This window comes from Chlorocebus sabaeus, chromosome 20 (genome assembly GCF_047675955.1).
Source record: "Chlorocebus sabaeus isolate Y175 chromosome 20, mChlSab1.0.hap1, whole genome shotgun sequence".
NCBI lineage: Eukaryota > Metazoa > Chordata > Mammalia > Primates > Cercopithecidae > Chlorocebus > Chlorocebus sabaeus.
This window is the reverse complement of record NC_132923.1, coordinates 105321475-105391390: the sequence shown is the minus strand read 5'-3', so window position 1 is coordinate 105391390 and position 69916 is coordinate 105321475. Positions and strand designations below refer to the sequence as shown.

At 56.1% G+C, this 69916-nt stretch overlaps 1 protein-coding gene across 12 annotated transcripts; it reads right to left on the bottom strand.

The window, feature by feature from the left end:
- Nucleotides 1-19572: 19572 nt before the first annotated feature.
- Nucleotides 19573-56552, bottom strand: ADGRB2 (adhesion G protein-coupled receptor B2). Of its 12 annotated transcripts, none has more exons than XM_007979624.3 (31): nucleotides 56366-56552; nucleotides 48499-49315; nucleotides 37176-37259; nucleotides 36721-36885; nucleotides 35373-35537; nucleotides 34606-34770; nucleotides 34355-34522; nucleotides 34179-34280; nucleotides 33927-34033; nucleotides 32874-33068; nucleotides 32637-32705; nucleotides 32453-32561; nucleotides 31831-32158; nucleotides 31357-31462; nucleotides 31112-31155; nucleotides 30725-30851; nucleotides 30147-30250; nucleotides 29925-30027; nucleotides 29078-29228; nucleotides 28826-28895; nucleotides 28332-28398; nucleotides 28085-28170; nucleotides 27687-27785; nucleotides 25473-25644; nucleotides 25017-25112; nucleotides 24617-24656; nucleotides 23304-23923; nucleotides 21059-21094; nucleotides 20643-20741; nucleotides 20486-20542; nucleotides 19573-20061 (listed from the first exon to the last, which is right to left on the bottom strand). In XM_007979624.3, the coding sequence occupies exons 2-31, from the start codon at nucleotides 49298-49300 to the stop codon at nucleotides 19876-19878; spliced, it is 4722 nt and encodes a 1573-aa protein (XP_007977815.1). In that variant the 5' UTR covers nucleotides 49301-49315; nucleotides 56366-56552; the 3' UTR covers nucleotides 19573-19875. The 12 variants fall into 12 exon arrangements, with proteins under 12 accessions (XP_007977815.1, XP_072863664.1, XP_007977816.1 ...); XM_073007563.1 differs by having other exon boundaries at nucleotides 20643-20738; XM_007979625.3 differs by lacking the exon at nucleotides 56366-56552 and adding an exon at nucleotides 53166-53268.
- Nucleotides 56553-69916: the final 13364 nt, after the last annotated feature.

Sequence of the window (69916 nt, the reverse complement as noted above, 5' to 3'; positions counted from 1 at the left end):
GACAGGGTGAAGAGCCAACCCAGGGCCTGGTCCCAGGACAGGCCCAGGAGCCCCCATGCGTTCATGCAGAGATGGTGTGAAGGTCTGAGGCTTGAACAGTGGACCAGAACCCCCACATGTACATGTGCACACCTGGGCCCTGGCATATGCGCATATGGGCTCACACGCAGACACATCACACATGATTGATTACTCTTCCACAGATATGCCCTTCCTGACTTCCTCATCCCTTTAAATGCCACCACAATTCATTCTGTTGCTCAGGTGAAAACCTGAAAACCTTGGCTCCTTCCTTTTCCCTACCACCCCCATCCAATCCTGTCAGTTCTACCCCGCAAATACAGCCCACATCCATCTACTCCTCCCCACCTCCACAGCTGCAACCCTCAACCAGGCCACGATCATCTTCTGCTGGGCTGTTTGTTGCAAGAGCTCCCAACTGATCTGCCTGCTGCCATGGGGCCCCACCACCCACTTACTTCCCATCCGTCAGCCAGTAAGACTTTTCTTTCTTTCTTTCTTTCTTTTTTTTTTTTTTGAGACAGTTTTTTGCTCTTGTCACCCAGGCTGGAGTGCAATGGCACAATCTCGGCTCACTGCAACCTCTGCCTCCCTGGTTCAAGCAGTTCTCCTGTCAGCCTCCCAAGTAGCTGGGATTACAGGCCCCCGCCACGACGCCTGGCTAATTTTTGTATTTTTAGTAGAGACAGAGTTTCACCATGTTGGCCAGGCTGGTCCCGAACTCCTGACCTCAGGTAATCCACCCGCCTTGGCCTCCCAAAGAGCTGGATTACAGACGTGAACCACCGCACCCGGCCAGGAAGACCTTTTCAAACCCATATCCGTTGGCTTCACTCTGTTTTATCAGTCTTCTTAGAATAAAGCCCCAAATCTTTCCCTTAGTCTTGCCAAGTCCTTCATGATCTCGCCTCTGCCTTCCTGTCCAGCCACCTCACCCCAAAAGCTATAGCCACCCACTCACTTCCTTTCTCATTCCTGAATTCACTAAGTTCACTTTCCCCTCAGCCCTTGTGCACCAACTCTTCTCTCTGCCGGCAAGGATTTGCCCCTTGTCTTTGCCAGGGTGGCTTTTTGATATCCAGGTTCTCACCTCCTAAGTCAACTCCTCAGAGTGGCCTTCCCTGATCACCAGATATGAGGAGCCCCTAGTGGCTCCCCATCACATGATCCCGGTTTGGGGTTCGTTTGCTTGGTTGGTTTGGTTTGGTTTTTTTGAGACAGGGACTCATTCTGTCACCCAGGCTGGAGTGCAGTGGTGTGATCACAGCTCACTGCAGCCTTGAACTCCTGGGTTCAAGTGATCCTCCCTCCTCAGCCTCCTGAGTAGCTAGGACTATAGGCTGGCACCACCACTCCTGGCTATTTTAAAAATATTTTTGTAGAGGCAGGGTCTTGCTATGTTGCCTAGGCTGGTCTTGAATTCCTGGCCTCAAGTGATCCTTCTGCCTCCATCTCCCAAAGTGCTGGGATTACAGGCGTGAGTCACTACGCCCAGCCTGACCCTGTTTTAAATCTCTACATAGCTCTGGTATTTGTTTGTTTGTTGTCTTTCTCCGCTAATAAGCATGAAAGCTCCATGAGTGTCCCTGTCCACCATTAATACTGTCCTTCAGCTGAGCCTGGCACCCTGCAGGCACCCACTATTGAATGAGTGGCTAAATGCATGCAAGCAGCGTCCAAGCGCACAGACACAGCCATGCACTGCAGGAGGAGGTATGGCATAAGCACACATGATTATGCACCTGCGTCCTCATATGCATACACACAGGTGCAGCTTCGGGCTCACAGAGGAGAGACTGAGACCAGAGGACCAGGACTCTCTCTGGCTGCTTTGGTTTCTTGGAGTGTGTCTCTCACTGCCTCTGTCCTCTGTCTGTGTGAAATCTCTGTGGCTCTTTCTTCCTTCTCAGTGAGTCCGTCCCCGTCTCTAGCTCTCTCTCGTAGGTCCCTCTGTTTTCCTCTGTGTTTGGGATCCTGTGTATCTAACTTGGCATCTCTATGTCTTTGTGTCTCTGGTCTCTTTTTCTCACACTTTCTGCGTCTTTACGTTTCTGTCTTCTGTCTCTCTTTGTCTCTGTCTTCCCTGTCACTATTTCTCTGCGCGTTTGCATCTCTCTTCACCCTGTCTCTGTCTCTCCATGTGTGTCTCATTCTCCATCTGCCCGTCTCTGTTTCTGGGTCTGGTCTCCATCTTGCTGGCTCTAGATCTCTGCCTCTCTGCCTTTCCTTCTTCCTTCCTCTTGTCCTAAATCAGCTCGGCCACCACGTCTTCACGGCCGTCCGCGTCCCTGTGGCAGGGAGACCCATCTTTCACCTCTGACTGGCAGCTTTGTGGTCACAGTGGGAAGGCCAGCACTCCTCTCTGATAATGCCCCACCTCCGCTACGGGCCATGGCAAACTCCTCACTGAGACCTGGGTCCTGGCAACCTTCCCCAGCAACCAGGCCCAGACAGGGCATCTTACTTCAAGCAGCTCATGTTACCAGACACCTGCTTGGTTTGACCACCCCAGAGCTGCAAGAGAGGTGAGCCCAGAGCCTGATGGGCACTGCTGTGGATGTGGCAATGGCCAGGGAAGGTGGACACGGGAGGAGGGAGACACTCCAGGTATCCTGGCCTCAGCTTGGCTGCCCCTGGACTCGGCCCACCTGTTCTGAATGACTCACAGAGAGTTGTGGCAGGCACAAAAGCCCTGGATTCCAGTCTTACCTCTAGCCACTGTGTGGCCCTGGGCCCTGGTCCCCATGTGTCATACAATCCCAGCTTAAACTACCTAGCCTGGTGTGTTACAGCATCTAAAAGAAACAGGCCTAGGCCGGGCGTGGTGGCTCACACCTGTAATCCAAGCACTTTGGGAGGCCGAGGCAGGTGGATCACGAGGTCAGGAGTTAGAGGCCAGCCTGGCCAACATAGTGAAACCCCATCTCTAAATATAAAAATTAGCCGGATGTGGTGGTGCACCCCTTTAGTCCCAGCTACTTGGGAGGCTGAGGCAGGAGAATCTTTTGAACCCAGGAGGTGGAGGTTGCAGTGAGCTGAGATTGTGGATTGCACTCTAGCCTGGGCAACAAAAGTGAAACTCTGTTTCAAAAAAGAAAGGAAGGAAGGAAGAAGGAAGGAAGGAAGGAAGGAAGGAAGGAAGGAAGGAAGGAAGGAGGGAGGGAGGGAGGGAGGGAGGGAGGGAGGGAGGAAGGAAGGAAGGAAGGAAGGAAGGAGAGAAAAAAAGAAACTGGCCTAATTATTCTACCCCAGTGGTTCTCCACAGGGGGCAACTTTGCTCCCAGGGGACATCTGGCAATGTTTGGAGCCATTTCTGATTGTCATAATGGGGGAGGTGTTGCCACTGGCATCTAGAGGACAGAGGTCAATGATATGCCAACCATCCTACAATACCCAGGACAGTCCCTCACAATCAGAATTATCTGGCCCCAAATCTCAGTGGCGCTGAAGGGGAGAAATCCTGTTCTGGGCCGGGCACAATGGCTCACGCCTGTAATCCCAACACTCTGGGAGGTGGAGGTAGGTGGATCACTTGAGGTCAGGAGTTCGAGACCAGCCTGGCCAACATGGTGCAATCCCATCTCTACTAAAAGTACAAAAATTAGCCAGGCATGGCGGTGCACACCTGTGATCCCAGCTACTTGGGAGGCTGAGGCAGAAGAATCACTTGAACCTGGGAGGCGGAGGTTGCAGTGAGCTGAGATCACGCCACTGCACTCCTGCCTGGACAACAGAGTGAGACTCCATCTCAAAAAAAAAAAAAAAAAAAAATTTAAGGCTAGAAAATCAGGTGGGCCAGAGATTGGAACTTTACTCTACCTAACCCCAGGACCCATGAGTTTACTCAGGTCACCTGCAGTCCCCCAAGTTCTGTAAAGCAGGAGGATAGGCGTACTCAAGCTTGGAGGACTTGTTAAACACAGGTCGGCAGATCCCACTCTCGGAGTTTCTGATTCAGTAGTTTGCTTTCCTAACAAGTTCCCAGGTGATGCTGATGTTGTGGACCCAGGGACCACATTTGAGAACCCCTGCAGGAGAGTATGATGTTTGATTATCTGCACGTGGGTTCAAATCCTGACTCCAGCCCTTACTGAGTCTATGACTTGGGGATATCATTTAACCTCTTCCTCTGCAAGCAGAGAAAACAGCAGTGCCTATCACTTAGGGTTGCTGGAAGGATTAAGGGAGATAGTGACAAAGAGAAAGCACCTCACAGGATGCTGGCACCTAGTGAACTCTCAGAAGTGCTCAGCAGCATTAGGATCCCCAACCCAGGCAATGCTCACCCTCTCCAAACGGAAGCTCCCAGAGAGCAAAGAACTAAAACATCCTCTTCTCCTGCCTATCAGATATTTCTCCAGGCCTAAGCAGAGCAAGGCACGAGATGCCATCTGAGATAAGCCTGAGGTAATCCCAGCACTTTGGGAGGCCGTGGCAGGTGGATCACAGGTCAGGAGTTCAAGACTAGCCTGGCCAAGATCGTGAAACCCTGTCTCTACTAAAAATACAAAAATTGCCAGGCGCGGTGGCAGGCGCCTGTAATCCCAGCTACTCGGGAGGCTGAGGCAGGAAAATTGCTTCAACCTGGGAGGTGGAGGTTGCAGTGAGCTGAGATTGCGCCCTTGCACTCCAGCCTGGGCAACAGAGCAAGACTCCCTCTAAAAAAAAAAAAAACCTCAGCATAGTTGCTAAAGGAAGGGGTGAAGGAACTCTAGTTCCAGGGTAACTGGGTTCAAATCCTGCCTGTACCACTTACTAGCTGTGTGGCTTTTGACAAACTATCCCATCTTTCTGGAGTAAGCCTCAGTTTTCTCGTTGGTGAACCAGAATTGTCCCTACCTCACAAGGATGCTGTGAGGGTTACCTGTGACAGGACATTTAAAGTGCTGAGCTTGGTTCCTGGAACTCAGTGAATGCCAGTCATTCTAGACATACAATGAGAGTGTGTAACTCTCATTGCCACCACAAAGAGAGTATGTAATCTTCACCACCACAACACATGCAGTGCCTTGGCGGGCTTCCCTCCCCTCAACGTTTAACTTTGAGGCTATCTTCGCTTTCCTTCCCACTTGGAGGTGGAGAAGGAAATTGGGAACAGGCCCCCAGAGGGGGTAAATCTGGGCAGAAGCTTGGAGGAGGGAGGAGGATCATCAATTATTGGCCATTGATTTGCTTGAGCGTCTTTGTATCCTGCCACAGAAGGAGCTACTTTTGTTACCATTTCTCCCTAGAGCCTGTGACAGAGACTAGGTGTTTTATAAATAGTTGCTGCATGAATGAAAGAGAGTGTCGAGCTCCTTCTGAGGACAAACTCCCCTCCATGAAGTACAAACCAAGGAGTCTCCTGGGGGATGCTTGGTGATGAGGGGAGTATTCAGGGACTCCCAGATTCTTTCTTTGCATGCAAGAAACTCAGACAGTTGGTTTCATAAATTCTTCGAATCCTGGAATCTCTGGGTGGAGAGAAGTTCTGGCAGCTGCCCAGCTCCTCCTCCTCCCAGCAGTGCCTGGACTGGGGCTGGGTGGGAGAGGCCTGATGACCTGGCTAGAAAGGAGGCTAAGGGAGTGATCAGGCTAAGGGAAAGTTCAGGGAGAAACCCCCACTGTTTCACCAAAGCAGAAAATAAATCGGAGAACAAGAAAGGGTGCGATCCTGGCTCTGCTACTTCCTGGCTTTGTTATCTTGGGCAAATTCCTTCACCTCTGTGAGGCATAGTTTCCATATCTGTAAAAGCGGGTGATAGTAATAACACTAACCACATGGAATTGTGAGGAGTCAATGAGATAATGCATGAGACTAGGCCAAGTCCATTGTGAACATTCAACAATGCTCATTCTTATGTACCTTATTTTTATGGGAGCGGACTCTTGTCCTGCATCTTACACCCATGTTCATCTCTGACATTTCCCCCTGATCCCCCATTTTATTATTTACATAGCTGGTTTCATGTAGCTTTAAGAGCTCAATGACATTTCTGACAGACATAAGACCTTTTTCAATGAAGCGGTCTAAACAATAATATGTAAAGAAAGAAAACCAACTGGAGTATTTGTTTGTCAGCCTTGACCATTCAGAAAAGGCCCGACACTAGTGTGTTTGAACAAAATAGGACAGCTGGTGGGAGGATGGGAGAAAGAGCCTGAGACTGGGGGCCTCGGGGCCTAGGTTCAAGGCTGAGGTCTACCTTGATGCATTGTTTGGCTTTAGGAGGCTTCTTGCCCTTGGGAAACAAGGGAAGGCTGAACTTGGAGACTCTTGAGCCCACTCCATTCCTCCCAAGTCTGAGGGTCTTAAACCTGTAATGATCCAAACATGTCCCCTCTTTGGGATGGGGAAGGTGAACAGGAGTAGGGTGAAGTGAGACAGACCTGTGTGAGGGCCAGGGTGCCACCCTCTCCCTCACCCCCAATTCAGGCCTCTTACATGCCTCAGTTTACCAGGTGTTCCAGATCCATCCAAGTACCCTGTGACCATTCCCCATAACACCTCAGCTAAGTCCTTCCAGGGAAAGGAGCTCACCACACCACACCCATTAATCCTCCTCTGGAAGAGGAGAAAAATAGGTGTCAGAGATGGTAACTTGCTGAGCAGAACTGAAGCCAGATGTGTGTGACTCTCAATATGCCACCACTGCTTTTTAAAAAATTATTTCGGCCAGGCGCAGTCGCTCACGTCTGTAATGCCAACACTTTTGGGAGGCGGGTGGATCACCTGAGGTCAGGAGTTTAAGACCAGCCTGACCAACATGGTGAAACCCCGTCTCTACTAAATACAAAAAAATTAGCCTGGCGTGTTGGTGGTCACCTGTAATCCCAGCTATTTGGGAGGCTGAGACAGGAGAATTGCTTGAACCCAGAAGGTGGAGGTTGCAGTGAGCTGAGATTGCGCCATTGCACTCCAGCCTGGGTGACAGAGCGAGACTCTGTCTCAAAAAAAAAAAAAATTATTTCAATCATTAGGACAATCTCAAGTATGTCTCATTCCCAATTGACAGGGGAATGGGCCATAAACCAGGGTGTCATCCTCAGGTGGAGCACCTACAGTAGGAAACAGGCCCTAGGAAGTGGAGTGAAATCCAGAGCTGTCACAGGGTACTCCGCTGTGCCATAGGCCTCTTCCTGTCTTTGGAACTCGGTTTTCTCATCTACAGAATAGCAGTGTTTGCTCCAGACCTCTAATATCCAGGTCGGGACTTTGTGTTGCTGTGAGCCCACGTCCCCACCCTGAAGTCTAGGACAGCCCCATGAGCTTGGGTGGGAGAGAAGGGCAATGCAGACGTGACTGTCCTGCCAGGCGGGGGCGCCGCCGCCAGACGCACGAAAACAACCAAATAAATCAGACCCAGGAACTCCTAATCCTTCCCGGCTGTGGCTGCTACCGCTTGCCCCGCCTGGGAGGGGGGCTCCGCCCTGCCAAGGGTGCAGAGTTAGCAGAGCCGGATTGATGCCTGGCCATCCAGGAGTCCTCAGCCCCCGAGGTGGGAGGTTGCGGGGGATGGAGAAGAAGAAGGCTCTCCCGACACGGTGACTCAGGCCCTCCTGGGTGGGCACGTCCCTGCGCCCCGGTCTACTTTTAGAGCCGGCTCTGGGCCTGAGCGCAGACTGGAGGGAAGGGGGGCCTCATGGGAGGCGCAAGGGCCTGACCAGCTCCTCCAGCTCGGGGTTCAAGCCCCAGGACCTCCAGTTGTCTACCTGGAAAAGGATGAAAGCACATGGAGGATGGGTGTCACGGGGTGCGGCGCAGGCCCAGAGAATGCGCCCCCCTTCCCCACAAGGCCTGGCAGTTCCAGAGAACTGGGCGCGGCCTCCCAAATAACGACCTCTGTTAAGTGGGACCAGGAGCCTCCTGATGGTCGCTCTGTCTTCCTATTGGACCAGGGGCCAGGGCGGGCGGGGCGTTGGGCGACAGAACTGGCCAGGATGGGAGAGGAGAGGAAGCTGCCAGGTTCTGGGGATCCCGACCCCACCCCGCCGACGGCCACGCCTCCAGCCCACTCTGGCCACGCCCCCGGTCTGCCTTTGGGTCACACTCGTGGCCGGGGTGCCTTCCCTGACTCCGCCCTAGGCCCTGCCTCCTATCTGGCTTCGCCCAGCCCTGGCCAACCTTAGATCCTGTCCCAAGGTCCAGAGAGGCCTAGATGAGGGGTAGTCTGCCTCTGAGAGGCATGGAGCCCTACTCCCGCGTGGGGTCAGGGAGAAGGGGGGCGTTGAGGGTGAGGAGAAGGGGTTAGGAAACGTTCCTGGCGCCGCGAACAGGAAGCCTCCAGGCGGCAGGACGTAGCTGCGGGGACCCGGCAGTCTGCGAGGCTGGAGTGGCCGAGGCCGCCCCGAGCATAGAAACAACTTTGTATACGTGGGAACAGAAAGGCCCAGGGAGGCGCCTGGGCAGAAGTGTCTATCTAGGACGATGCCCCTGCCACGGAACCCTGGAGTGGGGGCAGCTGATGGCTCAAGACACATGAGCTCTGGTGGCGAGTACAGGGATGCAGGGTTTGGGGAGGCCCATGTCAAGGTCCATCCTTCTGGGGTGAGGGGCGGAGGGTGGGAGGCGGAGCCCGGTCTCCGGGGCACCAGCCCTCCACCTAGCGGGAAGCTTGGGAATCGCGGAGTGCAGAGGTGGGGTGCGGGAAGAGTTCCACCGCGACCGGGCTCCTTTTTCTCCCTGGGGGTCCCACTGGCGCCTACCCACCACCATCCTGCCCAGTCTGCTCCATCCCCGGGATTTGCCCCAGATAGAAAGGGGAGTCATTCTAACATTTGTCTTCCCTTCTTCCTTCCACCTCCAGGTCCCATCCCCTTCCCTTCTTCCTTGCAGTTATCCCTGGGAGCTGCCTCTGTCGGTTCCAGGCCCTGGAACACCTGAAAACTGCTCTTCCGGCCACCAGTTTTACCCTCTCCCCCATCCGTTTTTCATTGCCATGTGGCGTTTCTAAACAGGAATCTGGTTGTGTCACTTTCTTGATTAGAATCATTCAATGGCATCTCATGATCCAAACAGACTCCAAACACTTGGAGCTTGAGCTCTTCACCATCTAGCTCCACCTCTCTCAGCCCCAGTCCCTCTCTGGGGCTTTCTACGTTCCACCCATACAGGGGAACTGTCAACTCCTCATCCCTTTTCCAGGAACACCCTCCCTGGCCTAATCCTTGCTGTCTTCAGGGCTTAGTCTGACAGAGACTCCCCTTCTTGGGAGGCATTTCCTGAACCCCAGGTCTAAGTTAGATGCCCCTTGTCTGAGCTCCCACAGCCCCCAGTATGTGCCTGCCTCTCTCAGAGCAGTCACTACCTGGGTTTCTAATGGCTTATTCATTCCCGTGGCAGGACAATTGATTGAGATATTAATTGCTTTGCTCTCCTGTAGTTTCCCCTCCCACTTGCAAGCTGGTAGCGAAGTCCTTTGATTTTTCTAGCCTCGGGGAACTGTGCAGGCCTGAATGCAAAAAGCTGCTTGAAGTCTGATGGCTCATCCTGAGTTTGGAAAGAGCTAAACTTCTGGAAGCAGGCATGCCAGGTGTTCCCAAGGGATGGGGAGAAGAGGACAGAGAAATGAGGGATGAAAGCTAGCTGCAGAGGGTGCAGAAGGTGGGGGTCCTTTGGGTGGTAGGGACCTGTGTCTAGCTCCCCTGACAGGTGGTAGCTCCCTTGACAGGTGACAGGAGCTGTGGGGATGTGTGGTAACGCACCTGGGGTGGCTGGAGTGCAAACACTGGGGAACCAGCCTCATTGCCCCAAAGTAGCAGGGGAACACCTTAGTCATTGAGCCTCAAGAGACCATATGGACTACTAGGACAATGGACATCTCTGTGTAGTCAATGTAGACTGAAAACAGGAGGCACCTCTTCTGTGCCCATGTTCAGGGGGGCCAGCAGCTCCTTGCACACGTCAGTGGGAGAGGTGGTAGGGAGCCTCAGTGATGGTTGAGATTAAATTTTTTGCCAACTCATAGGAAAACGTTTAGAATGAGTCAGACTGGAGTTGGTTTAAAGTGAATACAGAAATGGGGTATTTCTTATTTGTGTGCCAGGCTTCCTCCCTACTACACCTGTGTGTCTCTTAATACACTGCAGAGCTGAGACTGTATGTGCCTCATTCAGAACAGTATCCTCAGCACCCAGCGTGGTACCTGGCATATATTGAGAGCTCAAAATATATCGGTTGAATTCACTTTTCCTCTGTACCTACAGAAATCCTTCTAAAACCCAAGTCTGCTTCAGTGGTTCCTCTCTGGCCCTCAGAATAAAATCCAAACCCTGATGATGGCCCACAAAGCCACTGTGATCTCACCGCCCCGTATCCGCAGCCCATCCTCTCCAGCTGAACTGCACTATTTGCAATTCCCCAAACTTGCCAAGTTGTTTCATGCCTCGTGCCTTTGCTTATGAGGCACCCTCCGCCTGGAGTGCCCTTTCCCCTTTCTCTGCCTGCTGAGCTTTCAATTAGTCTTCAGAGCTCAGTGCAAGTGTTTCCTTGTCTTCCCTGACACCCTCTTCTGAAGGCAGAGGAAACCCCTCCTGCTCTGCAGCCTAATGCTCAGGCCCATGTCTGTCTCTCTCTTCCCCAAGCCTGGTTTCCTGGACTGTGGGCTTCTCTAGTAGAGTGAGTCCCCCGTGCCCAGCATGGTGTCAGGTACATGACAGGCTCTCAATAAATGCTCACTATTCACTGGGCTTTAGCCTTGATCCTCCAAGGACTCATGGTGTGACCTCGAGCAACCTCTCCCTTCTGAGCCTCAGATTTCCTTTCTGCACAATGGGAGGAGTGGAACGGAATGTTCTCTAAGGGCCCTTTCTTCCCTCAATTGAACTTGGAAATGAGAGCATGTAAAACACAACTCACCTGTGTGCAAAGCAGACCAGCTAAGAGCAGAACATGCTCAGACATAGAGCTGCCCATAGCATCCATGCATGGCCACCTGGGAGCAAGCCCTTACCTAAACAGCTGCACGTGACACTGTCACACAAAAGTGCATGTGACCCTCTGGACATGGATGTGCTGTCCTCCCAATCCCCATCCCCCATGAACCACTGGCTCTGACAGTGAAAAATTCAGCAGCAGTCAGGGATGCCAGTCTGGCAGTGAGTTAATATTCAAGGAACGAGCCTTCTGCAATATGCATGCCCTGAGGCTGGTGTCCTATGGGGCTCTCCCCTTCCCAGGCCTGCACAGGCAAAGCCCTCCCCACCCCACCACAGGCACAGACACAGATAGTCTGCCTGCGGCAGGGTACTGAGAACTAGACCTTCGGCTCTAATTGCTTCCTGGACAGCCCCCTCCCAATGTCTCCTCATTCATTCATTCAGCAATATCTATGCAGTTCCTATCCTGTCCCAGCAACAGTATGAAGGTATGACCCTGTTCTGCCCTCAGGGGCTCACAGTCCGGTGGGGGAGACAGACAATAAATAGGAAACAAGTGATATAAACTCAGATCAGGAGAAATGATACTGTGGAAAGCATTAGGTGATGTGATTTTTAAAACATGACTTGGTGGGGGAAAGGGGTAGTCAAGGAAGGCGTTTCTGAGGAGGTGGCATTGGAGGAGTTATCAAAAGATGAGAGCCAGCAAAGCAGACAGCCAGGGAAGAGACTTTCAAATTGAGGACACAGCAAACACAAAGGCCCTGGGAAGGGAGAAGCCATGAAATGTGTTTCAGAAGCAGAGAGGAGGCCATGGAACTGCTCAGTCAGTGACAGCAAGTGGCAGGACATTCGGACAGGGTAATGGGCAGGGACCAGAGTGTGCCGAGCCTCCTGGGCCACAGTGAGAGACTTTGTTTTAGTCAAAGAGCAATGGGAAGCCCCTGGAAACAATATCCATCCCTTCCCCCAGTTCCCCCATCTTGGGAGCCGCCTTAGAGATTATGCCTTCCTCATCTTTACACTGCTGGTGCCCACCCCAAGGCCCAGCATGGGGTTGACATCAGACACCGTTTAGTGATAAATAAATGACCAAATCAAGTTCTCCTGGCTCAAGGCTTGACTCAGTGGCTCAGACTAGGTCAATGGGGCCAGATTAAGACATTTACATGCCATCCATTGGGAAGAGTCTGGCACTCCCATACATCATTCATAATAGAAATAATATTAATCCATGATGCATACTTCTTTACGCACATGTTGGAATGAAAACCACTTCCTTCTGGATTTTCAATTGCAAAATTCTGGATTAGTTCATGAAAGCAGAACTTCTTCTTTTTTTTCCGTTTTTTTTTTTTTTTTTTTTTTTTTTCCGAGATGGAGTTTCACTCTTGTTGCCCAGGCTAGAGTGCAATAGCACAATCTCGGCTCACTACAACCTCTGCCTCCCAGGTTCAAGCGATTCTCCTGCCTCAGTCTTCCAAGTAGCTGGGATTACAGGCACCTGCCACCACACCCGGCTAATTTTTGTACTTTTAGTAGAGACAGGGTTTCACCATGTTGGCCAGGCTGGTCTCAAACTCCTGACCTCAGGTGATCCACCCACCTCAGCCTCCCAACGTGCTGGGATTACAGGCGTGAGTCACCGCGCCTGGCCTCAGAATTTCTTTCTGCTTATGTGTGTATGCATATGTTACTGTCTTGCTGGCATCCCAAACTGAACTCAGTCTGCCCATTGGTCACCCAGTGCTAGATGGCAGGGCTTGCCCAACCATCCCCTCAGTGACATGGTCTTAGCTTGTGCACTCTGGATAACGAGGAGAACCAAGGGTGCCGTTGTGGCCCAGGCCTAATTGACAGCAAGCAGCCCTACAGGTAGGAAGAAGGCAGTAGCACTGTCAGCAGGTTTGGGAGCTGCTCGTTGTGAGAACTCGGAAATACCCTCCTTGGACCATCAAGGCTTGCTCCTGCCCATCCCTGACCCTCTAAAAACAGTACAAAGTGACCAAGGTCCAAGAGATCTCTCAGAGAAGGTACCTAAGGCTCAGAGAGGTTACTTTACTTGTCCAAGGTCACTCAGCAAGTTGGAGATGGAGTTGCAGTTGGGACCAAAGCCTGGCCCCCGAAGCAGACTGGAGGCATTCTCTCCCTGGGTGAACCAGGCTGGGGAAGAATGCTGAGGGGCCCCTATCTGGATCCACAGAACTGATAAGAACAAACTGGAAGTTGGACCCAGCCAAGTATTTGAATGGGGGCTGCCCTTCCCCCAGCCCCTCTTTTGCTACCCAGCTGAGCTCTAAACCTCTAAGCTCAATGCTCCCTCAGCCTCCTCTCTGGGTCCTAGAGATGACCTCATCTCAGGGCTCCCATGCGGCTTCCACAGCATCACACTTACAGAACCGGGCACCTAGGAAGGATCCAGAAGCCGGGTCTCAAGATTTGCTCTCACTTCTCTCCCAGTGGCATATGTCGCAGGTGCTAGCCCTCCTTCAGTCAACCCCCAACCACACCTGCTCTATGTATGGCCCCAGAAGGGAATTAGACTCAATGTGGGGGCCTGGGAGAAAAGTTGACCTCCCCTCCCCACTTCACTGACCTCCCCAGGGATGGCACTTAGGAAACTCAGACAAAGCAGCTCAGTGATTGTTGGGGGATTAGAAGCTGGGTGGTTCAGGGGAGCACCTCCACATCCAGGCCAGTTCTCCCAGGCCAAGTCCAGGCTGAGCTCTGCCTCTACTAGGTTGCACCCCACCCCACCCCCAGTGAGTGGGAAGTGACAAATGAGCCTGAGGAAGGAGGGGGGAGCTGGCAATCGATGGCATTAACATGGTGCCCAAATTAAATATTGACTTTCTTGGTTGACTCTAGGGACACTTGGATTGATGATTGAGGCTTTGTCATGCCACCACAAGGGATGGGGACATAACAGCCTGGAGCAGGTCCATAGGGAAGCTGAGGCCTGGAGAGGAGGGGCTCAACTTTGCTTCTGCCTGCTCAGGAGTAGTAGGGGTGAGGGCTTCAGGGAGCCTGGAGCACAGTGCCTGCATCTCCACCTTTCCCATGGAGTCCAGAGTCCCATCCTTCCAGAAGGTCTTGGAGTTCAGGCTTTGTTGAGTGTCCCCCCACCCCATTCCCATCTCCAGGAACTGTGGCTAACCTGAAGTGCAACAAATGAGCAGAATCAATCTCTGTGATGATACTCATTACTGGGTCTCAGGACCCGGTCTCCCAAGGTGGTAGGGCTGGTTATTTCTGATCATTATGTAGGATCTTGGGGAAGAGGTAGGGACAGCCTCTCTATTCATGAAAATCTCCCATCATCCTCTCCAGCTAACTCACCTTTAGAGACTACAGTAGGCCCTGAGCTTTCTCTCCCTCTTTACTCTTTTTTTCACCTGTCCTGAACAAAGGGAGTCTCCCTCTTTTCAAAGCTCTACTTTGAGAACTGTCTCTAGTCCCTTGATTTATTGACCTCCCACCCCACTCTACAACCCACCTCAATGCTGGTTCCTCCCATAGTAATGACTCCAGCCCAGCCCCTCATTCTGAGTTCCAGCCCTGTGTGTTCAACTACCTACTTTCTACTTGACATCTCCCCTTGACCATCTCAAAGTTAACATGCCTGCTATGGTTTGAATGTGTCCCCCAAAAAGCATGTGTTGGAAACTTAATCCCCAATGCAACAGTGCTGGGAGACAGGGTCAATGGAGGGGTGTGTTTAGGTCATGAGGGCACGGCCCTCATGAATGAATTAACACTGATTATAAAAGAGCTCGGGTCTTTGAATTCAATCTCTTGCTCTCTCTCTCACCCTTCCGCCTTCTGCCATAAGATGATGCAGCAAAAAAAGACCTTGCCAGATGATGGCTCCACAACCTTGGACTTCCCAGCCTCCAGAACTGCAAGAAATAAATCTCTGTTCTTTATAAGTGACCCAGTCTCAGGTATTGTTATAGCAGCACAAAATAGACTAAGACAATGCCCAAGGACAAATTCATGACTGTCTCCCCCAAAGCTGGTCCTCTTCCTGTACCCCTATGCCAATGACCCGGTTATCCATCCAGGTGTGTTAAGACAGAAGCCCAGGTGTCATCCTCTGATACCCAATCCACACCAGGTGCTGAGTGCTGACAATTCTACCCACTACATATATAGAAATTCCATTCCTCCTCCACAACACCCTCTAAAGTCTCCTTAATGCAGGTCATCTCCTTGCTGGTCTCTCTCTATCCACCCTCACTCTTCAGTGTCCCTGCCCCCACGAATCCATTTTCCATCTACTCAAGAGAAATTGTGTTGATATAGAAATCTGATCATGCCAGTCCCCTGCTCAACACTCTTCCATAGCTTCCCACTCTCCTTAAGGGCCAAAACCCCCAATGGAGTCTCCTCTGCCTTGGACACTTAGCATGTATTTTCAGGGCCTGAGAGTGTGGAAGTCTTCCTGGAGTAGGTGGCCTTGGAGGAGTGGAGGGAGGAATATGGTGGGTGCTGGGGACTGGATTAGAAAAGCCCCAACTGGGTGACCCCATGAGGTTCCAGGGTGGGCATGAGGAAGCCTGAAGGGAAATGAGTCCTGAGAAGCAGAAGTCAGCAGCATCCCGCACCAAGGTCCTCCCTCAGGCCACCTAATTTCCTTTAAACTGGCACCTAATGGAAGTGATTTAAGCCCAATTGAGTTTTAATGTGTCTGTTCTAGTCTAGCCTCAACTTGCTTCCCCTCTCCCAGAGTCTGTGGCTGCAGGGGTAAGGGTAAGGGTGAGGGTGAGGGTGAGGGTGCACCCTTCCCCCAGAGCTGCTGAGGGAGGCCTGATACCAGTCCACAGGTCTCCTCAGGACCTTCCCCTACTTCCCCAACACCTCCTCCCTGCCCACCGGTATCCCCAGGATATGTGGAGTCCAGGAACGCTGGCTTTGGACCTCCCTTGTGCGGGCACTGTGCTGGCAACTTTCCCTCCTTCGCCTCCTCAAGCCCTCTCCATGGCCCCATAAGGCAGGCTGTGGGGAAGTACCTCCTTTTCACAGAGGGCACTGAGTTCACTTGCTCAAGGTCACTGCCTTTGTTCTGCCTAGAGCTGTGCTGTCCAACATGGTAGCCTCATGGGAGTACTAAGCAGTCAGAAGGTGGTGAGACTGACTTGAGGTGCACTGCATGTATAAAACACACGAGATTTCCAAGACTTCGTATAAAAAAGAATGTTAAATATATCTCAGTCATTTTTTATATTGATTATATGTTGAAATGATCTTTTTAAATATATAGAATGAATATATTTTAAATATATATTTTAAATATATAGAATGAAATATATTAAAATGAATTTCACCTTTTTAAACTTTTAAATGGTTACTAGAAAATTCTAAATTACATATGTCGTTTACATTGTATTTTTATTGGACATCTCGCAGGGTCTTTTCTCATGAAGGTAGGGATGGTCTGCTCACCCTTGACCCTGCCAGTCAGGAAAGCAAGGAAAGGCTGCAGCTGAGCTTGTGTGGGCCTCTCAGTCTTGTCTCCTCATCCTTTGGGAGAAGACATGTCCCTTTCAGCACCCTGGACAGCATCCAGGGCTGGCTTCCCACTTGGGGTTGAGGAAGGAATAACTGTGGGAGGAGTAGATTAACACCTACAAAATGCTTCCCATGAATCATCTTAAGTCATGCTCCGGATATCCAGTGAGGAAGACTGGGTAGGGATTGTCATTATCCCAATTTTGCAGATGAGGAAATCAATGCTCAGGAAGATTTGTGTATTCCACCCTTCACCCACTAAAGATCCACTGATGCCTGCTTCATGTGGGCCTCTGAGTGCATAAACCGCAGTAAGGTCAACACAGACGACAGCAGTTCTGTGTGATCACTGCAGCAGTGACAGTGCTGCCAAGGCCTGTGGGGGCCTAGAGAGTGCTGATTGCTGGGCCAGGCAGTTCACGGACAGCATCACACAGCGGGCTACTTGGGCTGGGTCTGGAAGGCTGAAGGAGAGTTTTCCCTCTGTGAGAAGGAGGGAGTTTCAGGCAGAAGGAATGGTACAAGCATAGGCATGGAGGTCAGAGAGATGGGCCAGAGGAGGGAGGCAAGGGCCACATTGCCAAGGGCCTTGAACTCTAGGCTAATTCCAGGATCCACAGAAGGCGTCTGAGCAGTGGCCTGGCCAGATCTGCATTTTGGAAAGATCACTTGGGCCATGTGGATGAAGGGCTGGAGACTGGAGGCAGAGAAAATGAGGGCAATGATGTGAGAAATTTGAGTCCAGAAAAGAAATGACAGGTTGTTAGATATTAGCTCAAATGGAAGGGATATCGGACCAACTCATTTTGCAGATAGGGAAACCCAAGTCAGACAGGATCCAGTGGCCTATCCAAGGTCACACAGCAAGTCAGTGCCTGGGGGAGCAGGGACTGAGGGCTAGGAAGGGACAAAGCCCCCAACCCAGGAATGCTAAGTGGCTGGTCCCAAAACCAGCAGAGGCCTCTGCTGGCAGCTGTGGTTTGTGTTTGAGCAGAATCAACAAGGTAAATACTAACCTTCCTCTTCAACCAGATGCAAAGCAAGAATGGACAGGAGGGCAGGGACGTGCACATTGCACCTCAGCCCCAGAGGGCCCCAGAGGTGGTGACCAGCGGAGCCCAAGACCACGAAGGAGGGAGGTGAGAGCACAGGACGAGGCACTAAGAGGGCCTTTAGGTGATGGTCAGAGGAAGGAATGGCCCAGGATGTGGAGCAGGGTCTGCTGGTACACGGTCCGGGATGGGTTGTTTGTGTAAACCCCCTTCTACAAACAGGCCCCCCCTTTCTCCCCCCTCTCCCTCTCCCCCAAGGTTCCTGATGGGACCGCCAATCACAGTGCCCCAGCCTCCTGCCTGGGGCCAGCCAGAGCTCTTCCTTCCTTGAGGGTTTTCTAATTGGGATTCAAGAGAGAAAGTTCCTTCCCCTCTAGGGGCAATGCTGAGTGATGAAGCTGAGAGGAGGAAGCCTGGCGGGCCCTGGGGGAAGAGGCTTTAAGGAATGAAGCTGACACACATTCCAGAGAATGCCAGGAAAGGATGAAACATGCGGTGGCACTCCTGATCCCAGGTCCTATCACCAAGGCCGGCTGCACTTGCCCACTGCTGTCCTTGCCACAGCATGCTCCTGCGTGAACAAAGCTCCCAGGTGCCTAAGCTGGCTGGTATCAGATTCTGCCACTCCCAGCCACAAGTCCCAGTCACAAGCTGTGGGAGCTTGGGAAAGTCATGTCCCCTCTCTGAGCCTCGATTTACTCATCTCTAAAATGGGGCAGTCACAATACCTACCTTGAAGAATCAAATGAGGTAGTGCTTGAGTGAGCTCTGTGTACACTTAAGTGCTGGGGCTGCCCGAAGGGAGGGAGGCAGAGGAGTGACTCGCAGGAGCTCCGAGGGTCTAGGAGCACAGTCCTGAGTGGACTCTGCCTGCATGGCTCCTCTGACCAGGTCTCACAGCAGGCAGGATTGGAATGAGACCGAGAGCAAGCCTGTGCCATCAAGGCCTGCAAAACTCTGAAGAGGCCTCCACCCGCTCTGGGCAGGCCAGTATCTGTGATACCCCCTACCCCAGCAGCCAGTCACTTCTGTCACTCCCACCCAGGCTGCCGCAGCACCTAGCCCTCCCTCAGCTCTCCAGGAACCTGTCTGTGTCTCTGAGTCCGTGGGAAGGGGCCCAGAGGCGCCCATGTTGCTAAATGACCAGGCGAGCAAGGACCTTTGACTCTGTTAACTGTGCCTCCGCTCCAGCTGCTGCCTGACTCGAGAAGATGTTCCCACATGTCATCCTGTGCCCCCTCTTTCCGGGGGCCTGAGAACTGAGCAAGGATCTGCTCACTCAGGCATGTAACGAATGCAACTCAGCACAAGCCTCCTGCCCCCGGCACCAAGCCAGCCTGGCTCCCGCACCCCACCCCACCCTAGCCCTGGCCTGGCCCAACACCTGCAGCTCCACCACAACCCAGTGCCTGAGGCCCCCCTTGCAGCCATGGTCAAGTTCCAGGAAGCTGAGCTGAAGCCCCACCTCCACCAAGCATAGGTTTGAAGTCCCAGCTCTGCCTGACTGTCGCCTTGAGCAGGTCACTTCCCATCTCTGGCCTCATTTTCCTATCCACAAAATGGGCCAACAACAGGGTTGTTGTGAGGGGCCAGGGGACGTGTGTGAAGCTCCTAGCTTAGAGCACTGCATGAGACTGGTGCCATGTGGTAACAGCTAATCCTTCAAGAGCTTATCCTGTCCCAGGTATTTGCTGAGCACGTTATACATAGGAATTCGTTTCATCCCCGTAACAACCCTGTGAGGTGGGCATTGTTACCATCCCCACTTCACAGATGTGGAACCGAGGTCACTAAGCTCTGTCTTGGCTCTAGCCCAGGCAGTCTGCCCTCTGAGCCCCAGTGAATGGCAGCCATGACCATCACAGCCACCAGGGAAGGCCAGCCATAAGAGGTCCCCTCCCACACTCCCAATCTGCTTTCCCCAACCCAGATCGGGGAAAGGATGAGTCACCCAGAGAGTCAGGGACAAAGATGGGGTCAGAGCCTAGGCCGCCCCCTCCCAGGCAGGGCTGGCCCAACCCCATCACATAATCTGATGAGATCAAGTGAGTTCAACCCAGGAGACAGGAACAAAGTCACAGTCCCAGAGCTAGGCCTTTACCTGAGGGAAGCAAACAGCTCAGCAGCAAAATCCACAGAGTGAAGTTTATTCCCAACAAAGTTTCCCTCCCCCCTCCCCAGCCCGGGACAGGGACGGACAGGCTGGGCTGAAGATGGGGTTCCAGTGACTGAGGGGCCTCTGAGAAACAAGGAAGGGCCCTGGGCCCCTAGGCCAAGCCATGTCTGGCTCCCCAAGCCTGGCTGAGTCCACGGCGCCTCCCTGCCCAGCCCTCGGGAGAGGGGAGAGGGCGCTGGCTCCTGGGTAGTTCCAAAGTGGAGTGTGAAAATAGAGAGATATATATATTTATATGCAGTGGGCAGTCCAGCGTGGCACTCACACCTCTGTCTGGAAGTCACCATCCGGTGGTTCTGTGGGCTCCCAGGCTGCTGTCCGGTGCAGAGTCAGCCGTTCTCGGGGCTTGGGGGGCAGCGAGCCCAGTGTCATAGATTTGAAGGTGCTCCAGCTCTGATGGCGCCGATGTTGGGACAAGCTGGGGCGCTCCCCGGGGCTGGGCTTATCCTGTGGAGGGAGCGGGAGGAGCCGTGAGGATGGTCCAGTATCCTCACCCATTGTACAGAAGAACAAACTGAGGAGGCCCAGAGAGGGCTGGTAATGCCCAAAATTATGGAGCAATCAGGTGTCAAAGCAGAGTTCAAATACAGACCTGCCTGGTTCCAGGGTGGGGCTCCTGACCCCTGCCTGTTCTCAGTGGCCCCCGGGACATGTCTCCTGCTGACCGCTCTCCCTCCCAATCCTGGAGGACCTCCACCCCTGTTCGCCATCTGCGGCACCTTCCCCACCCCCAGACGGCCCCAGACTGTTGCCCATGCCATGGGGGAGGCCCTTGGTGAGACAAGCTGGGGTTGCCTGGGAGGGGCAGGAGGGCAGGGAGGGCATGGGTCCCTCAGGCCCACCTCACCACACCCAGCCCGGGGGGACTCACGGTGCACACGCTCCGCTCGGCCGCCCCACCCGAGGACACACTCCACCGCTTCTCCCTCTGCAACGGGGGCCACCGGTCAGGCTCCAACCCCAGGGGCTGCTGCACCAGGTCAGGCCCTGAGCTTCGGGGCAGGGGCAGCCATGGGAGGAGCCCTCACCTTGGCCGTGGACTGGCTGCGGTAGCGGTCAAAAGTGTGGAACTTCTGGTTGAGCTCGTGGTAGAGTTCTGAATGCCGTTTCCGGGTGTGCATCACCTTCTAGGGGCCACAGGGCATCAGAGGGTTGCTCCCTGAGGCAGAACCATGATCCCCCCTACCCAGGGCACTCAGCATCCCGGACCCCCCACATCCCTCCCTGCTGCCAGCCCCTCTGGGAAAAGCCCTGGTTCTCTTTTCACATCGGTGCTATGGGCTTGGGCAGGGAGGGAATCATGGGAAGATCCCACAGAACCCACAGGCTTGGGCTCCTGGGGTCAGGCTCTGCAACAGAGCTTGGACTACTTTTAGGAGTGGGCCCTCCAGGGACAGACACCGCAGCCAGATGTCCCACCGCCCAGCACACACACAGCCCTTACCTCAAAGTCCAGGTCTGAATACCGTAATTTCTTTCGCTGGGAAGGAGCAACAAGGAGGCAGTGGAGGAGAAGAAAGCTTTTTACCACATGCAAGTGCTTTAGAGACAGGAAGCCTGGCACCCCAGGGGTCTGCCTGCTGCAACTCCCCCAGCCCAGGCCCAGAAGTTGGGGACCCTCATGGGGCAGCTTTTTAGGCCTCACTAAACATACACAGACATACATACACGGGTCAAATGGCATGGTGTGAACTTCCAACATGGCAGGATGCGATGCCCACATGGAATCAGAGCCGATGCTCATTCTCTGTGCCCTAGAGCCCACCCTGCATCTTCCCATCTTGCCCCATTCTCTCTGCCAGCCATAGCTACCCCTCCCCTTGGAATCTTCCACTTGTCCTGCAAACACAGGGATTCAGGCTTTCAGAAACCTTCCTTTGACCTCACACTGCCCCTTTTCCTGCCAAACCAGGCACTGCCTCCCTGGCCTCTCTGCTCCCTCACGCCTCTCCTGGCTCTCCTGGCCCCAGACCACTTTCAAGGCCCCAGTAAGCTGTACCGCACCCAGTGCTACTCAAGAAAGAGGCCTGAGAGTCTTAAGATGTTGGTACAGGAAGACCCATGAAGCCAAGACCAACTTTCCCAGGTTACAGATGGGGAAACTGAGACCCAGGGAGGTGAAGGGAATCGCTCCCAGGCCTTCGAAGGTGGTATTAGAACCACCATCCGGATCTCCCAGGCCTGTGGGCATGCTGACCACCATGGGCCCATGGCACCCACTCTCCTGGTCTTCCTCTCCTCTCCCTACCTGCTTTCTCCCCGCTGCCCACCCTGGCTTCTCTAATACTAGGTACTCACGCTCTGCCCTGGCACCTTATCTTGCCTTTACCACACATCATCCTGTGTATCCTCCTCATCCTGGCCACATCTCTCTTTCTGGGGGCAACAGGGCACCTCTCCCTGTCTGACGCCCCACATGCACTGCACGTGCAGCTCACACCAATGGAATACACTTGTAATTCCCTGCCCAAACCTGCTCCTCCGCACATCACAGTTGCCCACGCCAGAATTCTGGATGTCATCCTTGACCCCTCAAAGTGCTGCTGCATTTACTGCTGCCTCCCACACAAGGAGCCTGACGTCCGCCCTCATCAGCGGCCAGCAGGCAGGTGTCCACAGAACAAAACCCGCCATGACGCCAAGCGCGCCCTTCTCTGACGCTGGTGTTGCGTTTTGTCTTTGTTACGCCTTCCTGTTTTTGCCATCTGTGGCAGGAGCAGGCACCAAATGTTCCAGAAACATTTGGGGAGAAAAACTAAACTTGCGAGCCCCCTAGCTACTAACTTAATTTTCATTGTGTGGAGGATGGGGAGTGGGTTTCTGAGGCCGAGCAGGAACAGTCAGTTGTGGCTAAGCCATGGCTCTGGCCTCTTTCCTTAACCACACCCACTTCATGACTCCAATAAAGTTGTAGAATGTTCTAGAGTTCCACAGCAGGCCACTACTGTCTGTCTGTTCCCAGGGATCCTCTGCAGGGAGCAGACCTGAGGAGGCCAGCGGGAAGGTGGAGCATTCACAGAACACACACAGGCAGGGACCCAGAGGGGTTTGCTTTTCCCAGGAAGAGATGGTCAGTTATCACAGGCCTGTGGGCGGCGCCTGCAGCTGATTTCAGGGACGCTAACAGCAGCAATCCCCAATTATCTAGCACTTTCTACTTGCTCCACACGAAGATAAATGCTTTGCATCACTCAATCCTCAAAACTACTCTATGAAGAGACTGCTACATTATCCCCACTTTGCACACAAGAAAACTAAGGCTCACTGATCTCACTGCCAATCACAGAGTCCAGGCTGGAACTCAGACCTGCGTGACGCAGAAGCTGAGGCTCACACCCTATGATGTGGCTTCCCCAACAGCATAGCACACTGCCTGAGCCACAGTCTCCTGAAATGAGGACTCATCCCAACCAGTCACCCCAAAGTAGGCCCTAAAGCAAGTACGAACGAGTCGAGAAGCGCCTTCCAGTGCATGGAGTCCCAGCGTGTCTGAGGGATTCACAGATCCCACAGAGCTGCCATGAGCAGAAACAGAGGGAGAAATGCTCAGTGTACCCACCCCCAGTGACTTTTACAAAAGGCTGCTCTGGGGAGGTTGAGGCTGTCCCTTCCTGGCTGCAGCCTGTGATTGACACACAGTCTCTGACACAGAGTCTCAGACACACACCCCATTCCCTACAGCCCCTCACCTCCAGGGAGCCCATCTTCATGGTAGAGCCAGGCACGGTGCGAGGCATGGTCCGGCTGCGCTCCCCTGGCTCGGGCACTTGGCGGGCGCTGGGTGTCGGTGGTGGCGGTTGGAAGGTCATTCCATAGGGATTCTGGAGAGACCCATAGGCAGGGCCCAGCCCCAGGCCCGAGTGGTCCACGGACAGGAAGCTGGGGTAGCCTTCAGTGTGGGCCACTGTCTTGGCAGCCCGCCGGGGGGTCCCCTCCGGCCGAGCCCTGGGGGCATCCTCACCGCCTCCACCCCCACCGCCAGGCTGCAGGCTCAAAGTCCGCCGAGGCAGCACCATGTAGTCGCCCTCAGAGCCCGGCTCAGTGGGCCGCAGCCATGTGAGGTCCAGCTGCCGCAGGCCGCCCTCCCCACACATGTACACAGGGTTGGCCTCCTGCGGGGGCGGCGGCTCCCCCAGCCCTGGTGAGGCTGCCATGGGCACCAGGATATTCCCAGGCAGTGGTGAGAAGCTGAGGCTGCCCTCAGGGCCCACGAGGCAGGACTTGGGCTCCTCATCCTCATCCAGGGACAGGCGGGACAGTGTGCCCGTGATGGTGGACGGGTTGCAAGTGTTGACCTCCTTGAACAGAACTGGGGGCAGGAGTGGGAGGGAGGGGGTGAGTCCTGAGGAGAAGGAACCTCCAGATGTCCTTGCCTAGGCTGGGGAGGTACCAAGTCTCTGCGCTTGGACAGGAAAGGAAACTGGGTTCTGGAGAGATGGCTGGGTGGTTGGTAATCTCTCACATACAAGAGGGGTGAAGAAGACAATGGCCCCAAAGTCCCCACAGTGAGACAGGGCAAGAAACAAAGGCAAGGCCCAGCTCCCAATGACCTGGTGCAGGTCCCGACTTTGACCCCAGAGCCCCAGGGCTGTCAAAGGGCTTTGTCTTCCCACCTCCCTGTGCAGCAGTTCCCCAGGAGACAGAAATGGAAAGAGATTCTGGTAAGAATCTGGAAATCATATAATAACCTAACACTCTGTACCGGGGTCCTGCTAAGGACTCGATGTTCCGTGATTCAGGCATGCCCCTGAGCCTCCACCCTGCCCTGGGAGGACAGTCTTCTCTCCTTTACAGGTGTGTTCACTGAGGCTTAGAGAGGCAGGTTGTTTGCCCAGGGTCATACAGAAAGGGACATTCGCAGCCTTGCATCCAACTCAGGGCTGTCTAACTTCAAAGCTGGACTCCAGCGGCCAGAACTCCATCAGGGCCTCCCATGATGGGGATCGGGGCCTCCCCTTCTCCAACCCCAGGGCCATTCTCAGCTCTGTCATGGCACACTCACCTGTTTGACAAGCCAGATCCACATCCTTTTCAAAGTCTGACTATAGGCGGAAAGGGAGGGGCAGGTGGGCAGAGGGAGGATTAATGTAACAGGGTGGGAGGAGGCTCAGGCTCTCCCCAGCCAGCTGTGCCCAGTCTGCCTGCCTGAGGGTTGCCCATGGCCCAGTCCACAGCCCAGCAGAGCCCAGGCATGGTCTACCCCAGCCCTACCTGATGGCTGGGAAAACTGAATGGGGGAAGGATTTCCCAATGCCACCCATGCATTAGTGGCTGAGCCTGAATCAAACCCAATCCCTATCCCAACCCTGCCATGGATGGGGAAGGTAAATGGTCTAGGGCAGGAAGACTGGGGTGTGGGGTGCCCAGAATCTGCCCAGGCCCTGCCCAGGCCCCTAACTCACCAGGATCTGCAGCTGCCCGTTCTTACATGAGTCAGGGGAGTCTTCGCTCTCATCAGCCCGGCACACCCCCATCTGGCACTTCACCACATCCTGGACCTGGGGACAGAGGGCGCCTGCTGGGCCTGAGGCCACTGCAGGGCCCCCGACCACAGCTGGCTGTGCTTCCCACCCCAGATGCCCAGGCAAGTGTGGAAGGCAGGCAACACATCCAGCCTTGGGGAAGGTGATGACACCTGGGTGGGGTGCCAGGGGAGGAGGAGAACCAGGATGCCAAGGATAAGCATAGGGGACAGTTGTGGGTATCCCGGGCTATCAGCTTCCACACTAAGGGCTGCCCAGATGGGGCCTGGAACACCCTGGTCAGGGCCTTGGCCCTCCCGGTCTGCACAGTGGGGAAGAAGCCAGGGGCCTGGCAGGTGTGGTGGGTACACAGGGGTGGGAGAGGCCCAGCCCCACCTCTCGGCGCAGGAAGCAGTGCACAGCAGTGATGACAAAGCCCTGCGCAGAGTTGAAGACAGCAAAGAGGGCCTGGAAGAGGACGGAACGACGGTCTGTCATAGCCAGGACGGCAGACATCCAGGTGAGCGCCAGCAGGGGCAGCACCACGCAGGAGCTCCAAAGTGAGGCCCTGAGGGGACAGTGGCAGAGCCCATCAGAGTGATACTCCAGGGGACAGGATGGCTTGAGCCTAGGCCTCCACTCAGCTGGAGCCCTTCAGCTGCCCAAGACTGGGAGGGCCCCAAACCCCAGGGCCTCAGTAATGTCCCCAAGCAGAGAGGGGCTGAGGAGCCGGAGCCAGAGAAACAGAACAGAGACCGAAAGCAGCGAACTACAGGGTCAGAGCAGGGACCAGGAAGGTGGGGAGGGACACACAGACACAGTGGGACCGAGCCACAGACAGTGGAAAGGGACGGGGAGAAAGAAGAGGAGGTAGACAGAAGCAGATGCTGTTTCAGCCCCAACTTGCACAGAATCACCTGAGAAGCTTTTTTAAAATGCATAGGGCCTGGATGGCATCCCCAGAGCCTAAATGGGTAGGCTAGGGAGGGGGACTGGAAGAGGGACAAAAAGACAATAACCAGTGAGAGAACGCATGCCACAGAGACACCCAGACAGAAAGATTAAAGAGGCAGAGCACGCCGGGGACATCCAGAGCATGAATCCTCAGGGAGAAGACCGGGGGCCAGGACCAGTGAAGCAGAACTCCCCACACACACAGAGAAGGTGCCAGGCTCCCAGGGACTGCTCAGAGCCTTGGGCAGAAGGATCAGAGCTGGGGCTGAAAGCTGGGGTTGGGGCCTCCCTGCCAGGGGAGGGCAGAAAAAAAGCAGATGGGGCCTGGCATCCGAGCCATTCCCACCCCTCCCTAACCTGCTACAGCACACGAGGGACAGCGAGGCCACCATACCCTCCCGGGCCAGGTGCCACACTCAGCCCACTCTCCTTTGCAAACACCCCCAGTGGGAGAGTCAGGCACAGCTCTGGGCAAGGCAGAGGGTGGCACCATTCCACAGAGACAGCCGGGGGAGGCCAAGGCAGAGAGATGGGCAGGGGGCCAAGACCTGCCCTAGGAAGAGCAGTTCAGGGCTGTTCAGCCTGGCAGGGGGCAGGCACAATGGGCTCTGAAGCCCCTGGAGGTGGAGCCAAGACCAAGAGAGGGTCTAATCACAGTAATAAGAGCTACACTGATTAACCACCAATTCTCTACCAGGCCCTACACTGAACACTTTACATATATTACTTCAAATCGTGATCAAAATAACTCCAATTAACAGGCATGGGATTATTATCCCAATTTATAGATGAGGAAACTGGAGTGTGCCCAGCTGGGCAGGGAGAAGCACAGTTGGGATACAAACACAGCTTGACCGACTCCAAAGCCCAAGCATTGAAACAGCTAGTGCAGACAGGGTGAGGGAGGCAGACGGCAGCCCAAGACAGAGGGAGCTTCGCAGTGACGGTGCCAGCCGCCTCCAGAGGCTCTGAGCTCCCTGACCCTGCAGGTGTGCAAGATAAAGCTGGACCTCACTAAGCAGGGAGGCTTGGATGGATTTCAGGCCCTGGGTGGGAGGCTGGGCCTACGGTCTTTGTGGATTCGTTTCACCCTCGCATAACTGGGATTTTAAGATTCTCAGATGCTAGGGCGGGGGTCTCAGTGAATTAATTCTCTACCTCCATGATTCTCTGTCTCCAATTGAGGGTGAGATTCAATGCCTCTGAAATGCTAAGTCTCAGATTCTATGACAGATGATAAGACTCAATGATTCACTCATTCTAACATTCTTAGCTTCTGATTGTCTTATTCTAAGAGTCTATCATTCTAATTCTAAGGTTCTATAGCTCAAAAATTCTAAGGCTTAAGATTGTCTGAGTCTCTGTAGGTTGGGGGTGTGGGGCTGTGCAGGATAGAACATTAGCTGGGAGTGAGGGCAGGGGCGGGATCCAAGGGTGGGCGAAGGAACCGGGCACCTGTGGGAAGCACAGACATCCACTCCTCATCGCCTTGGCCACCTCTTGCCGAGCCCTTGAGAGTGTGTGGCGGCTGGCAGGAAAGGGTAAGCTTTCCAGGGCACTGGGCTGATATCCCTCCTCCTCCCCCCACCATGGGCACTGCCCCCCCAATTCCTTTGCCCCACCCACCCCCACCGCCCCCCAGGGGGCACGACTAACATGGCGTTCCTGGCCGAGGCTGAGCTGAGCAGGGGGCTGGGGACCGCTCCACACGCTGAGCAGGGGAGGAGCAGGCTGGCCCAGGGGCACCGCTCCGACCTCGGGGGCGGCACAGACATGGGAGAAGGAGGGGAAACACATGGGAAGCCGGGAGATGGGGCAGAGTGAGCCCCGAGTGGGGTGGGAGGGGAGGGCAGACGAGAGAGAGAGAGCTGGGTTAGGGTGGGTGAGGGGCTGCGGCTGAGCACTCCGGGTGCCCACCTTGCCTGCAACCTTGATGCAACCAAGGTTGGGGAGCCCCGGTCGCATCATCGAGCCCTGAGTCTCCAAGAGCACCCATGTCCCTCCCTCCCTGCACCATTTCCAGAAAGGCCAAGTCTCAGAGGCCCTCCCCTTACCCGGCCCTCTGCTTCTTGGATTTGTCGGAGATGCCATCACGTGCCATGAGCTTGTTGAAGACGATGATTCCGATGAGCATGTTCACCTGGGGGCCCAGTGGAGTGGAGTGGGGGAGACAGGATCACCAGGTGCCCTCCTGGCAGGGAAATTCCCACATGGGAGCTGGAGTGCAGGGAGGAGGTAGAGGGAGAAACAGGATGACCCTCTGGGGCCACGCCCCTTCCAGGATGCTGAACGGGCACGTACCAGGACAATGACGGCTGCAGGGCCCACAAAGGCGTAGAGCAGGCCGCCCTCCAGGGAGAGCCAGCAGCTGGGGTGGGGGAGAAGAAGGGTGTCAGACACCCGGCAGCCTCCCTCCCCACCCTCAAACACCACTCCTCAGTCCTCCCAGGCTGCCATGCCCACATGGCCAGTGCAGTCTGAGCCCCACACAGTGAGAGTGATCCACTGGCTCCTGCTGAGCCTCGGTTTCCCCTCCAACAAAGGTCCAGAACATTAGGCTCATCCCCCAGGGCTCCCATGGGGATGACACAAGGCTGACTCCTGAGCTAAACAGTCCCTTAGGGATTACCCAGTCCCAGCACATTCCCTCAGTCAGGGAAACTGAGGCTCAGAAATGGGGAGGAACTTGCCCAAAGACCCACAACAGGCATGGGCCAGGATTTCAGCTGGCCGCCCAGTCCAGTTCCCTAACAGATCCACTAACCCCTACCACCCACCACGGGAGGCCCACGTACTAGCTGGATGTACCGTATCCTTTGGTTCGGGTAAAGCCAACAGACACGGCCACCACCAGGGCAGGCAGACCTGGGGGAGCGGGGGCGCCAGAGTGAGACGGCTGCTGGTCTTCAGGGACCCCTTGTTCTCCCAGACTCCCAGCCCAGCTGACCCCTGTGCCCAGAGAGCTGGGCCAGGGCCAAAGCTGAACCTCTCTGGCTGCCCCTGCCCACCAAGGCCCAGCAGCAGAGTCCAGCACTGGCCCTGCTCACCCCAGCCCAGGCAGAGGAAGCGCTTGCGAACGAGGCGGGTGCGCATCCGCCCAATGACAGCCAGGTAGGACTGCCAGGCCTCGGTAAGCACCCAGCAAAAGGAGGAGAGAAAGAAGAAGTGCAGGAAGGCAGCCGTCATGGTGCACACGCCCTGCAGGGAGAGGGAATGGGAGGGAGTGGCCCTGAGCAGCCGCCAGGGCAGGAGGCGCCGGGCTTCCCACGCCCGCTGCTGGGCGCTGCCACGGCAGCCCACCTGAGCCCCGCCCCCCACAGAGCCCTGCCAGGCTCCCCCGCCTTCCTGCACCCACACACAGCACGACACGGGCCTGGTGACACACACACAGCACTCGGCATCTAGGGAGGCGGGTGGGCAGGCCGCCCACGCACAGACGCGGCTGGCAGGGAGGGGGACAGACATGAGCACCTGCCACATCACAGCCGGGCAGGCCCCGTGCCTGGCGCTGTGCAGAGAAGGCCGGGGGGGGCATAGGGAACAGTCTGCACAGGTCATCCACAGGTAGGTGGCAAAGGAGGCCTCACTCAGGCTCCCACACGCTCACAGACACGAGGAGGCCCAATGCCACCTGCCCAAAACACACCCGGCGCTCAGCTCACACACACATTTGCTGATGTTCACAGACGTTCCTCACTTGAATACACACCCCCTCTCCAACGTCTTCACATACGGTCTCACACACTACTTCATACACACTCTAATCTCAGCATGGGGCACGCACACGCTACCACTGATGGACATACAAGCAAACACACACACTGCGCTCTCCACCCTCACCCCTCCACCCTCCACCCCGCTCACACCCTGGCAGCCCTGGAAGCCTGCACCTGCCTTGCTCAGCACCCGGGACTGGCCCACGAGGATCAGGATGTTGGATGCCAAGATGGAGAGGCAAAAGTTCAGCAAGATGATGGAGCGCTCAGATTTTATGAACCTGCCGGGGCACAGCAGGCAGAGACAGAGGCGCTGGCTGCCCTACCCAACCTGGTGTGGTTGGCCACCTCCCGCGCCCCTCCCCCCTCGCCAGCCACCAGAGCCAGGTGTCAGACCTACCTCCAAAAGGCGGCATAGATGGCGAGCAGGGTGAGCAGTGCCATGCATGACACCGCACAGCCGATCACCAGGGGGACCGAGGGGGAGCCCGCCAGCTCCAGGGTCTGGAGAAGATGGGCAGACGGTCAGATGGGCAGATGGTCAGATGGGTAGATGGTCAGATGGGTTGCTGGGAGAGGGGAGCTGCCGGGGTGCCCCGTTCCTTCATCTACCACAGACTGGCATACCCACAGGCAGAAGGGCAACACCTTCTAGATGTTGTACTCATGCATGCACAGAACAGACCCAGGTATCCATGTGGACACATATTTACGCTCAGTCACCTGCACTCTTCCACATACCCAGACACACACATGTGCACACACACACACACAACTGGCCGCTGCTGCATACCCCCAGGCAAATATCATTGCTGTCAGCACAATCCCAGGGACACAGACTTCCACGTGCAATCCCACAAGTGCACCTGCAGATGCACGTTCAGGATCACCCAGGTGCCTGCCAACACCATCACTGATGGCTGCTGGAAGCCCAGGGCCTCCTCCCTTGTCCAGCCCAGGCACCTCTGTTCCACTCACCAGGTCCTTGGGCGGCTGGGCCAGCACAGCAAAGGTGGACAGGTGCTGGCACTGGCAGCGGGTGTGAGCTGCCTGGGTCTCCAGGGTCTGGCAATTTTCAGTGTCCCAGTCTCCTGAGCTGGCATCTCTTGGGTAGGGGAGAGATTCAGTGAGCCCCAGGCCAGCTACATGGCCTTGCCCCCAGTCCTGGCCACTGCCCAAGGACAGGCTAAATCCACAGTAAGGCCACATCCACGAGGCAACAGCAGGGAGGCCCAGGATATGTTCTTGACCCCTTAGGCTAGGATGGCACCAAAAATCCCTCTTGCCTTTCAGGCAGGAGACCCCTTTCTGACAAGGGGCCCTAGGGCTGCTCCCTTCCTCACCCAGAGGAGCCACCCAACTCACGCTCTGGAGTAGTCCCAGCTGGCGCAATGGGGATCCGTGGTGCCCTAGGGAGCAGAAGACACGAGTGCAGTCTAAAGTGGGAAGCTCACCACACCCCACCACTGCCCATGCCATGGGGGCCACAGCACCTCCCACACAGGTCCAAGGTTCAGCCCACCATCAGGGACAGAGTGCATCCCACCAGGCAGGCCTCTGGCCACCCAGGTTGGGGTGCACCCAGGGTTTCTGCGTGGATCTCCACTCACATTGATGATGTAGGAGAGCTCCACAGTGATGAGGGGCTCGGCTGGAGGCTGGGTAGGGGGGCGCACAGTCACTGTCATCACCCGCGATGTGACGGCCAGTGGGGGCCTGGGGGACAGGTACTGAAGTCAGCTCCTGCCAGCGGGTGCCAGCCCCCATCAGAAACCCTGAAGCTGCTTTGGATGGGGGGGCAGAAGTTTCCAGGGAGCCAAGACCTAGGGGAAGGCCTAGCTCAGTGGGATCCAGGACCTCGGGTGAGGTCTAGAGCTCTGTCCATCACGCCCTGGGTGGCAGCCCAGCCTCTGGGAGCAGCATGGATATATTTGAGAAGCACGTATCCAGAGCCAGGCAAGGGGTTCCTGAAGGTGGAGGAGGCTGCCATGGATCTCTGCAGCCAGCACTGGCTCAGTCCTCCTTCCCTTACCTGGGCCTTCCTGGACCCTCAGCAGCCCCATCCACCCATCCCCAGGACTCACCTGGGGGGCGGCAGGATGAGGCCAAGGGTGCGGTAGAGCACAGCACCAATCACAAAGTAGGAGGACTCATCGGGGTCTGCTGGGAGGAGGCGCTGGTGGGAGTGGCCCGGGCCAGGGGGCACCGTTCCTGGGCCCCTCCCCCTGCCAGGGCTGCCTGCTGCCCCCGATGTGGCTGGTTTCCCTGGGGAGGAGAGGCTGAGCACCTCCTTGGGCAGGAAGAGGCGGTCCTCTGAGTGCCGCACCCAGTCCTTCATGCCCCGGCGGCCCCGCATGGGGAACGTGATGTCGCTGGACACAGCTGAGACGGGCTCTCGCTGAATGCTGATCACTGCAGTGGGAGAAGGGTGGGCAGAGACAGACAGAGGGGCAGAGGCAAAGGGTGGCAGACCAGGGGAAGAGATAGATGTAAGGGAAACACGTACCAGGAAAGGAAGATGAGGACACCGAAGTTGGTACAAACACAGAGACAGAAAGATGTACACAGAGAAACAGACCACACAGAGAAGAAGGAGAGGGTGGAATGTGGAGAGAAAGACACAAATATGGGGTTAGGTAGAGGAAAGATGGAACCTCCTGAGTTCTGGCACATTCAGGACCCCCTCCCCTGCCTGCCTCCTTCTACCTAGATTGTCCGTGACAATCAGAGAGCTCTGGAAGGCCTTGAGAGCATCGCCCACCAGGTGAATGAAGTCCTCCACGACACGGAGCAGGTGCACAGAGCCAGGCGACACCTGGGGACAGAGAGTGTGTAAGGGTCCAAGGCAGGGTGGGTCACGGGAGGAGAAGCTGGCAGCTGTGCCCCGCACCTGCTGAGCATCGTCCCACTTCTCCTTGTTTTCCGCATCCACCATGAAGCTCACCACCTGGAAGAAGCGCTGGGGAGAGAGCAATGAGTGGCAGGGGGTCCTAGCCCCAGGGAACAGGGGGCTTCCCCCACTACAGCCAAACTTGCCGCCTCTGAAGCAGACTCTGCCTAGGGGCCTGGCCTCCCCCTTCAGTCTGGGCCTTCTCCACCCTCCGCCCTCCTTCCTCCTAGGCGGTACCTGCACATCATCAGCTGAGGGCACGTAGGTGGCCCTCTTAAAGGTGTCAGTGACATTCCTCAGAATGTCCACAGAGAAGAGCAGGTCCCCACTATAGTAGGTGCGCCGGGCCAGTAGCTCCTGCAGGCTGCGCACCACCTGTGACATGCCCTCGCCCGCCAGCATGCGCTGCCCCTTGGCCAGGTGCTCCCTAAGCTGTAGGTGATGAGGGGGCCACAGTCACTGAAGTGTCAGGAGCTGGAACCAGACCCTGGCCCATCCCACTCCAGTCCACCCACTGCTTGCATCCACGGGGAGAGAAAGGGGGAAAGGGTCAAAGAGGCTCAAAGGGGCGCACAGGGGAGACAGAATCCGAGAAAGAGACTCATAAAGACAGAGAGAATCCCAAAGGGTACTTTAAAAAAGACTGAAATAGAAACACCTAGAGAAAAAAAGGTGTTCAGATGTACATATGAAAGATACAAGCACAGTATGGGAACAGGGTACCTCCCCATCCCAAAGGGGTCATGTGTAATGAGTGTGTCTGTGTGTGCGCGTGCGCGCGCGCACACACACACACATACACACACACACAGTCTCTTTCTCTCTCTCTCTCTCTCTCTCTCACTCTCTCTCAACACAAGCTCTAAATGCATTCACACAATTAATACCCAGTTATAGTCAAACGTATACACATATTTGCTGACACTGCTCTTACCCCATGACTGGCCCTGGGCTGGGCGCTGGGGACACAAAACTAAATTCAATGTTTCCCCTGACTTCCAGGAGGCCCCAGTCTAGCAGCACACACAGATACTTGGATGAGCACCTAATGACTGAGGAGCTCAATCTGCAGGAGTGCAGAGGTAGGCACCAGGGATAAAAGAAGACACTCAAGAGTCAGGCCTTGAGGTATGAGTAGGAGTTTGCCAGACAAGGAGAGGCACAGCCAGGCAGAAGTGGGCACAGCATATGCCAAGGCACGTGGGAATGAGTGAGAATCACGCTCCCTCCACCCCTTAGCAGAGTCTGAGACAGATTCTGCGGTGCCCCAGCCCAGCAGGGCGCACTCACTGACAGATACAGGTAGCGGTACTCATGGGAGATGCAGCGAGCAAAGCTGGGCAGCCCCCAGTACGCCACGCCTTGGGCACTGAGGAGACAGCGGCGGCTGGCAGACCCTGCAGGGCAATAGGACAGAGGTCTGGGCATGGGCACTGAGCTCTCACCCCCACTCCTCCACACCTCAGAGAGGCTGGGGGTGCAGAAGGGGGGCAATGAGAATGGCAGGGGTGGTGGTGGCAGGGAAATCCACCTGCCCCTTACCTGAGGCGTTCGGGGGGCACTTGTTGTAGATGATCTCACCAGCAGCTGCCTTCTTCCACGTCATCAGCATCACGTACTCATCCCTGCACATCTCGTGGAAGGCTGTGGGTGCAGGAGTAAGGCTCAGCTGGGCCCGTACGTGGGGCCCCCAGCCCCCAGGGTCATTAGGGCAGTACCTGGACACCTCTTCTCACTACAAGGCTTCACCTCCTCTCCGGTGCCCTCGCAGGGGTAGCCCTGCGTGCCCGTGGCCTGGCACATGCGGAAGCGGCGCTGCCAGCCTGTGTCACACGTCTTAGAGCACAGGCTCCATGCATTCCATGGCCCCCACTTGCTATCAGTGGCTGTGGGAGAGGGGAGGCATGAGTGGGCCCAGGTGCCCCCATGGCCAGAGCTGCCACCTGCCACCCCTGTGCCAAGCACTCACCCGGGCACTCGAGGTTGCTGCACTCCCGGGTGTCAGTGAGGGCACCCGTGCATGTGGCCCAGGCTGGGCCCGCCACACTGCACTTCCGGCTGCGCTGCTGGGTCCCATTGGCACAGGACGTGGAGCATGGGCCCCAGGGACCCCATTCTAGCCACTGGCCTTCCACTGCATGGGGAGACACAAGCAGGGGTGGCTGTTGAGCAGGATGTGTGAGGGTTGGTGGTGTGGAGCACCAGAGGGAGACCCAGAGCCTGCTAGGCCTTCAGATTTGAGCCAGGCCAGACCCACTGGAGTGGGGAGGGGAGGGGGTTATGAGGGAGGCTGGAGTGAGCAGGTAGTGCCTGGGTCTCATGCTGCCTGCCTGCCACCAGTTCCAGAAATACAGGACACCTCTCCTCTTAGCACCAGGCACAACTCACTTCTGGCTAAGGGAAGGGGCTGCAGGGGTGTCTTCTGATCTTTGTCAGTACTTCAGCCGAACTTTGTGTCCTCTCACAGTCCAGCTGGCCAGGCACCAAAATGCAAGGGCAGCCCAGGACTTGGAGAAAGAGTGGTCCCCTTTTGATGGAGTCACAGAGTACTAACTCAAGTCAGGGCTAGGGGGTCACCTCGCACACAGGCAGGCATACTTCTCCAGTCTCCCCATGCTTGGTCAAAGTTTACGGGGCTCCCAGGGGCAGGTCACTGGACCTGATTGCCTCCCCAGGTCTCCCAACCCCCCACCGGGCTGGCCAGCGCCCTCATGGAAGCCCACGGGCGCTACTGACCCGGGCAGGCAGCCATACTGCAGAGCTTAGTCTGCAGCTCAGGACCCTCGCAGGCCTTGCCGCCGTGCTGGGGGGGCACGCAGGTCCGCATCCGGCTCCGGGACCCCCGCCCGCAGCTGCGGGAGCACAGGCTCCAGGACCCCCACTCCTCCCACACGCCGTGCACTGCAAGGAAGCACGTGGCCGGTGGCTGGGCGGCACCATGGCCCCGCCCACCACCAGAGCCTGCCCATCCGCCCACCAATCAGGAGCTCCGCAGCTCTGCGGCTGCTCCTCATTGGCTCTGCCCCGAGTTCTGTTGACAGGGGGATCTCCCAGGGCCCCACCAAGGCGCGACCCTTCGAAGGGATATGCAAGACCCAGGCTTCTGGTCCTAATTCACATAGGATAGCCCCTGTGGACGCCTGGACAAGGAGGCCAGGACCAACAGAGGAGGAGAACCAGGGGTCCTCTCCTGAGGGCACAGGAAAATTCAGGAAAGGACCCAGGATCCACGCCATTCCACCCCTCCCCACCCCACCCCTAGACCCACAACCTCAATACAACACAGCAGTCCGGGGGCAAGAGAAGTGCCCTTCCCAGCCCCAAGCGCATAGACACACAATTAAACATGAACCTCTACACAGACACCGACACACCGAGCTCACACTCTGGAACACAGCTCTGCCTCAGGCCTTTGCAAACTCCTGCCACACCCCCAGGTACCAAGAGCCCTTCCCAGGTAGGCCCTGCTCTAAATCCACAATACCACTGGCATGGCCTAGGCCCCACTTCACCCCCGCAGGGAGCAAGGAGCAGGACTGGCTGAGGCTGCCCTGCCCTTACTGTCTCAAGCAAGCACATGCATTTCCTTAACAACTACACACTCAACTGAGGGAGGCTTGGGGGAGGCTCCCTGGAGAGGGGGAGCCCAAAGGAGGGAGGGGAAGGTCAGGGAAGTGGCATTTGTCTTAGATCTTGAAGGACAGGTTGAATTTGAATAGTCAAGGTGGGGGAGGAAGGATAGGACAAGAATCAGCAAATGCAGGGAGGTGGGAAAGTGCGCGAGCTACTGATATGGCCAGAGCGGAGTGGGTAAAAACATGAGCTTTGGTTACCAGGATGCAGGCACTGGGGGAATGATGTGCCCAGAACCGGACCCAGTAGCATGGGCCCTGGTCTGATCCATCTGTGCCCCCAGTGCCCTGCGCCAGGCTGGCATGGTGCACAGTTGGGCATGGTGTGGGGAGCAGCCACATTTGTTGAATGAAAGGAGGAGGCAACCAACCATTTTGGAGATTAATCTGCCCGAGTCCCAGGCAGGACCTAACCCTGCAGGCAGATGGGGTGGGGAGGAGGATGGGCCTACCTGGGCAGGTGGCTGAATTGTTGCAGGGCCGGGTCTCCCGCAGGGGCCCGCTGCACAGGGTCCCATAGGGGGAGGACACGCAGGAGCGGGTCCGCACCTGCAGACCCTGCCCACACGTCAGGGAACACACGCTCCACGGGGACCACTCCTCAGCCGCCGGGTCGCCTACGAGAGAGGGACAGCGTCGGCGGCAGGGGGCACCTCCCAAGCACTCAGTCTCATAGGGATAGGGGGAGCGGCAGTAAGGTGGGGGCAGGCATCAGAGGGATCCTCCTACCCTGACCCCAAGTAACAGACTCTTCAGGAGACCACCCAGCCCTTCCCACAAGCTTCATGTGGCACAGATGCGACTGAACTCCAGGACAGAGACAGACAGGCACACACCAAGCACACACGCCACCAGACACACACAGTCGGGCCCCCGCCACAGAGGAAGGGAGGCGGGCCCGAGTTACCTGTCTGCGCCATGTATAGCCCAGGCTCATCTGCAGACCTCGGCCACTGGGTTTTCACTTTCGGTTCCTCTTCCGGCTCCTCACCTGGAACACGGAGGTGGTGGCAGGGGCTCAGCAAAGGCCAGCTAGGTCCTGCCACAGTGGCACAGTGAAGGGAGCCTTGCTTGCCCTTCGCCTGAGGGCCTGGAACCAACTGCATGATGCTCTCCCAGGATCACATCCTGCCCTCTGTCCCACCACTACTGCTTCAGACAAGGAAACTTAGGTTCAGAAGGCTACACAGGACTAGCCCTTGGCCTCACAGTCATCTTTTCCACCTCTTGCCTCAGCCAGATGTGGGGGAGATTTAAGGGGCACGGCCGCCCACGTGAAAGAGCTCTGGGAACGCTTCTGTGCCAAGTGCGGCCCATACCCCTCTCCTTTAGTCCTCTCACTGGAAGGAAGAACCATCATCTCTGTTTACAGACGAGGAAACTGAGGGCTAGAAAGGGGAAGTGCCTTGTCCAAGAGCACACAGCTGCATTTGCTCCTCCACTGGACTGACTTCTAGGGACTGAAGAAACATCCAAGCTGAGCTGCGGCAACCCTGGCCCCGAGCCTATCTCTGAGATACAGTTCATGCTCCTCAAGCAGCACTGGACTATGACCTGGAGGCACAGGTCAGAATGCCACCCCACGAGACCCAAGGGGCCTAGGGCAGGTGCCCACATCCAACAGACCTTTCTCCTGCTGGCCCTGAGGCCAGGAGAGCAGCAGGTGCTTGAGGAGGCCAGGCTGCCTTCACCCTGGCCTCACCAGGCTCTCAGCTGCCCTGATTTATGTGTCTGGTCTAGGCCTTGGAAGCACTACTAGCCCTGGTGGCTTCCATTCTCCAAAGCCTGGCCCTCCTGCTCAGACATGAGCTCATCAGGGCCCTCTCTCACAATGGGGTGTCAGGGAGGGGCAGACATGGGCGCAGAAGGGAAAGGCCCAGCAGCCTCTGCATGAGCAGGTGGGACTGGAAGAGCCTTTGAGGATGGGCTCACCCCATGCTGTCCCCAGAGTATTGGGTGCTCCTCTCCCCCACCTCCAAGCTCCTTCCTAATCCTAAAAGCCGGCAGCACGTGACAGGCGCTCTGAGTGTGAAGAGAGCCACCAGGGCTGCCTCTTCCTGCCCCCTGCTGCCCAGCCCAGGCACTGCAGCTGAGAGGAAGCTCTTTCTCACCAAGCATGAGGAGCTGCCACCCTGAGCAAACCCGCTGCCTGGGGGCTCGGAACTGCCATCCAACTCAGCCTCTGGACTCATCCACTCTGGGGCCTTTCCCTCCACGTCAGTCACCAGCCCCAGGGCCTGATCCACATGGTCCCTGAAATTTCTCCATCTCTGAAACCTGGACTCCCAGAAGAGCTTTGGAGTGAGTTAACCCTGGATCCCAAATGGGGTGTTGACACTGATCAGCTGCGTGGCCTCAGGAAGGTCTCTTCACCTCTCTGACCCTGCTTTATCCTCTGGAGAACGACATTCATTATACTCCGCCCCCAGGACTCAAGTGAGGACCCCCTGCCAGGAGGGCCCTGAAACCCTCAGCACCCTACTTGGCACACGGCAAGTACTCAGAAGACAGTCGCTCTCGTTTATTTTTATCATCTCCCTTCTCTTCACAGCCTCCACCCCTTCCAGCCCCTCGTGTGCTACCCGAGCCTACTCCCTCTGAATAGCATCTGCAGTTCCACTTGGCCCTTGCCTCTCTTGGGACCACAGAGGAGGTGGCAGGGCCAGGCGTGCCAGCTCCTCGATCCCCTCCCCCAGCCTTCCGTCATGCCCGCTCAGCCGTCCCCAGCCCTGGAGCCTTGTGACAAGCTACCCTCTCCACGCCCACCCCCAGGCTGCTGAAGAAATCTACGGTTGTGCCAACTGGCACTGTGACAGCTTCAGGGGCTCCACATCCGCTGGGCACCCAGGGCTTCTCAGTGGCCCTTCTTGGCTCCATTCCCTCCTCATTCCCCACCGCGGCCATACTGCACCTTGTCCTCTCTCCTCAAGCCCATCTCTGCCCACTCTCTCAGCGATGACCTCGACATCGGGAGCCCCCAACTTCTTGCCCAGCCTCTCCAACTACTAACTTCCCTGCAGCCCTTCTCCCCACAAAGGCCAGCTCTGTGGCCTGGGCCTGCATCCCCCTCCTCCTGCCTTCAGGAGGGCTCCACCCATTATCCCCTCTCGTCAGCACCCATCAGCATTCTCCCCTTGCAGCAGCCCAGGAACGGATCCAGGCCTCCTCCCTTCTTGGACAGGCCCTGCTCTGACCCTCTGCTTCCCTCCACCATCAGTGACTGGTCCGCAGCCGGCACTCTGGTTTTTCACCTGACACACCACTTCCTGGCTCAAATGTCACCTCCCCTGTTAATCCACTGCAGTCTGGCTTCTGCCCACATCTCTCTGCTGAACGTGCTCTTGATAAAGTCATCAGCGCCCTCCGTGTTGCTAAATCCTGTGGACGCTTTGCAGACCTGGTCTTGCTTCACCCCTCAGCAGCATTTGGTCCTGTTGACTCGTCCTGCCTTGAAGCACTCTCCTGGTTTCCCACCTCTCTAGCTACTCTGTCCCCATCTCCTTGAGTGGTCTATTTTCCTGCTGTTTCCCATATCAGGAGTCCATGCTTTGTTCTGTTTTCACTGCAAGCACTCCCCGCAGGCTTAATTAACTCCCTCTGAACCAATGCTCCCAAATCATCATCCCCCGGCCCTGCCTTTCCTGTGCTCCACTCCTGGATATCCTCCTGCCTCCTGAGCAGTTCTTCTGACCATCAAATTCAGCATGTCCAAGAGGCCCACCCTCTCCTCTCAAACTTCTACCTGCTTGTTCCCCCACCCTCTTTGCCTAGAAAACTCCTACTTGACCTTCAAAACCCACCTCAAATGACCTCTCATCTATGGAGACTTCCATATTGTCAACTCCTGAGGCAGAGTCGGCCACCCGCTCTTCTATGTGCCCTCTCATCACAGATGGGTCCATCTTCTGACTGTCAGAAATACCCCCCAATCTCTACCATAAGCCCGCTGAGGGAAGGCTGAGTCCTCTCCTCGACCCCCAGGGAATGCCAGCACAAAACTCAGCCCAGCGAAATACCAAGAAATAAGCACCAATGAATACATTGTTCCCAGTTTCCCCCACAATGGGGCTCACGGGGAATGGTCATTTGTAATCCTGACTCCCCATGCAAAGTATGAGCTCCTTCCCACAGCACCAGCATTCAGATTTGATACGCCAGCCTGCATCAAAGGGACCACTAAGACAGGCTCAAAGACACGGCTTCTGGCCCCTATTTATTCACAAACACTTTGGAGGTGCAAATCCAGCTGAGAGTCCTCCCATTCAGCTCCTGTGTGGGCTTCCTGCCCATCATCATGTCTGGGGCATCTACCAGTCTGGCATCCAGTGTCCACCAAATGTGGACACGTGAGAGACCAGCCTGACCTGCTTGTCGGGGACTCACACCGCTTCCTGTGGTCCCTGCTCCTCTTCTAACCGCTCACGGACCATCTGCTGGCCAGCCCCACAATGTCACAGGAGGGGCAGGGCGAGCAGGGAGCAGGTGGCAGTCAGTGGTTTCCAGAATCCACCCTATTTGAGAATCAGAACATGTCCGAGGTTCAGCTTTTGGATCCCTTTTCTGGCCTCCTGAGCTGGGCCAGAGAGGGGAAGGTACAAGCCCAGGGCCACACAACCAGGCCCTACACTGCCGACCCGCCCCTCCATTCCCACCCATCCCACTCAGAGGAGAGGACAGGCCAGCACTTTATCCCCACACAGGGGAGGGCTGGTTCTCCCTGGACGGGGAAGAAGACAGGTAAGAGCAGAGGTATCATCTACTGAAACACACACTTAGGCAGCACACACTGTGTGCAGGCCCCAGCCAGCCCTGAGGCCAGAACAGGGCAAGCCACGGGGAAGCTGAGCCAGGCAGGGTCCAAGAGGACAGGAGGGGCCCCCAGAAGGGACGTGAGTACCCCGAGAACTCCCGAGTGTTCCACCCAGTGAGCTCAGCGGCTTGTGGGCCAGGTGCCCCAAGGCCTGCAGTCCTGCAGTCTATCAGCTTTCCCATCGCGTTGCCAGTCGTGGGCACAGATGTGCTGCCTGGGACACGCTTCCTCACTCGACCACCTGATGACCTCGTAACTGTTCTGTTCTGAATAAGGCAACGTTTGCTAAACAACTCCTACACGCCAGTCACTATGCACTCGGCATCACCCCATTTCATCCTCATCAGGGCTGGTTTCCCCCATTTTACTAAAGAGAAAGAAGGCTCCAAGGTCTCACATTGGAGAGAGCCTGAGGTGGGATTCAAACCCAGGCCTGCCTGACTCCAGAGGCCATGCTTTTTCCACTGTACTGCACTGGCTCTGACAAAATGCCACTCAACTTGGACCTCCTTGGAGATACCTTCCCTAATTTGCATGGGACCCCAAGTCACTCCCCGCCTCCATCTAAGCCCCTAGTCCTCGCCCCTCTTATCCTGTTTTCATGCTACTGTCTAATTGCTCCTTTGCACACCTGCTCCCCTTTCCCCTGACGTGAGCCTGATTCTCCTCTGTGTAACCTCCAAAGTGAGCCTTGGGGATCCCAGCCTCAACCACACCACTCCCAGCTGAGGAAATCTTCAGTGGCTCCTCCACTGCTACAGCCAGTGTGAAACTCTGAGCCTGGCATGCTCTGGCCCCTGCTGACCTGTCCAATCCTGTTTCCCTCACCCCACTGGGCAGCCAAACACACTGCAAACCCGTATGGACCTGTGGGAAGGGCACAGATTCTGGAGCCAGACACATGTGGGTTTGATTGACAGCTCTGCCACCGTCTTGCTGTGTACCCTTGGGCAAGGCACCTCACCTCTCTGAGCTTCAGATTCTTCAACTGAAGGTAAGGAGGACAGTTCCTACCACATAGGTTCATTGTGAGAATTCAGTGAAACCAGAGATGTGGACTGCCTGGAGCACAATCCACTCTCAATGAAAAGGAGATGTCAGCAGAATGCGGTGGCTCACCCCTGCAGTCTCAGCACTTTGGGAGGCCGAGGAGAGTGGATTGTTTGAGCCCAGGAATTCAAGATTACCCTTGGAAACATGGGGAAACCTCATCTTTACAAAGAAATACAAAAAAATTAGCTGGGCTTGGTGACATGTGCCTGTAGTCCCAGCTAGTTGGGAAGCTGAGGTGGGAGGATTGTTTGAGGCCATGAGTTCGAGGCTGCAGTAAGCCATGATTGTGCCACTGCACTCCAGTCTGGAAGACAGAGGAGGCCCTGTCTCAGAAAAAGAAAGAAAGAAAAAGAACAAAAAAGAAAAAGGAGATGTCACCCCTTTTCATTATCCCTAGAATGTACAAATGCTTTCCTCCCTCCACACATCTGCTAACACTATTCCCTGCCCTTGAAATACCCTTCCCTCTATTGTAATCTGCCAAAATCATCTACATGTCAATTGCCACCTCCTCCAGGAAGCCTTCCTAGACTGACAATACCGGGGTTTGGATATGTTGGTCCCCTTTTCTATGGCCTAGTCCCCAGGTCACCTTCTTCTATAGCTGTGAGGATCCTGGGCTCATCCCTTCTGTGGTCCCTGAGGAGGGGTCTCAGTCTCCCATGCCACTCTCTTGCCCAGAAGGCCTAGCTTCCGGGAAGCCAGGCATTCAGCACACATGGGCCAGATATTGCTGGGAGTTCCTCCACCCCAACCACACAGAGGACCCTCTTGCCTCACCCCTGGTGCCAGCAGGCCAGGTGAGCACAGGCTCTTTGCCACTTGCACAGGACTGCAGATACCTGCTATGCTGTGCTTCACAGACCCCGTCCCCCAAACTCCACACAGTCCTGTGCCCTCAGCCTACTATGGTATGAATGTGTTAAAAATAACCACAATAATCATCACTTCCACGGGGAGAGAGCGCTGTGATTTACAAAGCAACTGTCCCTTCCCGGGGCTCCCTGCTTCCTCCCTGAGGCTGGCCCCAGAGCCCTGAGCAGGAGCTGACTGATCCCCCTGACATATGCTTTGTCATGTCCCTCCATGGCACCCCATCCCCAGCAGTGCTTCTTGTACCCCACAGTGTATCAGAATCACAGGGCGCAGTGGGGGAAAGAGGTAGCTTTTGAAAGGCACAGGCTCCACCCCTGCAGTCCAGTGAAACTGGGTACCCCTATGAGATCATGTACCTAGCCAGAATGCCAGACCCCTGCCTCCAATAATTCTTCCTCCCCAGCCTGCTGACCTATCTACACAGCCTCCCATCAGAGATAGCTGGGTCCCTGCCACCTCCCCCATGTGGCCAGAAGCTCCTCGAGAGCAGGGATCGTGTCTGACTCAGCCTGCTTCCCCCGCGACACCCAGTTTCTTGCTGCCATAAAGCCCTTGGCCAAGAGGATGAGGCCCCAGTGTCCTGGGATGGCAGTCAAAGTCCTGGCCCCGTCTCCCTCCATTAGGGCTACCATCCAGCACCTCCAGTCTCTTTATAGCTCCTACCCCCAGCGTGGTTCACACCTCCACGCCCTTGCACAGGCTGTTTCCTCTACCTCAAAAGCCCTTCCTCCTGAGAGCTTCCCCAAAGCATGGGGCGGAAGATGACTTGGGGTGGCTCACAAATGTGCCATTAAATAACACTGGATCCTAGACTGAGGCTATCAGGCTCTCCCAGGTCTCTTCATCAGTTTGTATGGGATAGTCTGGTTTGTGCCTGTTGTCCTGATGTAATTGATGGTACCCACCTCTTCCCCTTCATAACCTCAGATGTGCCATAGTTTAGATGATAAATTACATGGTCACTTTAATCCTTCCAACTGCATGAGAAATAAAGCCTGTGCAGTCCCAGACTTTAACACATCCCCAATGTGTGCTAATTCCTCTCTCTAACAAACGGAGAGGTAGGAAAAGCATCTAGCTAGAAGTTAATAATGGCGCTTTGTTTTCACTGTGGTTGTTTCTTTGGATATCTTCTATTTCAGATAAATGATACTCTTTCCATTTAAGATATGAAACTTATTTTTAATATATTAAATTTTAAAAATGATACGATTGAAAGAGAAATTTCACAGGCTAGTGAATTCCTATTCATTCCTTAAAACCCAACTCCAAATCACCTTTACACTACCGTCCTCCCCTCTCTTACCCTTCCTCTTCCTTTGACATCTGGCAGGGTCACAATCGTACCTATTACACTAAATTATGATGACCCAGCTACTACTTTGTTAGGCATCTACCATGTGCCAGGCACTGAGCACTTACTCTCATCCTCTCACTGAACCCACCCCACAGCTCTGTGGAATAGCTGTCACTACCCTTGCTTTACAGGTGATGAAATAGGGGTGAAGGAACTTATCAACAGTCACTCAGCTAGTCAGTGGTATGGTCCGGAACTGAACCCAGACTGGGCAACTTCAGTCTGTGGCCTTGACCACCACTGTCCTAGTTAGTGCTCTCTCTCCCCCACCAGTGGGCAGACAGTGTGCCCAGCTCACCTCCTATCTTATTCAGAGCCAGCCCTAGGCCTGGCACAAACTCCACTCTGATAAAGACATGAAGATGTGTGTGAGGCATTGGCTGGAACTCAGTCCCTGCTGAGATGTCTGGGGACGTCTGGGCCCCACTCCCCAGCCTATGATAGAGAACACAGAGCTCCCCCAGCACAGACCTGGGCTGGAAGGACCTTCCAGGAAACACCACCACCGTGTGTGCTGGGTCTCCCCGCCCCCACTCTGCCTCCTCACTGCCTGAGCCTCCAACAGGCGGGGAAGGTCCCCACTTCCTGCTGCCAGACCAGGATGGCCAAAAGAGAGCAGCAGGGTCTGAGCGCTGGGAAGGAAATGCCAATCTCAGGACAGGGTTGGGCAAATCAGAGGCAGCCTCCTCGAGGGGACAGGGCTTGAGCAGTGCTTAGAAGGAGGCAGGAGTTCTGGAAAACCAAGGGCAAAGACCATTCCAGGGGAGTAGTCTCGGTTGAAAGCGTCGGGGAAAATTTGAAAGAAGGCTGAAAAGCAGGTGGTAGCTAAGTCCCTGGTGGGCCTTGAACACCAGGCTGAGGACTTTGGGTAACACTGGGGATTTTCTGGGGACTGGATCAGGGAGTGACACACAGATAACTGGGGGTTCTGGGGCCCCAAGATGGGCAGCACCTTGACCAAGTCACAGAGCAGCAGTGGCAGGGTGGGGGTTTGAGCCCACTCTTGCCTCCCAGGAGACCCCAGGTTCACCTGGTGGCCACACCCCAAGGATGGAGCCTGGTGATGGGGAGGGCGAGCCTGCAGCAAGCAGCCAGGGGCAGGCCAATGCCCACAGGGGAGGTAGGGATTGTGGCCAAGGAGAGAGGCGTGCATGAGGTGGGGTTCTTTCTCCCAAGTGTCACTGGGCACAGCCATTCCCACTGCCCAACGCCTCCTCAGGATTAGAGGGTCAGTGGGCAGGAACTGCAGGCTGGCACCAGCTCTCAGGAGCTGAGCCCTGCAGCTGGCACTACCTCTGCAGCCCACCTTCCAACCCTGGCCTCAGCCAGCCTCCGTGTCAGTCCTCCACCAAGCTCCTTCCTGCCTGCCTTTCTTTTCTTCCTTTCCCCCCACTTAACAGATTGCGGCAGCAAGATGGCACAAATTTATGGCTCAACTCACCAAAAATAACAAGAGATCTATCAAAGGCAGTTTGCGTGAAATTAACAGGCGCCTGTACCCTCTCGTCAAACTCACTCGGCTCTGAGGCGTCCCAGGCACTCCGCCCAGTCACTGCCCACCAGCCCCCAGCCCAGTGCTCTTCCGCTACCAGCCCAAGCCCACCCTGCTAGGCCTTGCTGTGGATCCCCCTCAGCGGTGTCCCAGAGTGGATGAACACAGCTTCCCTGCCCTGGTGCCTGGGAGAGGGGCCAGGACAAGGGGCTCACCCTTCGTGTTCACTACCATCCCCACGAAGCTTGCTCTCAGTCTGGCAGCTGCAGGTGCCAGTCCATTCTCCTGCAGCCCAGTGGGGAGGAGACAAGGGAAGGAATGGAGGGGACCAAAGGCTTGGCAAAGGTGGTGCTGCCACAAGGCACAGACGGTGCCACGGACTCTCAGACATGCCCTGACATGTGGAATAAACAGTTATGTGCCCGCTGTGTCTCGCACCAGAAAGGTTGGGCAGGAGGGAGGAGATGGCAGAATAGAAGAACTTCCTGCCTGCCAAGGGAGGGGAAGGGGCTGTGCCAGCCCAGCTCTGGGCACCAGTGTGCCATGTGAGCCCCCTTATGACAGCTGATGCCACACCATCCCATGCCAACTCCCTACAGGGGCCCTCCCTGAAAAGCAACCCCAAGGAAACATGCCAAGTAGGACAAGGGGCAAGAGCAGAGGTCAGGCTTGGGAACAGCTGGGAGCCCTAGCTCAGGGCTCCCTGCTCAAAGAGACACCTGGCCTCATGCCCAGGAATAATCAGGCATCCAATCTCCACCCATCTCTAGCCCCAGAGGCCTCTGCAGAGGCTGATGATGGTGCCTTTCCCATCGCCGGCCCTCTCTGATCCCCAAAGACACCCCAGCTACCAACCAAGTCCTGCTTCCGGCTTCAACCAAGCCCAGCTGGCTGCTCCTGGCTCTGTGCTCCACATGGCAGCCTGCCCAGATGGTGCCCGCCCATGAGGGCAGAGCCTTGCTCCGTCCACTGCAGATCACTGGGCCGATGGACCGCAGGGAAAGCCAGACAAAAGAACCCGCCTGCAGTTGAGCACGATGGGGGAGACCCCCACAGAGTGACAGGCAGTGGTGGCCATGCAGGAAGAGCCATAAACCTCCTGATATACGCCTGGCGTTCTCCGCCGATGTTCAACAAAGAAGCGAAATTCAATTTCTTCCTACAGGCACTAAATCCCAGGCCAGCCTCCAGGGCCTGTAACCTGCCCGCGGCCTGGCTGTCACTCGGACGGCTTCATTGACCGCCGTTAGAGGCCAAGCTAGCCTGGGAGAGAGGCCACAGCAAGGCCACTGGGCACTTGCCGTGGATGGGCACGATGCCAGATGTCTCATTGGAGAGGCCAAGAAGGCCCCCATCCAAAGTACTGGGTCAGGCTACTTTCAAGATAACTACCCCCTCTAATTAATTCAGGGATACCTCCCCATTCTACAAAGAAATCATTGCCCACCATAAATAAAGGGATCAACTCAAGGTAACAGTCAAAGGTAGAGGCCAACTCCAGGGCTCTAGCCAGCAAAGCAGGGCTGGGGACAGGCTGCACTCCTCCAGTGCTCCTAGCAGCCCTCACACGATACTCCGTCTCCTTGTAAACACTCTCCCAGTGAAATCCAGATGCCCTTTCCATCCTCTATCCCTGCATCCTTGTTCCTCATGAGGATAGGCCAGCACCTGTTATACCAAATGGGGAAATTGAGGCCCAGAGAGAGGAGAGGCCTCCCTGTCGGTACCAGAGCTGCAGAACAGACCCCAGACCTGCCTCCTTCCCATCCCCATGTCATCAGTCCCTGTTCCCTTCAGGTCTCCTGGTCAGTCCCCGGCCCAGCACTGTTCAGCGGGCACACAAGATCCAGATGAGGCCCTCAGGCCCTTGAAGCTGCAGGAAGCAGGGTCTGCAGAAGGCAGCCGTGGCTGAGGGAGTTGGGGTGGGAGTGGGAGAAGGCAGGACTCAAGGGCTCGCAGAGCTTTTGCCCAGTCAGCAGGAAGCTCTAGCAGCTGGCGGCCTCAGTCCCAGAAGACATGGGCCCTGAGGGGGGAGACAGGGGACACCGGGAGCTGAGCCAGCCCAACCCTCCAAGGCAGCCTGGAAGCTCAGGCCTCTTCACCTAGGCACACTCTTCCTTGCCTCTCTCTGCCCTGACCCTGGGGCAACTGCCAAAGCTCACTGACCTGTGTGGACAGGAATGCATCCCTGTTCCCTGCCTACTCCAGCCTCCAGGCAAACTTGTCAACTTGCAGCACCAGGGCCTGCCACGATCACTCCCAGCCTTGGGCCTTTGTGCACGCTTCTTCCTCTGCTTACAATGCCCTCATCTCACTTCTGCTTGTCCTTCAGGTCTCTGTTCCTGCATTACTTCCTTCAGGGAGCCTCTCCTGCCTGGCCAGTTAGGAGGTCCCTCCCTGGGTTTATATATCACCCTGCATTATCTGATCTGTGCCCCCATTCTTCTAGCCAGTCTTCAAACTCTTCAAGAGTGAGGTCTCACTGCCATGCATTTTGGTGACTGCAACATTTGGTCAAGGCTCAGCAGAAGGGTGACATCAGTGAACAGCTACATGCATGGCCGAAGATCTGCCAGGAGGAACACCAAGGACACTGTCAGCCCCTGCAGACCCCGCCCCACCCAGGCCCTGCTCAGACTCACCATATCTCATCTCGGTTGTGAATAGATCATTGCTGCTCCCCGAGTGCAAATCGGCCTCAGCAGGTGGGGCTGGGCCCCCGGGCACCAGGGCATTGGACAGGGTGTGGGCAGCAGGAGGGCCTGGAGATGTGGTGGTGGCGGAACCGGCCCCCGCCTCTCCAGGGCAGCTGCAGCCTGGCTGAGCAAAGCCGCAGGCCCTGCCGGCAGCGCGGCCACACTCCTCACTCCAGCGGCAGAGCACACCACAGGTGAACTGGCTGGAGTTGTTGTTGTTGATGAGCAAGACCTCGACAAAGCGGAAGGCTAGGGCAGCAGGCGCCAGCAGGCGCGGGGCCTCGGAGGGCTCAGCCGACAGGCACAGCTGCACAAAGTTCTTGTCGAAGTGCAGGAACGTGAAGGGGCCCGAGCCGCTGCACAGCTCCAACCCCGCTGCCGCCTCCGCCTCCTCCTCCTCTGGCCGCCCCACCTCTGACTCCGCCTGGGCCACTGCCTCCTCGGGGCTAGGCCGCAGGCAGGTAAAGTTGACCAGGTAGTGGTCCAGGGGCAGCAGGCGGGGGGCAAAGTGTGCGCACACCTGCTCCTGGCGGTTGAAGCGCAGGTAGAGGGAGTACTTGGTGGGGTCAGGGTTCTCCAGGGTCCAGGAGCAGCCCGAGGCGATGGTAGGAAAGAGGTCCTGCAGCGAGAAGGCCCCGTAGAGCACACCCGAGGCCAGGGCAGAGCAGGCACTGGGGGCGGGGTCGAAGGCGGCGGCCAGGCGCAGGGACAGAATCACAGACAGTAAGAGGGGACAGGCTGGGGTCATCCTATGTCCCTTGCCCTGTGGAGAGAGACAGTGGTCAGTGGGCCCCCAGCACAGCCAGCATGGGCTCTGAACCTCCTATGGTGAGCTGTGGAGTGGGCCTCATAGTTAAGACCATGGTCTTTGGAGGAGTGTCACCCAGGTCCACCTGTGTGAACTTAGACAAGGGACTTGACCTCTCTGAGCCTCAGTTTCCTTACCTGTAAAATGGACCAATGATAGTACCTATCTCACAGGTTTCCTACAAGGGTAAAATGAGATAAGTAAGGGAAAGGACTCGAGAGAGTACCTGGAATCTTGTGAACCCTGAAGTAGCTGTTGTTGCCATTGTTCTGTTTCCTCAGTCAGCCCATCAACTACAAGCATATTTGCCTGACATTCAGATCCAAGCCCCAGCCCCACCATCCAACCTGTATTCTCCATAACTGTTGCTCTCAGTCCCAGTGTGTCATGATCAGCTGTGAGGCATGTCACACGTAACCTGCGGTAATTGTCAAAGCGGTGATGTTTGACTACGATTTGCTTTTTTATAAATTAGAGCAATTTGAGGTTATTCCTGGAACAATGTCATTCTCACTTGCTTTACTGAGAGGGAGAGAAAGGGGCGGAGTTACAGCCAGTGTGCCAGGAACTGCGCACAACCTGAGCCATGCCCACGGGAGCGCACTGTCAGTGTGGATGTCATGTGTATCACTGCTGTGGATTTCCTGGTTGGAACAAGGGGGAGAGGCACCAAGCAAGGGTACTTTGGGCTTGAGCCCCAACCCAGCCAGCCGCCTGCTAGCTGGGTGACCCTCATGAACCTCAGTTTTCTCGTCCATAAAATGGGAGCAGAAATTCCCCCTCTTACTTCCCTCTTTCCCTCCAGCTCCATGGGATTATCTTCCAAGGTCTGGTTCAGGGCCTGCTACCCCCTGCCCTGTGAAGCCACCAGCCAGTCTCGACCTCTCTCCTATACTATTTCCCTAAGACTAGCTCATTCAGCTCATGGGTCTTCCAGTTCCTAAGAGTGGGGACCCGAACTTGTTGATTTCTACCTTCCCTTAAAGTGCTGCACCAAGCTGAGCTCCCAACAGGTGTGAATGTACTCCAGGTGTGGGTGGGCACCTAGGACCCAAGCCCTACCCCTACAGACACACAGAGCAGTCAGGCTAGAGTGGGTGAGGGCTGAGGATGGGGAGAGCTGCAGGTGCCCTCCCACCCATCAGGCCAGGGCTGTGTCACTGCCCACAGCCTGCCCAGCCTCTATCCAACTGCCCAGAAAATGGAACCTAGTGCGTGGTCTGAATCAGCCCCACTTCCAATCCTACCCCCCAAGTAATCCACACGGCCTCCCTCCTCCATGCCACAGGATCGCTCACAGCACTGCACAGGCCCCTAGAGCCCAGTTGGTCCACATCAGAGGAGAAAAGATGGGGCTAGGAAAAGGGAGACAACCCGCTCCAGATCACACAAAGGTGGCCAGAGGGGACTCAAGCCCAGGATCTGAGGCCCAGCCCAGGCCCTTCTTATTCCACCAGTAGCCTCTGCTCCTTCCCTGTGCTTGCTGCTCAGGCTTCAGGCCAGATGGAGCAGCTATTAGCTCTGGGGACTGAATCAGAAACACAAGACAATTCACAGGTACGGCTAGATTTTCCCAAGACACAGTTGCTCCCAGGGAACAGACTTCCCCTTGGGTCTTTAGGAGTATCAACACTGGGCAGAGGGGGGACAGGATTTAGAACCCTAACTTTCCAGTCCCTGTGCAGCAGCCATGGAGCTCCCCACTGCCCCAGATGCCACATCCCCTCGTGCTATACCTCCAAGCCAGGCCCAAGCAAGCATCTGCCCCTCCCAGTCATACAGGGGCTGGGGGAGATGGTGGAGTAGCTCCAGGAAGACCTACTCACTGCAAAGGAGCCACCCCACCCTCCTCCCAAGACCCGCATGGAGTTATTCGGCAGAAGCCAGACAGGCTGTGCCTCTGCCCCCACCCACCCACCCTCCTCCTCAGAGCTGAAAAAGGGATGAGACCTCTGGTCTTTCCCACCCTACATCATGCCTGTCCCAAACTGCTCAGCCCGCCCCACCTGCTGCAGCACTAGCAAAGCCAGCGGCTGATGATGAGTGACATCCAATCCCCCTACTGCCCCCAATTATTTTTAAGCAGGCTGCAAAATTCAGGCCATGGCTGCTGCTCAGTGGAGGGGAGGTGGGGGCTCATTATAACCGGCCTCCCCTCCCCCACTTACAGCAGCTCAGGGAACCTCCCCTCACACACACACCAACACATGTGGGTTTGAACACCCTTGTGCCCTAAGGACACACCAAAGCATGAGTGCACAGACGTTCACAGGAGTTCTGCATACGAACGGATACATATGCACACGGACATGCAGACAGAGAGGTGAAACCCACAGATTCATGCTGTCACGTGCACTCAGGAGTGAACACGCACACACAGGGGTATAGAGGCTCACATGTGTACACATGCACAGAGGTGCACACGCATTCTCAAGTGAGAACATACATGAGTATCTGGCCCTCTGAGGCTCGGCATATGACAGCTAAGTGTCAGGCAGGATCCTGTGCGGGGCCTTCCTTTGCGTGTCTGAAGCTGGGGCTCCCTCCCCTACCCCGCTCCTGGGCTGCTGCGCCCTACTCCACAGCCCCGCCCCATCAAGAAGCACAAGGTCCACATCCTTCACAGCCACAGGCTGGCTTCTCCAGAACGGAGCCACTTTTAACCCAACCCAAACCCCCCTCCCCTCAGTCTCCTTCAGACACCTTCACGCTCATTCTGGGATTTCATCCTGGACATGCGCGACCCTCACTGTGTCGGCTGCGACATAAGACCTTTTGGGGCACCTTTTTATATCACTTCCCATCATTCAAAATAAGGCAAAGACCCAATTCCAAGCTGGGTCACAGACAGCCACTGGTTCATTAAAGACCCTCCTGCCTGTGTGTAGCCAGGCCTGTCCTCCTGGGAGCACTGACAACCCAGAGGCCTCTCCCTGAGCCACCCCGGGAAGGGGACCTAGAAGGATGATCCTTGTCTCACAGGCAGCCCAAGTGGCTCTTAGTCATGATTAACCTCCCTGAGCCTCAGTTTCCCTCTCTGCAATGCAGACCGTGAGCCTTGCCCTCGGGATGGCAGACACCTCATCAGCCTCCCAACAAGTTCCCAACACAGAGCCTGGCCCACAGCCCTGTCTCCTCTCTGTCTATTCAGGACCTCATAAACGCTACCCTCTTGCCTGCTGAGGTACAGGACACTGCCTCTGGGAAGGCTCTTTGGGTTGAACCCTAAGTGGCTTGGCTACCTCCAAACCCAGGAAGACCACAGACCAATCCCTGCACAAGAGTTAGAGAGGAGAGGTACTAAGGTCAGCTCTGAGGAAGAACTTCCTGGGCCAGAGGTGGCTGATAGGAGAATCAAAAGGCCTCCTCCCTCAGAGATGGGTGAGGAGCTAACTGGAGTAGTCTCCCTCTCACCTTTAACCCTACCCAAGACCCCTCCTCTAGGGGGCTGGGGGCTGCCTTCACCACATGCCCCTGACCCTAGCAAGCCCAAGAATCCCACCCTGCCCAAACGCACTCAATCCCCTTTCTTTCAACCCCTCAGGGCTCCCCAGCTTCCCTTCTGCACCAATAAAGGAATTCAAGGCTTTCAGCAGCTGAAAGGGCCAAGGCAAGACTGTGGGGTAAGGGGCAGAGCAGCAAGAGAGGGGTGTCTCAGGGCCAGGGCCGGTCGGGGATTCCCGGGATGACTCCCATTTGACGCTGGGTGGCGGGGGAGGGGCGAGCCGGGGGAGGGGGCGCGGCGATGCGCACATCCGTCGCGTTTATCCACCTGGCAGCTCCAATTCGCCTGCCCGTCACTCACCCTCCGCCTCCCGGGCGCTCGCCGCCCGCCCTGCCCAGGCCGCCACGCAGGCAGGGACCCCCACTCGATGCCTTCGGGTCCTCTGCCAGTGCTCGGACCGGAGGACAGGGTCCTCAGGAGCTGCTCTCCCAGAGCTCTGTTGCCCCGGGGGGCGCACACCCTCCATCCTGCCTCCGGAGCTGGGGGACTGGGCCGAGGGGAGGGCGCGACCCCCTCTGTGCAGCCCTGCCGCTCCAACTGCCAGAGAGGGTCGCTCTCTTGGGGAAGGGGGTTCCTCCTTAAGCAGGAAAACGCGGGCAGAACCGGGAGGGGGACAAGGGGCAGCCCTCAGCCCCTGGGGGCGGTGCCGCGCGGGCGGCGGGGGAGGGGGCGGTGACTCAGCCGCCCTCCGCCCGCCTCCCCGGAACTTTGCAGCAGCTGGAGCCGCCGTTGCTACAGGAACCGAATGCTTTTGTTCCCCAATGTCAGGGCTGCCGGGGCAGGCGGGTGACGAGGAGGCTGCCACTCCCCAGTGGGACCCAGGTCCGGCCACACTGCCCAGAGGACTTCCAGCCATCACAGGTTCGAGTCCCCTTCCTCCGCGCCACCTTCCCTTCCCCCAAGCCACTTAGGCCAAAGCCAGGTTTCTTCAAACTCCTCAGGCCCTCAGGCCCGGTGGCCCTGCTAACTCTGACCCGAGGCGAAGGGCCCTGGGAAATTCCTGACGGTGTCTGACCTCCTGGGGGAGGGTAGAGGCTCTTCTATGGCTGAGTGATTTCCCACCTGGCTACCCCCAACAGGCTGCCTGCCTTCTGGGACTCTGACTGGGGTTTCTTCTCTGTACTTCTCCCACCTCTGCAGCCTCTACACTTGAACCAAGACCCCAGAGACCTTGGCCTGGCTTTCACTAATATCCCTCTGGCCACAGCTGATTCCAGAGAAATATAGTGGGAAGTTGCAGGACCAAGGAGGAGATGAGGGAAACTGACAGTCACTGGCACCCCTGCACCCATACTTTGGGGGGGAGGAGGGGACTGGGGGCTAAAGGTGTTTCTGTCTTTATTATACTGGGGGTTGGAGTGAAGGCACTGGAACCTATTTTTCATTTTTCTCTTTTGGGATTAGGAGTGGAGTGGAGAGGGCCCTGACCTTGGCCTTGAACAGAAACAGCCCCACACCCCTATCATTATTGAACATTGCTAGGTGCCAGACACTCTATACAAACAACCTAACTTCATTCTCCCAACAGCTATATGAGGCAGTGATCAATGACCCATTTTATAGACGGTCAATTGAGGCTCAGAAAGATTAAGTAGCTTGCCCATGTCACACAGCTTTTGAACATAGGTTGTCTGACTGAAAGCTGAGTTCCTAACTACTTACTCAGCTTCATTACCTGGGGGTGGGGAGGGAGGGAGGGATGGGGGCAGAGACCAGATGGAACCTCACTTTGTGTTACAGAAATGCAGACCACGCACGCACACCCCAGACTAGACATGTCCTTTTGAAGAGTGATACAGAAAGGGGGCAGAAGAGAGAGAGGAAGGAGGAGAGAGGGAAGAAGAGGGGAAGATCTCTTCTCTCAATCTTGGTCCAGAGAAGACCCTCCCTAACCTCCCCAGTACCATCACCAGGACATATCCTGCACAGAGTCCACACTGCCCCTCACCCCAGTAGCAGTGCAGAGGATACTCCCCAGGTGCTTGCTCTGTCCCAGGGTCAGGTGGATTCCCCCACAACCGACTCCATGCACAAGCGAGGCACAGCCCACCTTTGCCCCCAGCCCTCACCTCATGGGAAATGCCATGGGGTAGAGGCTCCCTGGCAACACCTTACCAAGCACAAACAAGCCCAACCAGGCGTCCTGGAGCCCGCGGCCAATCCTGCTGGTCTGTGCGTGAAGGCTCAAAGGACTCTTGACTTGCTGCTGGGGTGAGCCCTCCACTCCACCCCAACCCATCCCACCCGCCAGAACATATGGCCTGACAACCAGCAGTGTTTGGGCATGGCTAGCACAAGGAGGCACCTGGCCTGGCCCACCAATCTCCTCTCCCCAGGGACTTCCCAGCGTCAGTCCTGCAGCCACCGCTGATGCTCTGGCTGCGGAAACCCGGGGTTGCCCACGGGAGAAGGGGTGGCGGGTCCCAGGCTTCGGGCAGGGGGCGCCAGAGGACGCCCAGGGGCCCGGCCGGCAGCTGGCGAGGCGGGCAGGCAGGCGGCATCTCTCGGCCCGGGCGCCCCTCCCCCCCCGCGGACAACAGACCCGTCGCCCGCTCTGCGCGGGCCGTGGCGCGGAGGACTTCCCCCGGCTGTACCCTCGGACCGAGCTGACTGCGGGAGTGGCCGCCAACTTCACAGCTTACAACCCCCTCCGGATCATGCCGGCCCTGGGGCTGCGGGAGGGTGCGTCTGGTGCCCAGCTCTATGACCAGGGGTGGGAGGATAGGGATGGGGGATGGACAGATAGACTCCGGCCAAAGATGGACACAGGAGTCAGGGATGCGGGTCCAGTCGGGATCTCAGCTGGAGGGGAGGGGGCGCGGAGCAGACACGGGGGACACGGCCCCAATTTCAAGCTGGGGGGAGGGGACTTGCAGCAAGATTGGCGAGGGAAGGCGGGACTCCGGGCAGATATGGGGGAGGGGGCACTAGGGGCAGAAATAGAGAAGAAGCATGGTCAGGGTACGGGCGCGGGGGAGGGTAGAAACTATGGGCAGATATGGATGGGGACAGGAAAGACTCCGGGCAGAGATGAAGTGGAGGAGAGGAGCAGCGTCCGGCATTCAGACTGTGATGGGAGATGGAGGGGGAGACACAGTTGAGCCGCAGGTTAATGTGGGGGGGCCTCTAATAAAGGTGGGGGGCGCACCGCCCGGATCCAGGCCGAGATAGGGAAAGACTCGAGACAGCAACCACGGTCTGTGTCAGAATTCTGGAGGGGGAGACTTTAGCATAGATGGGTAAGAGGGTCGGTCCAGGCTGGGGGAGGGGGGGCCGAGATTAGAGATTCACCAGCGATTAAGGGGGCCTCGGCCCCAGGTTTGGGAGTTCCCCAGAAGATGGGGGTGGGCGAACGCTGAACGAACTCAGTTCGGGCTAGGGGAGAATTCAGCAGAGACGGGTTGGGAGAGCGCCCCGAGTCCGGGCCGGTGCGGAAACTCGGGACCGCGCCGGGAGGGCTCGGTGCGAGGCCAGGTCGGGGTCTGGGGCCGAGCACTCACCTAGGCGCCGTCAGCAGCAGGAGCGGGGGCCGGCGCTGGCGGGGGCGGCCACGGGGCGCAAGTTTGCCATCCCTAAGTCGGGGACCGGGCCGGGCGCAGGGCAGGTAGCTGCAGCCGCGCGGAGGGCCGAGGCTCCCGCTCTCCCGGGCAGCGGGTGCAGAAAAGGCGCCGTGGAGCAGCGCGGGGCGGGCGGGCGGGCGCCGGGCCGGGCGCGGGCTGCTGCCGCCGCCGCCGCCGCCGCCTCCTTGCCGCGCCGCCCCCCGCTCCCCCGCTCCCCCGCCCCGAGCACCGCCCGCGCCGCGCGCCGCCTCCTATTTGCGGGCGGCGGCCGCAGCCCCGAGCTCTGAGAGCCGGTGCCGCATCCTCCTCGGTCTCTGAGCGCCGCCGCCGCTGCCGCCGAACCCGGTTCCTCCGGCCGCTCCGGCCGCTGCCCGCAGCGCGCGCCGGGCCAAGTGACGGCCGAGGCGGGACGCGGCGCCTGCGCGGGCCGGGCCCGGGAGGGGGCGCGCGCCGGGCCGGGCGCGAGGAGCCGCGGGAGAAGGGGCGGGGGGCGGGGGCGACGCGCGCCGCCTCCTGTTAAAGGGGGAACAGCGCCAGCCGAACCGATCGCGCCCCCCACCTCCCCGCTTTGGGCCCCAGGCGCCGGCGCGGGAGAAGCCCTGGGTAAGCCCCCGCCCCGCCCGCTGCCTCCTGGACCGCAGAATGAGGCGATCCGCGACGCCCCTCTAGCTATACCCATGCCGGAGTCTTGTCGCGCCGCCAGGGTCTCCCGGGCCCTGCGGGCTGAAGCATTTGCATTGCATATTGCATGCCCCTGTGCATGCAGGTGCCAGTCATGTGCACTGAACTTTGCATATGCATACAGGTGCCCTAAGTGTGCACTACCATGTTGCCTAGGTAGGTGCATGCAAGTGCTACACACATGCACGGTGTATTAACATGTGCCCAAGTCCTGAATGCATGTTGCTTGCTCCTGTGCGCAGGGATGCTATATGTATGCAAGCTTACAGGTGCCACATGTGTGCTGAGGACTGTGGGTAACTCATATGTAGCAGCCACATATGTATACTGCAATGTGACATGTTTGATGCATACTTAAACTGCAATGTTGCACGTCCTTAGGCACGGGGATGCTACACGTGTGCAGTGTGTTACATGTTTTCCTGAGTCCCTGTCATTTCCCACAAGTGCCTTTCCCTGTGCCAGGGGCGCCCCCATGTTGCATCTGCTTGTGTAGAAGCAGCAGAGATGTACAGACCCACCCCTTCCCCATCTTGGCACTGTGCCCAGAAACAGTTGGGTGGGGCCTGAGCCCTCGTGGTTCAGGCGGTACACAGGGAGATGCCCATGGCTCAGGGCCCCAGTCAGGGGGTTTGTGGCCTGAGCATGTTGCCATCAGTAAGGTAGGCTGATATACCGCTGCAGCCAACACAAGTAGGTTAATCCCATGACTTTGGTCAGAGGAGAAACCAGCAGGGGGCAGCTTTGCAATAAGGGTGGGATGGTTTCAGCTTTGCAATGAGGATGGGATGGTTTCAGGACCATACTCTTTGAAGGTTCACTGGCCAGGAAGGGCCAAATTTTCAGGGCAAAGAAGTCCTCATTCCAGCAAATAACAACCCCACCTCTCCATGGATGCTCCTTGAGTTGTGTCGCCCTCGAGATGGGGCAAGAAGAGAAAAGCCTACCTCTTCCCAGGGGCAGTACCAAGAAGAGGCAAAGAACCACCCTCTTTTGCCTCCTTCTGTCCCTCCCACCTCCAGCAGCCTCAGTGACATTTGTTGTGAGTGATTGTGAGAGATTATCGACTTTAATGGAAGGAGGTAATAAGGGACGATGAAGGAATATCACCTGTCACCTTAAGAGAATTTATGAGGCCTTATGAGGCAGGGAGGAGGGCTGGGCCGGCACCTTCCCTTTCCCTGCGGATGCCCAAGGAGACCCATGCCTTGGGCCTAGCACTGGCAAGCAAGGCTCCTAGGGTTTGCTGGGCACCCTCAAAAACACTCAGACATCTCTGGGTTTCAAGGCTCAGCTGCTATGTGAAAGCCAGGCCAGGCAGGCCTTGCCAGCTGCAAAGTGTGTTGAAAGCCACCCCAGGGCAGTGGGAAATCTGGACCCCCTCCTTACATGGGCATTGGGAGGGGCAATGAGGTAGCTGAGACTGGGGCTTCAAGGAGGTGGGCAAAAGTGGGGAAAATGGTGCAGACATGGATTGCCCACAAGGATGCAAGCCCCTTAGAAATCTCCAGGACCCTGTCCAAAGCTCCAGCCCCCTCCTCTCCCACAGGGAGCTTGCTTCCCTCTCTATGAATATTCATGACTATTAGCATATTAGAGACCCGGAGCCCAGAGAAACCCAGGCAGGTCTCTTGCAGATGTGATGCAGCTGGATCCCTGAGGACCCCCTCCTTCTTCCCCAGGATGCAGTTGGGTGAGAGGTGATGGGAGGGACTGGCTCCAGATGGACAGCAGCATTTTTTGTCTCTCTCTGTTCCTCGGTAGCCCTCTGACTTCTTGACCCCTTCCATCAGCCACAAAAATGTACACCCAAGGAAAGATAGGAAGACAGAGTGAGGGACTGACAGAGATGGTGTCCCATACCTGGGGGCTCACTAGGGGCAAGGTGGGGAGGTCAGCAAGGCAAAGGGGGCTGTGGGAGCTGTGTGGGGACAGCAGGACCTCCCCGGGGTTGTACAGGAGTGAGCAAGCGAGACTAGGCTGACCTCTGGAAGGCTCTCCCTGGAGGCACCTCTCCGAATCAGGGTTTCCCCACCTCCTTTCCCATGAGCTCCTGCCCTTCCAGACTCACTCTGGTAATAAGGCCGCCCAGGAGGACTTGGTGTAATTACAAATCGTTTCCATATTCAAATCCAGCTGGTTGAAGAGAAATTACTTCTCTGAAGCTCAGGCGGGGGTGAAGAGAGCAAGTCTTAGCCCCAGGAGGGGCCTCCTGGGAGCCTGGGGCAGAGATTGGGCATGGGAAGGGGCACCGGCCAGAGCTTGAGCACAGAGGGCTTGAGCAGAATAAAGGGACATCCCCCTGAACCCCCTAAGCTGGACCAAGAACAATGACTTCAGCCCTTTAGTCCCATTGGGGCCCCCTCTGGAACCTCTGATGGGATTATGGGGACCCACCCCACAAGGGCAACTGCCTTGCTGTCACCCTGCCATGCTAGGTGACCTTGAGAAAGTCCCTTCAGCTTTCTGGGCCTCTGTTTCCTTATCTGGGAAATGGTATAAATGATCTCAGCCTAGGATCCAGTGAGATAAAAGATGGATTAGCAAGGGTTATGTCCCTGAAGGGGCCTTTGTCAGTAATTATTTTATTACTAATTAATTAATATTTTCGTCAACAATAGCAACCATCAATGGCCCAGTTGGAAGGCAGACAACCCTCAAGGCCTAAGCTGGTGGGGCTGCTCAGGAGAGGATGGTGTGTGGAGGAAGGGAGCTGCCCTGGCCTCACCCGCCTGGCCTCAGCCTTGCCTCCCGCTGGGCCGGCCGCTGCTATGCTTCGTTGCCCTTTAAACAGATGAGAAAATGTTCTTCTTCCCTTCCCAATGATTTATTTGGCCCAGAGCCTAGGCAGGTTTCTTTCCAGCCAGTGGGACCTAGGAGCACCCCTCACTCAGCCCTGTTCACCACTGCCATTCAACTAGGCCACCCAAAGCCGTGGATGCCAAGGTGTCCTTCCAGTCCCACCCCTACCCCACACACCTATCAGGCGCTCATAACCTGTCCCTAAAGGCACCTATATCCATGTGACAATCTTCTGCCCCAGAGTTCCTATGACCAGCACCTGAGAGCTCTGAATGGCATGCATCCTGGGGGCCATCCTGGAAAAGGTGGACTGGCCCTCTCTGCCTGTGGGAAATACTTCATGTCTAGCTTCCATCCTTCCTGCTGCAGAGGCCAAAGGGGTTAGGAGCCTGGGGCAACCCAGGTTGGGTGTTTGTCATTTTATTGCTGTTGCAGATTGGGGAAAGAAGGGAGGATGCCTTGCTCCCCAGCCAAATCTTCCGAAATGCCTGGTTTGTGTGCAACTCCTCGAGCAGCACCTGCATTCTCTGGCCCCTGGCCCCTAGGGCAGAGGATAGAGCAGCCCTTTAGGGTCTTGGGTGATCTTTACATACATGCCTCATACCAGAGGGTACACACAAGTATATATAGAGCCTGGCGCCTTTATTCATTTATTCAACAAATATTTATTGAGTCTACTATGTTCTAGGCACTGGGATCCCAGCCATCAGCAAGTCTTGTTGCTTCTACCTCCCAAAATATCCCAAATCTATCCACTCTTTACATCCCCACTGCCAACAGGGGAGTCCACGCCACCATCATCCAATGCCTAGATTCTCCCTTACTTAATTTCTGGGCTTCCACTCCTACCTCCCCCACCCCAGTCCATTCTCCTGGAACCCATTGAGCCATCTCTTTAAAAGTGTAAATCAGGGCAGCTCTTAAGCCTGCTAGTAGCTTCCCACTGCACTTGACAATGTGGCCTTCCAGACCCTGCATAGCTTGGCCCTTAGCAGCCTCTCAGACCCATCTCCAGTCCCCTCCCCCCACCCCACACTATGCTACAGCCACACAGTTCTCCTTGCTGCTCTTAGAAAACTCCAGACCCTTCCCCCAGCAATTCCCAGGGCTGACCCCTTATCAAGAAGGTCTCACCTTCAACATCACTTCCTCCAGGGAGCCTCCCCTGACCACACCTCTAAAATAGCCCTACCCCACCCCCAGTTGCTTTATCCCATACCCCTGTTACATTTCCTTGGCAATACTCATTGCTCTGAAAATATGTTGTTTATTTACACACATGTCACCTGTTGCCCCCCTGGACTGTGAGTTCTGTGAAGTCAGGGACCTTGTCCATCCCTTCATAGCTGGGGTCTGTGACACCCAGCACCAGGTACAAGGTAAGTAGTCAGCAAATATTTGCTGAGCGAATGAATGGTGAAATGGCCAGCAGACACCTTGCCCTCACAGAGCTTTTGATCTGTGACTCTTGACTGATGTTTGTGCAGTAAAACACTGGTTCACAGTTTCCCATGTGATGAACCAAAAGACTTCAGGCTCTGAGGCCACACAGATCTGGATTCCTACCTCTGTCCCTCACCAGTTGTGTGACCTTGGGCAGATCACTTATAATATCCAAGCCTCAGTTTTCTCTTCTGTAAAATGGAAACAATGATCCCAATTTAGCAGAGCTGATTCGGGTCACGTCAGATGAAAAAGAGGAAGTGTCTCACACAGTGCTATGCCCAGATGTCATCTGCATGATAGATGCTATCTGCATGAATGTGGGCCCCTTTCAGACTTACTAGGGCTATGGGCTGTTCCAGATTCAGGAAGGGAACACGGAGATCACTCAGAATTGGGGCCCTGACCTTAACACCTTCCCAGCAACCCCCACATCCCCCAAAGGAAGAGAGGTGTACCAGGAGGCGCTTTTATCTGCTGAGATCATTGCAGATAAGGAGGCAGGAGCCAAGGTTTTGCCAGTGTGATGGGGACAGTGTGGTAAGGGGGATCCCTGCAGAGAAACTGAATCTGGATCCACTTCTCTGCAGCATCTCCTCTCCTTATTTGGAAGTTCCTCTTCCTTTTCAGCCTTCCATGTCTGTGTAAACACACACACACACACACACACACACACACACACACACCCCTGCATGTACAGATAAAGCCATATCTACACACTGACACAGTTGCTGGCCCATCAACATATACACTGGACTGGGATTCACAAGCATATAAATAACCACGTACACACAACTCTAGGACACAAGCCCCCTCCATTTTTCTGGTCCAGTGGGGATCCGTCTGGCTTATTTATTAGTCCCATCACCTCTGGCTCTAGACTGAGGTCAGACACAGTCCCTTACAGGAGGGAGCCCAGGCACTCCCCCTTGGTAAATTCTTCTGAGGTCTAATCCCACACTCCCCTGCTGTAGGCCTTAAGGTCAATGAGCCCTGGCAGCCATTCCAGACAGCCGGGGATGACAGCACCATACCCTGTACCCACACCCTGAGGCTGGTGGATATGCAGGGGGCAGAGGCGCCTGAGGAGCTGCTCCCAGCTTCCTGCCATGGGCAGGGGTGAGGAGCATCCCTCAGGGAGGGGCTGGGACACTCTCAGCAGGCATGGGGCACGCTGGCAGTGGGGGAAGGCCAGTGTGTTCCACTGCCTGGGATGCCCCAGGTCCTCTCTCCTGGGCTCTGTGCCACCTGGATCCTGCTGAACTGGGCTTATGCCAAGCAGGACACATGGGCTTAGCAGGCAGGGGTGCAGGGACCTAGAGGTTTGGAGGCACTGGCTCATCCAGCCAAGCCCCTCTGTAGGCAGACACTGTGCCAGCTGCTCTTCACCTATTGTTCAAATGAGCCCTCAGAACAACCCTTGCAATCAGTCTGGTCACCCGCATTTCACAGATGAGGAAGCTGCTTTACAGAGAGGCTGAGACAAGAGCCAGGCCTCTACCCCATTCAGGGTTTGCTAGAGGCCCTGCTTCAGTTCTGCCTCATCCTGCCTCGTCCTGGTCCTCCCTGCCACCTCCCAGAGGACAGACCAAGCACCAACTTTTGAAAAAAATTATTTCGGGATTAGAGTTGATCTTCTAAAGAAGACTAGCTCCCTCGGGGTGAGAGATTTGGTTGGTGGGGGTCTGACTCCCAGAGCTTGACACCTGCTAGAAGAGGCTGAGGCTGGACACCTAGGTTTTGTGGGAGGCAACCAGAGTTGCCGAGGGTGCTGAGAAGGACGAAATGCAGGACCAGTGACACTTATATGCCTCTCTGGCTGGCACAACCACACTCCTTACTGACAGGAGCACACGATGACACACCCCAGGAGGACATCTGTCCCTCTTGCTGGAGAGGAAAGTACACCAACTCATGCTGGCAATAAAGCAATCACTGCAGGGTTGTGGGGCTTGCTTCTGGCTCACCACCAACTCTGGCGCAACTCTCACCTCAGAAGGTCCCAGGCTTGGGGGTGAAGCCTGTGGATGGGGCGGGGGTAGGGGTGTCAGGCTCCACAGCCTTGTAGTTGGAGGGGAGGGCCCTGGAGCACCTCGCCAAGTGAGTGTTCTGTGTGTCAGAGTGGGAGTGAGTGGGGCTGAGCTCCGGTACACGTGTGGGTGGTTGTGTGCGTCAATGTGTAGGGGGAGAGTCTGTGTGTGTATATGGCGTGCCTGTGTGCAGGTTTCGTGTTTGTCTGCCTAGGCTTTGTACGTCAGAAGCCTGGACCTGGCTCTGGGATCTCTGCTGCATGTGCGTGTGTGTGCCTTTGTTTGCAGGGTGTGCGGTGTGTTCATGCATTTCTCTGTCTGTGTGTGTGGCGTAGAATGCATACACACCTATGATGCTGGGGTTTGGCATCCACTCAGTGTCTGGACGAATGTGAGGTGTATTGACAGGGCAGCGTTTTCGTGTTATTGGAGTTTGTGTGCAACCAGAGTGCGATGTTTCCTTGTGTTTGGTGTGTGCTTGAACGTGTGTGTGTGTGGAAAGTGTTTGCAGGCCTGTATGTGTCTGTGCCTTTGGTGAGTCAGGGTGCCTGGCATTTGCAGGCCCAAATGTGACCGCGTCTGCATGTCAGTGGTATGTGTCTATGCCAGCCTGCGGTGCGTGTCTCTGTGTGTGCCTGGCGGTGCTGGCAGGCCCTCAACTTCCAGTGAGGTCTGTGTGTTACTGTTGGGTGTGTGTCTCTGGGTGTCCTATATCTGTGTCTGGATGAGGAGTTTGGATCCACTGTGGTGCATGTCTGCAGATCTGTACCTGTGGCCCTGGGATTCTTGTCTTTGGAGACTTTGGGAACTAATCCTTCCCTGGAAGCCCGCCGCCCCCTCCTATTCCCAGGCTGAATCCTCCATCGGGCCCTCCCTTACAACCAGCTTGGCCAGCTTGGAGCCTGACTTTCCACTGGAGGGCCCCCTCCGGAGGGAACCCTGAGGCTGCACAGCCACCGGGTCAAGGTCACATATGGGGGGACAGAGGCTCCCACTCCTATGGTGCCCTTACCCCTTACCCTCACAAAGGGCCCCACCGCCGGAAGCCGCCCGCGCTCCCACACCTTGTGCGGGTCTCCCCTGAAATGAATTTTAATTTCCGCTCAAGGCAGGCCACGTCGTGAGTCCCGAGCCCGTGGCGGTGGCGGCGCGGGTGTGGGGCCGCCTGGGCGGGAGCGGCGGAAGAGAGCGCGAATTTGAATTTCAAAGGCAGCCGGGGCCCAAGTGCGTCTGCGTTGCCCGATTGTGTGTGCAGCGCTTTTGTGTGTCCGCGAATGCGCGCCTGCGTGTGTGGCGTGTGTCTGGGTGTTTTGTGACTGTCCTCCGTGAGGCCGTGTGTGAGCTCTTGCGTGGGCTGTGTGGCAGGGAGCGCGGTGTCCATGGGCCGCCTGTCGGTGTGTCTGTGCGTGCTTGTGCGCTAGTCTTTGCCTCTGCGAGTGGGTATTTTTAGGACCGAGTCTGTCTATATAAGCCTGTGTCTGTGTGTGTGCGCTCCCGGCCCTGCGTGTGTCTGTGAGCGTCTGCCGGGGCGTGAGTGTGCTCGGACCCCCGCGGGGGTGCGGGTGTGTCCGTGTGTCTGTGCACGTGCAGGCGAGCGTTCCCATCTGTGTGTGTGCATCTGAGTCTGGGCTATGTGTGATTCAGGGACGAGTCTATGAACCTGCCTGTGCCTTTGTGTGTCTGTGTTCCAGCCGATGCGTGTGCGCGCTTGGGTGTCTGTGTCGTGGCGTGTCCCTGCAAGCGTTTGCGCCTGCAGGTGCTAGAGTGTGTAGCTGTAGGAATGAGTGTGTGTGAGTGTGCGGAAGGGGCACTGCGCGAGGGGGTGCAGGTGCGGAAGGCTAAGCGAGCCCACGCCCCCCACGGACGGTGCCGCCCCCAGCCCCCCACCCCCGCCTGAGGCTATGTGCCCCTGTGTGCCTGCGCCAGCCTGCGGGGCCCTCTCTGGGCGCCGGGAGGGAGCTGAGCGAATGGCCCTCTCCTCCCAGAGACCCCGGGCCCGCCGCCAGCCCTGGGTGTCCGCCCCTTCCTCCAGAGGTCCCGCTCGCTGACCCACGGGCACTCAATGGGCACTCGGGAGGCAATGGCCGGAGAGGATGGGCCGTTAGCGGGAGGGACCGAGCGGCTCCGGCTTCACGCTCTCGCTCTGCTGAGGGCTTGGGGGCAGTTCATCAGTCTTCGGCAATGGGCCTGCTCACTGTGAGATCTTGGCTGTCTTGTGGCTGAGCTGGAGACTCAAGTTAGAGTGCAGGAGGGACAACCCGGGTCTGAGGCAGCGCCATCCCTGAGCAGATGCATGCACACACTGCCATAATTCAGACACACCACATTGCCCGGCACAAATGACCCAGCACAGGAGTCTGGGATAGGCCCCTGACACCGGGCTCATGGACAAGCCCACCAGTGCACACCCAGGAGTGCACACACCCACACCCCCCTGACCCAGAGACTCGGCAAGTCTGTGCACACCCCACACTCGAACAACTCCACCTCTCCCTGGGTCTTGGACCCTGTGGGGTGAAGAAGGCCAAGACTCAGAAGTCCCAGAGAATAAGGGCAGCCTTGAGTCACTCAGTGTGGCCTCTACTCTGATGGGCTTTGGAGAACCTGAGGTGGTTCTCCCTACATCCTACCTCCCTGAAGCTCTCAGTCAAGGGTTAGCAGGAAAAAGCAGACCCCAAATCCAGTCATTTCCATCAGGTGCCACACCACAGCCAGAAGCAGGCAAGGGTCAGGGGCTACCTCTTCACAGAGATGCTCTCCCCCCGACCCCCGCCACAGAGAACTGGCTGGGCACAGGGAGGTGATGTCAGGATGTCCAAAGGACAGTAAAGGAGGAACTACAGATGGAATGATGGTTTCACGGCCTCCTTCCCTGCCAGATTGGGAGCATTTTGAGAAGGGGTGTGGGCTGACTCCTCCCAGTAATGCTCAGCTATGGGCCTGGCACCAAGGGTCTGCTCCATTTAAAACACTTATTGACGGAATGAAGGAAAGAAGTAAATGAGTCAGAGAATGCAGGACCACTTAAGAAGGGAGGGAGCACTGTACAGAAGAGGCAGAAATAGTATACCCAGGCTGTGTGCATGGCTGTGTGCGTGTGTGTGTGTGTGTGTGTGTGGTGCTTATGCTTGGGGGAAGATGTGCAAAATGAAGGTTAGGCTGGAAATACATCACTGAGGGCCTTCTAAGCAAAACCAGAGGTAGATTTTATTCTGAAAGCGAAAGAGATCTATGATCTATGAAGGGTTTTGGACGGGAATGAATCACAGTCAAGTTTGTTTAAGAAACAACAGGGGCAAATGGAAGGTGGATTTGAGGAGTCAAGATTGAAAAAGGGGACTGGATGGAGGCTCATTCATTCATTCATTCAAGCAATATTTATTGGGAGCTTACTGTAAGTGTCCAGCACTGAATGAGTAGAACAGATACAATCAGTCGAACAGTTCCAAGATGCCAAGGAACTTCTAGAACCTGACCACATAACTGCTGTGTTTATGTGGAGTTCACCTTCTAGTGGGGAAAGGGAGGCAGACACAGACACCTAAATGTATGGAATGCATATGTGGACAAGTGCAAAGAGGGAAAATAGTGTCCAGCAAGGGTGCAGAAGTGGTGGATGAGAATGGGGGCTGTTTTAGGAAAGGTGGTCAAGGAAGATGTCTCTGAGAAGGTGACACCTGAGCAGAGCCCTGAGGGATGTGAGGGATATTTGGAAGAAGAGCTGTTCAAACAGGGGAAATTGCAAGTGCAAAGGCCCTGAGGGGGAGTGTGCCATTTACTCAGATGGGGAAAGACTTGTGGGAAGTCGATGATTTCTATTTTAGACATGCTGCATTGAGGTGCCTTCAGGACATCCAGAGACAGTGTCCAGGAAACAGGAGAGATCTGAGTAAAGATAGGGATTAAAGAGGCCGGGTGCAGCAGCTCACACCTGTAATCCCAGCATTCTGGGAGGCCAATGGGGGAGGATCACTTGAGCCTAGGAGTTTGAGACCAGCCTGGGCAACATAGCGAGACCCTTTTTCTCTGCAAAAAAATAAGATTAGCCAGGTATGATGGTGCACCCTTGTAGTCCCAACTACTCAGGAGGCTAAGGCAAGAGGATTGCTTGAGCCCAGGAGTTCAAGGCTACAGTGAGCCATGATCACTGCCTGGAGTAAGATTGGGCAGAGCAAGACCCCAACTCTAAAATATAAATGATAGGGAGTAAAGAGAATTGAACCCTGGAAACTGACACAGAGGATAACTGCAGGGAGGGGAAGAGGGAGCAACCTGAGGTGTGAGAGTCAATTGTGGGGAGACTGGATGCTAGGGATGGGAAGTGGGGAGTGGAGAACATGTGACTAATGTGGTATCCCCAGAATGGTCCTGAGAACAGCTGCTCCTCCTCCCAATCCTACCCAGCTGCCTGGGAGAGAGCTGGGGCTATTTCATCACATTTCAGACAGGTTCAGTGGTATGCTGGTACAATTTAACAACTGGCTTGGGGGTGGGGAAGTGCGGCCCTGATTTGCAGCATTTGCCAATTTCCATGGTGTAAATCCTCCCATGATGGCCAATTTACATTACCAATGTGAAGTTAACTGACTGGCAAAATTCCTAAGAATTTAACAGTCAGCTCTCACAAGCTGGTATGGGCTGGCTCTAGCACCTTCTCCAGACCCTTTCCAGAGAGATGGGGAGAGGCAGAAAGCCTAGGGTGGTGGGGGGGGATTTGCCTTTCAATCGGAGGAAAGCATTCTGGCCTCCCCATCTTCCCTCTCGACACCCCAGAAAGCAGCTCTGGAAACCTCTTCTTTGTTCCCGCTGCTCCTCCAGTTCTAACTAACAATTTGGTATCCTGCCTAGGCCCTCTTTCCATTGCATTTCCTACTTAAAAGATGGACTGGGCTGGGTGTGGTGGTGCACGCCTATAATCCCAGCACTTTGGGAGGCTGAGGCAGGCAGATCACTTGAGCCCAGGAGTTTGAGACCAGCTTGGGCAACATGGCGAGACCCCGTCTGTAATAAAAATACAAAAATTAGCCAGGCATGGTGATGCATGCCAATAGTCCCACCTACTTGGGAGGCTGAGGCAGGAGGATCACTTGAGCCTGGGGAAGTCAAAGCTGCAGTGAGCCAAGATCACTGCACTGCACTGCACTGCACTCCAACCTGGGCAACAAGAGTGAGAACCCGTCTCAAAGAAAAAAAAAAAATGTGGGCTGATACCACACCCCCACCCACTCTCCACTCTCCCTGGTTCCCTTCTTTAGAAGCAGATGCCAGAGAGCCGTGGGCCATGTCACCTTCACCCACAGCCAGAGCACCGCTCTGGTCAGTGTAAAAAGATGGCCTGGATGTTTGGCCCAGCTCTGCCACCAGCTCCCAGGAGGTTCCTCGCCCTATCTGTTATCAGTTTCCCCATCTGTAAGGTGTTGGCAAGTGCTAGCCTCTCCAAAGGCCCTTTGACTGTGACATTCTGCAATTTCTATCACTCCCTGTCTCAGCCCTGATGGCAGCTCGGGGCCTTCTCTCTCAAACAACCATTTCCCCAGCCTCCTAGACCCTCCCTGCTCCAGCGGCCCCCCACTGCCTCTGACTCCCCAGGCTCCCGAATAAGGGGCCCAACTAATTACATTAGGATTTCATGCTAATTAGCAAACAATTACACGGGCAAATTGGTGCCTAATTTGGAGCAATAACGACAGCTCCATTGGCCGAGGAACATAGCTGCAGACAAGACTGTTCCCCTGGCCTGGTCCTGTCAGGGCCACTGGAGGATGGGAGCCAACTTTCTGCTCTAATCTGAGCCAAGGCCTGCAGTTCTCCTTGTAGAATCTTTAGGTAACTGTTTATGCTCATTACATGGTCAGCCCAGGCCTGTGCTAAGTGAAGAGGGTAGAGGAAAAGGGAGGGAAGGTGAAAGTGTGGGTGGAGGGGCACTAAGGCTCGCTTCAGTGAGAAGATGGGGAAGATTTTGGGGAGGCAGGGAAGATGGATGACAGCATAGGGAAGGGGAACAATAATTAATGTGAACAATGGCTTGGATGCTAGAATGAGCCATAGGAACTCATGGAGAGTTCCCATGGAGAAACCACATGGGCCAGAGCACAGGAAGGTAGGGGAGCTGAGGTCACAGAGGTATATAGGGCCAGGCTGGGACTGTCATTCCAGGATATTTAAATATTCTCCTGGAGGCCTTGGGAGCTAATGCGGCTTCAGGGTAGAAGGAGTAGACTGTGCTGGGACTCATCTTAAACTCAGGATCTTGGATCACCAGCAGCCATCCATCCCACCTCCAGCCTGTCATGGGGTCCCGTTTGGTTTGCCCTCTTAACATCTCTAGAACCCACCATCTTTGTTCAGGACCACAGATACCATAGCAGTAGCTGCCAGTCCTGTGCCCCCACCATCCCTGTCCACGTTTTCTCCACGTGACTACTCTAAGGCACAAAACTGCCCCCTATTCCTCCCCTACTTAAACCCTCAATGTCTCCACAGTGCTCTCAGAATAAAGTTCCAACCCGCTGTAGACCTCCCAGCTTTCTCTCCC

What these genes read in the sequence shown, in the direction of transcription:
- ADGRB2 (XM_007979624.3), bottom strand. Translation starts at nt 49,300, where the DNA reads ATGACCCCAGCCTGTCCCCTCTTACTGTCTGTGATTCTGTCCCTGCGC. An exon ending in AGCTGGGACTACTCCAGAGC is followed by an intron (nt 30,852 to 31,111) that starts GTGAGTTGGGTG and finishes CCCCTACCCAAG; the next exon opens with AGATGCCAGCTCAGGAGACT. An exon ending in CCGAGCGGAGCGTGTGCACC is followed by an intron (nt 20,062 to 20,485) that starts GTGAGTCCCCCC and finishes CTCCCTCCACAG; the next exon opens with GATAAGCCCAGCCCCGGGGA.